This window comes from Daucus carota, chromosome 9 (assembly GCF_001625215.2).
Source record: "Daucus carota subsp. sativus chromosome 9, DH1 v3.0, whole genome shotgun sequence".
NCBI classification, from domain to species: Eukaryota; Viridiplantae; Streptophyta; class Magnoliopsida; order Apiales; family Apiaceae; genus Daucus; species Daucus carota.
Window position 1 is genome coordinate 16366414 of NC_030389.2, and position 72089 is coordinate 16438502.

At 35.4% G+C, this 72089-nt stretch overlaps 4 protein-coding genes across 4 annotated transcripts; 3 read left to right on the forward strand and 1 right to left on the reverse strand.

Moving 5' to 3' along the window:
• The first annotated feature begins 37953 nt into the window (after window positions 1-37953).
• LOC108201300 (uncharacterized) lies at window positions 37954-39747 on the forward strand. The gene is made up of 4 exons (XM_017369593.1): window positions 37954-38031; window positions 38426-38638; window positions 38907-39043; window positions 39114-39747. The coding sequence occupies exons 1-4, from the start codon at window positions 37954-37956 to the stop codon at window positions 39745-39747; spliced, it is 1062 nt and encodes a 353-aa protein (XP_017225082.1).
• Window positions 39748-47706: 7959 nt separating this feature from the next.
• Window positions 47707-49195, reverse strand: LOC108201299 (protein FAR1-RELATED SEQUENCE 5-like). Its single transcript, XM_064085166.1, has 3 exons — window positions 49180-49195; window positions 47813-48696; window positions 47707-47712 (listed from the first exon to the last, which is right to left on the reverse strand). Exons 1-3 carry the CDS (start codon window positions 49193-49195, stop codon window positions 47707-47709), a joined length of 906 nt encoding a protein of 301 aa, XP_063941236.1.
• Window positions 49196-53872: 4677 nt separating this feature from the next.
• On the forward strand, window positions 53873-54916 carry LOC108201298 (uncharacterized). The gene has a single exon (XM_017369591.1). It carries the CDS (start codon window positions 53873-53875, stop codon window positions 54914-54916), a length of 1044 nt encoding a protein of 347 aa, XP_017225080.1.
• A 7037-nt stretch (window positions 54917-61953) lies between these two features.
• On the forward strand, window positions 61954-64702 carry LOC108202592 (nucleoside diphosphate kinase 3). The gene is made up of 7 exons (XM_017371064.2): window positions 61954-62181; window positions 63053-63163; window positions 63321-63358; window positions 63442-63492; window positions 63735-63902; window positions 63979-64091; window positions 64284-64702. Exons 1-7 carry the CDS (start codon window positions 62091-62093, stop codon window positions 64405-64407), a joined length of 696 nt encoding a protein of 231 aa, XP_017226553.1. The 5' UTR covers window positions 61954-62090; the 3' UTR covers window positions 64408-64702.
• The last annotated feature ends 7387 nt before the right edge of the window (window positions 64703-72089 follow it).

Sequence of the window (72089 nt, forward strand, 5' to 3'; positions counted from 1 at the left end):
AAAGTGAAATGTAAAGCCTTTAAGGATGCCTCCACTATAGTCAAAGAACTTAATGATAAACAAGAGATCAAGAGAACTGTTGGAATAGGTTTTGACTATAACAAATCTGTAGGTAAGGCTAGTAACATTACTCCCTTTAAGAAGAGTGCTGAGGAGAGAGGAATTCCTTTTGTTTTGAAAGATTCCCCTAAACCTTTGTTTAAAACCTCAGAAGCTGAACCTCTTTTAGAGACTCCTGTTGTCATTAGATATGAACTCAAACAGGAAGACCTTAAATTGAAAGAGAGTAATGAGAAGAGAGATGAGATCCTGACATCACTGAAACCAATCAAAGTGAAAGGCAATGTTAGGTTGCCTAAAGCTGGTTTAGGTGAACTCTGAGAGAACTAAGTTCAACAAGCCTAATAACTTTGTGAACAGTAAGAACAGAGACAATAGATGCCATTCTACTGAGAACTTTAAATATGTCAACAAGGTTAGAGTAGAATCTATTGATGTTCCTACTACTATGACTAATATGCCTGTTGCTCCTGTTTTTGATGCATGTCATAAATGTTGTGGTGTTGATAACTGTATGCTTTGTGCTTTCAATACTATGTCTGCTTATTTTAGAAATTTGCATGCTAAAAATGAAAACACATCACCTAGACAACACACAAACAATAAGCATGCTAGATCAAAGACTGCTAGACCTTCTCATGTGAGAAAGGAGACTTATGTTCCAAAGCCTAAAACCAAGGTTTATAAGGCTGTTGTTAAGGAAGTAAGTTCAGTCAAGAGTGAGCCAAATATCAGTCCAAGAGGCTCTGTTGTATTACCTGATAGAAATCAATTCTTTAAATCTGCTGGACCCAATCAAGTGTGGGTCCCAAAGAATGTCTAATCAAGTTGTCTTGTGCAGGGTGCCAGTGGAGTTGTTCGAGTTACTTGGGTGCTTGACAGTGGAGCGTCAATGCACATGACTGGCAATAGATCCCTGCTGGAAGACATAAGAGAAGGAGCTGGCCCAACAGTCAGTTTTGCTGATAATAGCAAAGGTCGTACTGTGGGATATGGCAAGTACAAAACTGGAAGAATCATCATAGAGGATGTTGCTTTAGTTGAAGGACTTCAACATAATCTCCTGAGTGTCAGTCAATTTTGTGACAAAGGATATTATGTTCACTTTGAAAAGGAGATATGTATCATCAAACATATCAAGGATAAGCGTTCTTCACTATGTGGCGTAAGGAAAGGCAACATATACGTAGCTGATTTATCTTCAGGACCAGGAAACGAAGTTCACTGTTTCTACGCTAAAGCGTCTGCTGAAGATAGTTGGTTATGGCATAAGAAGTTCTCACACCTCAACTTCAAAACCATGAACTCTCTAGTCAAGAGAGATCTAGTGAGAGGTTTGCCTTCCCTGGAATTCTCAACTGATGATCTCTGTGAAGCTTGTCAGAAAGGAAAAGCGAAGAGAGCATCTCACAAAGGCAAGACCATCAATACCATTACAGATCCACTCCATTTACTGCATATGGATTTGTTTGGCCCCGTAAATGTTGCATCAATTGATGGAGGAAGATATGCCTTGGTTATTGTGGATGACTTCTCGAAATTTACTTGGGTTTACTTCCTTACTTCCAAGGATGAAACTCCATTGACAGTGATTGATCATATAAAGTTAGTTGAATTGGATAAGGGTGTGCCAGTGAAAGCTGTAAGGTCATATAATGGCACAGAATTCAAAAATCAAACTCTAATCAACTTTTACTCTGAAAAGGGAATTAGAAGGCAGTATTCAGCACCAAGGACTCCTCAGCAGAATGGAGTCGTCAAAAGAAAGAATCGTACATTGATTGAAGCTGCAAGGACTATGATTGCTGAATCAAAGCTTCCACTGTACTTTTGGGGGGAAGCTGTATCTACTGCCTGCTATACCCAGAATAGAACTTTGATCAACAAGGATCATATGAAAACTCCATTTCATCTGTATAACAACAAGAAACCTTATGTCAAACATCTTCATGTCTTTGGAGCCAAGTGTTATGTTCTCAAGGATGGTGAAGAGAACTTGAACAAGTTTGAACCAAAGGCATCTGAAGCAATATTTGTTGGTTATACTAATAATTCTTATAGAGTTTTTGTAATTGATACTCTGTCAGTGAAAGTTAGTGTCAATGTTACATTTGATGACACTAAACTTCCAAGTATACAATCTGCTGATCCATCTGAATCTCTGAAGTTTGACAACTATCCAGATTCTGATTCAGATGATGATGTGCCACCTGAGGTTGCAACAGGTGATGTCATCAATAATGATAATGATCCAGGCAATGGTGGAGGAAATGGCAATAATGCTGGAGATTCCACTGATGCTAGTGGTGGATCATCAAGTCAACCTGGCAACAACTCAGGGGGAGCTGGTGGATCAACTAGTCATACACATCAGCTTACTGACAATACAGTTGAATCATCTAGGACACAACTTCCAAGGGAAAGGATTTGGAGCAGAGATCATCCCTTTGATCTTATAATTGGTAATCCTGATGTTGGTGTAAGGACTAGAAGTGCTACGACAAATGAATGTCTATTCTCTGGTTTTCTATCACAATTAGAACCAAAGAAAATAGATGAAGCACTTGCTGATCCTGATTGGGTTCTTGCTATGCAAGAAGAACTCAATCAATTTGAGAGACAAGAAGTCTGGGCCCTGGTTCCAAGGCCAAAAGGAAAGTCTACAATTGGAGCTAGATGGGTCTTCCGTAACAAGTTAGATGGTGATGGCATTGTTGTAAGAAACAAAGCCAGACTGGTCGCAAAGGGTTATTCTCAAGAAGAAGGAATTGATTACGATGAAACCTATGCTCCAGTTGCTCGTCTTGAAGCCATCAGAATATTCCTTGCATTTGCTGCACATTCCAACTTCAAAGTTTATCAGATGGATGTGAAAAGTGCATTTCTGAATGGAAAGCTAGAAGAAGAAGTATATCTGGAACAGCCCCCTGGCTTTGAAAATCCAGAATTTGCTGATTTTGTTTACTTCTTATTCAAAGCTGTCTATGGGCTCAAGCAGTCACCAAGAACATGGTATGACACTCTCTCTGAATTTTTAATTGAAAACAATTTCACTAGAGGTGTCATAGACAAAACTCTCTTTTACAAATTGCATGATAATAATATGATATTTGTTCAAATATATGTTGATGATATTATATTTGGTTCTACTAACGATAACTTGTGCAAGAGGTTTGCTAAGTTAATGCAGAGCAATTATGAAATGAGTATGATGGGTGAGCTGTCCTACTTTCTTGGTCTTCAAGTAAGCCAAAAGGAAGATGGCATCTTCATTTGCCAGTCAAAGTATGTCAGAGATCTTCTGCGAAAGTACAATCTAGAAGACTCTTCCCCGGCAAAGACACCCATGGCCACTGCCACAAAGCTTGACCAGGATAAATCTGGTAAGAAAGTTGATATCTCAAGCTATCGAGGTATGATTGGCTCTTTACTCTATCTCACTGCTAGTAGACCAGATATTATGTTTGCAACATGTTTGTGTGCTAGGTTCCAAGCTGATCCTAAAGAATCACATCTTATAGCCGTCAAAAGAATCTTTAGATATCTTAAGGGTACACCTGGTTTAGGTATTTGGTACCCTAAGAATACTGGTTTTGACTTAACCGGCTATACAGATTCTGATTATGCAGGATGCAGGATTGATAGGAAAAGTACGTCTGGAAGCTGTCAATTTCTAGGACGTCAGTTGGTTTCCTGGTACAGCAAGAAGCAGCACTCAGTGTCTACTTCTACTGCTGAAGCTGAGTACATAGCTGCTGGAAGCTGCTGTGCTCAGATACTGTGGATCAGAAACCAATTGAATGATTATGGGATTTCTGTCGACAAAATTCCAATATTTTGTGACAACACAAGTGCCATAGCCATTTCCAACAATCCGGTTCAACATTCCAGAACCAAGCACATAGATATCAAGTATCATTTTATTCGAGAACATGTCATGAATGGTACAGTGGTGTTACATTTTGTGCCCACGGCTGATCAAATCGCTGACATCTTCACTAAACCACTTGATGAATCCACTTTCTCTAAGTTGGTTTGTGAGCTAGGGATGTTAAATATGACATGATTCTCTTTGTATATATTTTTAATATACTTTATATGTTTTTATATAGTTTTGTGAATTTTCTGTGTAATTATAGGTATTTTATTAGATTTTATATGATTGTATGTATATTATTTGATAATTATCTGTGTAATTATGCATGTTTATATGTTTGCCTGTAATTTTCTAAGTGCTTGATTACTCCCCTGTATCATTCTCTAAGCATTTAGATAATTATTTGTATTTATTTTGTATTTTTTAAAATTAATTAAGCATAAATATTTGAATTTAAGTTAATTCATTTTTATGAATTAAAGTTAAGTTCATAAGTATTTATATTTAATTAAAGTTGAATTTTACAAAATATTTGTGTATTATATAATATTGTTTTTATATTAGATTTTTGATTTAATGTGCAAAACATTTTATCTTTTAAAATAAATCAAAAATCATATTTTTACTATTTTTTCTTTAATTTTCTGGATGAAAAACGCGGCAAGACAATTCGATTAATTGTCTTACCGTGTTTTTAAAACCAATTTCCTTTATTTTCTTTATTTTCCACGCGGTAAGACAATTTCTATCATTGTCTTACCGATTTTTCTTTTAATTAATGTATATTACTCGGCAAGACAATTTTGAAAATTGTCTTACCGAGTATAGCTTCTCTTGTACGCTTTAAAGACACGGCAAGACAATCCACTCGATTGTCTTACCGCATCATACACCAACCCACCTCTGTTTCTCGGCAAGACAATCCCGCTGATTGTCTTACCGCGTTTTGAAACGGCAAGACAAGCCAGATTGTCTTACCGAGATTTAAAACCCTATAAGACAATCCAGCCGTTTGTCTTGTCTCCCTTTCACTTCATCTTCTCCAACAGCCGATACATACAAACCAATACACGCACTGTTCACTTCGGTTTTTCAAGTTTTGCATCACAAACTTGCTGTTTCTTGCTTGGTTTTTCAAGTTTTATGCTTAATAAACTTGCTGGTTTGGTTTTTAGTCCTAAAACAAACGAAACTCTGCCGATTTTTCGACTTAAAACTCGTGATTATCGACTCGTTTTGCTGCGTTTAAGGGTTAATCGAACTAATTTGGGAGTGCCTGGGTGTATTTGAGGTGCATTGGACTGATTTCTGCTGTGGTATTCAAGTTTTTGGTGAACTGATTTCGAAACCCTCTTTTATGTTCATTGGGTATTTCGAATTTTGGTGATTTTTGGGAGGATTTTTGTGGACTTTTGGACTGTTTTAAGCCCTTGCATTGGATTAATCTTGGATTTTACAACCTTTACAATTAATTAAATTTTAATTCGGAATTATTTAATATTTCGAATTATTACTTAATTAATTAATTAATCGTTAAATTAATTATTACGTGAAATTTGCGAGATATTTGAGAATTATCATTTTATTTGAAAACTTCTCGCTTAATTCACCTTTTAATTAACAAAATGGTTGGTAAATTCAAAATTATGGAGACTAACTACAACGGATTTCAAGACCCTGAAGCCGTTGCTGCTCGGTTCAGACCTTAGGTAAAATTTCTGAACGAACAATGTCTGGCGAGTACTGCAATCACTGCATCAGCTGATTTACAGATACAACCTTTGTATGACTTCTACTCCACGGCTCTAAATACTACCCTTCTGGACAATCATAGGGTTACGGGAGATATAAGGGTAGGTGACGTGAATGGAAGAAGGACGATCACAATCTCTGCTGATGATGTGAATCGTGTGTTGGGTTTCCCCCGTGCTAACTTTGTTAATGCTCCTGAAGAACCTGAGTTGATGCAGTTCTTTGAGACTATTCAATATCAAGGGGAAATTCACTTGTCAAAGATGACGAAGGGAAAACTGAAGCCAGAATGGGAGATCTTCTTCGACACGCTTGCTAAGGTGTTCTCTCCCACTGACAGGAGGAATTTTCACAACATATCCAACATACTGCAGGTTTTTGGAGTATGTATTGCTTTTAATCGTCAGATTGATTTTGGTACAACTATTCTGAAGGAAATTCTGAGGAAGATGGGACCACTTGGAAGTCGGAACGTGGAAACTAATGTTAAAGTTGAATGCTTTTATCCACGATTCCTGATGTTGCTGTTAAATGATAAGATGACTGAAGCGGACAAGAACTTCTACTTCAATGCTGAGAGACTCAATGTCAAACAGACCAGTCTCAAATTGATCAACAAGCTGGCTAAAGGAAGTAAGTACAACGCAGTACCACTCATTGTTACTCCATTTATGTTGGAAAGGTTCAATGCTCAAGTTGTTCCTTATCAAGTTCAAGTGGCTCAACAACAACAACATCAACAACAACAGCAACAAGATCAACAATCACCAGATCAATCCCCTGACCAATCACCAGTTCAATCACCTATCCCCCAACGACAGTTTTCATCATATGAAGATGAGCCTCTACCTTTTGACTTCTTCGAAGCTCAACCATCTTCATCTGCACCCACACAACCTACTGCTCAACCACAATACTCTCCACAAACACAATCAACCTCACAACCACTGCCATCAGATTCCGCTATCAATCCTGATCTTCAGGAATTCAGAGATAACTTACAGGTAGCTCAGGTACTTACTGACTTCTCATCTAACTTTAATGTTGATATATCTGATTATGGTTGTAACTTTGACTTGTTTTGCCAGCCTGCCAGCAATGAACCTGACAACACACAGGTTCATAACCCTGCTGATGATTCATTTCAACCAACTATCTCTTCTCCAAACACTTCAACCAACACTACTTCTAAACCTGTTAAGAAGGTTGCCAGAAAGAGGAGTTTGAGTAGTTTAATGGATCAACCCGCAACTCTGTCTTCTCAAAAGAAACAAAGAGTCGAAGCCTCGGAGACAACTGCAGCCACATCCTCGCCTTCCCAAAAGGGCTTGGACACTGAAATGGCAATACAGTCTCTGGATTCATTCTCTCAACAGAATGAAGCCATTGAAGTTGACCGTCCAGCCACGGTATCCTGTACAGAGTCTAGCACTGCTCTAGCACTCACGCTAGTGCAAAATCAAGCCAATACACAGGTTACTACACTTTCTGAGAGCACAGTTTTTCAAAATAAAGTTACTATGTATGAAAACTTTGCTGATCACCCTTTCTTTCATGATCAGGAACTGCTTGGCAATGTGCAAGTAGATTTGCCGTCACTGGCTTCCGGAGGACAATTTGTTCCTCCACTACCTTTGAACCCATTTCAGGGAACATTGGTAGTATACACAGGTACATCTGGAGCTATGAGTGAATCGAGTGATGAAAGGCAAACACCGAGCGATACACATGCACGAGAGGCTAGTGAAACAGCTTTGAGTGTACGTGAGGTGAGTGCACACACTAACACAGCTCTTTTTGAGGAACAGATTGCAAGGTTACAAGCTGAACTTGCAAGAATAATTGCTGAGAATGAAAGGTTGAAAGGTGCACAACTGGTCACCTTAGAGAAGAAAGTAGAGGAGGAGCCATCCAGTTCGTACAGGGATGAGCTCAAAGCTGATATCCATTGTTTGACTGTCGAAATGAGATCCAACCATGAGCTCTACATGTCTAAATTTGATGAGATCGACAGCAAACTGGATCAACTTCTCAGGAACTCCAAGTCTGATGCTCTAACCTCCGGAGAGGATCCCTCAACTAAGGGGGAGAATAGAGACAAGGGAGGAGAAGACAAAGGAAACAGCTCCAATCAAAGTAACAAAGGGAATACAAACACCAACACTTCTGATTCTGCACCTGGCAGAGAAACTGAAAAGTCAAAAGGCAAACAACCCATGCATCAACAGGAAGACAATTATGATGCCTTTCCGAAGGAAATGGATGATGATGATGTGTTTGATGCCACTTACTACCAAAATCATGAAGATGGTGCATTTGATGAAGCTTATGTGTTCCAAACTGAAGAGGAAGCTGTGGATCAAGAACATGAGGTGCTTGTGAGAAAGATTAAGTAGGAGAATGAAGCTAGAAAGAGAAAGCTCAGGGAATTTCAAAAGCTTCTGGAGGACAAGCTCATTACTGAGGAGGAAATCAAGAAGGAAAAGCAAAAGATCTATGATGCTTCCTGTGTGCAGAAGAATCTTGATGTTAAACATAAAGTTGGTAAGAGTTGGGACATTGCTCGCAGAATTTTGAATGGACCTCAGAGGGAACCCTTCGATGACAGGAAGTTCATGTCTCTTATCTATGATCTAAGGGAGGTAAACCCTGATGAGGAGTTGTTTATGCATGTCCTTTCTCTTGAATTGTGGTACATTACTGTTGCAGTCAGGAATCTGCTAGATGAATGGGAGCTTATCATTTATACCAGGAGGAACGGAACATTCAGACTCTCAGTTGAATTTCTAAAGTCATTCACTGTGACTGAGCTCTGGGTGCTTCGTAACAAAGTCAAGCGAAGCTCTAATTTGAATGAACTCCTTCGAGACAAGCTGATGGAACATGCTGATTTCAATAGCCCTCAGATTGTCCAGAATCCTTACTGTCTGAAGTTCATCAATGACGACGTCATAAACACCTTGTATCTGAATGATGAGTCCTTCCCCAAGTACCCTGTGAACCAACTAATCCTTGCATCTACTCTCCTTAGAACCAAGGGATTCGCTTCGAAAGAAAAGGCTGATGCTGATAGTGTAATAGCTGACTACTGTCTTCGGAATGGTATTTCTAAATACATAAGTAAGATGAAGCAAGTCAAGAAGACTCAGCCTGCTGACTTTCAGGAGGACCCTGTGGATTTGGAAGTTATACACCAACTGGCTCTGGCTAACGAAAGGAAGAAACGTGGTGAAGCCACTACTGCAGAACAGCCAACCAGAAATGAACCTTCAACTCCTATTCTTCACAATTCTGATGCTGAAGAAGGAGAAGTTGATCTGTAGATTAATATAGGGTATTGTAATATATGTTCTAAATGAACACCCCTTTTGTAATCTACTTATTATGTTTGAATCTGGTAAATGTTTAATGAATGCCAGAAACTTTTGCTATTTATCTTTCAATGTTTAATCCTTTGTCCTATCAATTAGTTGAGTTATCCTCTCGATAATTTGCATGTTATGTTAACAAACAAATAGGGGGAGATTGAAAGGCATATGTTAAGCCTATTTGTAATTAAGAGGAATCAACTCAACTCTGATAAGAAAGCAAGTAAATAGCAAGTACTGTTATCCGGAATCCGTATGAAGAACGTCAAATGATTTATTGAAGATTTTATGTCAGAAGAATTTCAGGATGCTGCTGCAAACCACTGTAAGAAGTTCATTAATATGATCAAGCCTCAGTGCACAAATAATCTTTTGTAGCACGTCCAGAAGATCAGAAGGTATAAAGTTTAAATACTTTATTTATTCAGAAGATTCCATATTGTGTCAACAAATGAAGAAGAACTAAGAAGACGAAGAATCGACGAACAAGCCACAGCTTAATTGTTTAAATGACAAGGAATATTTAATTGAGCTAGTTACAGATGAACCAGACAGTACATTTGTGTATCAGCTCATCAGATTAAATATTCTACGTCAAAAGAAAGTGGCCGTTCATTCAAGTCGAAGATCTTAATTGTTTACAGAAGACTGAAGACTCTGAAGAAGAAGAAAAGGGATAATTGATTATCTAATTATTTATTTCACTTCTCAAAATAATTATATTGGATGTGTAATTTATTTATTAAATTAATTCTATCTCGAATTAATTTAATTTATGAATTTATGCATTTAAAATAATTAAGTGAATATTAATTGGTTAATTAATTAAAGGGAAAATGGATTGTCTACTTGTAAATCATAAGGAAAGACAATCTATTTGATTGTCTACTTGGAAAACTACAAGGAAAGACAATCTAAACCATTGTCTCAATGTTTAATCCAAAAGGAAAGACAATCCAAGGCTTTGTCTTGTTATAATCAACAAGGTAAGACAATAACTATGATTGTCTTACCTCTTCCTTCCCCTTCCAACACAAGGAAAGACAATCCTTGAGATTGTCTTACCTTCTCATTAGATTGTCTTACCTTCCCATTCATTGTCTTGCCTTAGCTTAGATTGTCTTGCCTTGCTTGTTTTGGCAAGACAAAGTGCTAAATTGTCTTAGCCACCACTAGATTGTCTTTGCACCTTTGTCTTGCCTAGTTCATGGGATTTGCCTATAAATATGGCCTCCCCCCATTCATTTGTTCTTGTTCAAAGTGCTTGTAAGCTTTCAAGTTGTGCTAAACTTGCTATTCGTTAAAACCACAGTTTACTGTGCTTTGATCATTCGGTTGTTTTGTTCCACCGAGTTAGAATACTTTCTGTCAAATTTATTCTACGAACTAGTGGACATTAAAACGAACCATATTAATTATATAACGACTTAAAACATTGTTATATTAATTAATCTTAATCTGATTAACAAGTTACATTCCAATCAGATTTATTCCGCCGCGATTATTTTGTGACGATTGTATTCAACCCCCCCTTCTACAATCGTATCTGGACCTAACACTTTTTTTTTCAAAAAAGCATAAAAAATCATATTTTATAAAGTACTCCTCGGCGTCGCCGAGCGGCGACGCCTCGCACTTTAATCGAATATTTATTATAATATTTTATAATCAAATCAAAATTATTATATAGCTAAGCGACTACTGGTGTTTTGGTCAAATAATTTTATATTTTAAAATTTTACAATCAATAATAATTTACATACAATTCGTAGTTATCTATTAAATCCAGTATTATCTATATTTTTGTATAAGATTATTATAATGAAGTTAAATTAATTTTTTTCAAAAAAAGTATAATATAATAAAAGTCCATCATTCACATTTTAAATTTACATAATATTTTCTAGTATATAAGAAATCATATATTATCAAGTACTCCTCGGCGTCGCCACTCGGTGACGCCTCGCATTTTATCAAGTATATAAGAAATTCATATTATTTATTTATTTTATTTCTAATTTATAAAACTAAATAACATTAATTTTAATATTAAAATAACTTTTTGTCATCGATACCCGTGAATATTTATTTCGTAAATATTAATGATTTGACTTTTGATTTTCTATTATTATAATGAATTCATATTATATTAAATTTGAAAGTTTGGACAGTCTTTTTAATTGAAAACATATTTTATTAAGTTGTTATCAATTTTTATCAAAACATCGTCACTAATACATTTTTTATGACTAATTTTTAAACAGCCTGTTGATATTTGATGGACAGAACATAATTATTAAAAACCTCAAAAAGTATTCAAGCAGAGGAGGTATTGTTATCAAGGAAAAATCTGAAGCCGGAAATGGTGTGAGGACGCCTCAGGGGAAGGGGAAAGCCTTCAGTTCGCTAGGTTGTTTGAAGTAATTGTCTTAGTAGTTGCTGGTTTCAGTATTTCAGTTTAGTTCTGCAAGTGTAGGTTTGCTTTCGCTGTATGCTGGTTTTCTATTTAATAAATTGGCTTATCCAAAAAAATAAAACTTGTTTAATATTAATAAACTTATTTAGCATATCCGACAAAAATATATTAACCCAAACACATTTCTTTAATATTAATATATATTTTAATTAAAACAAACAAATATTATTTCAAACATAACTTTATCTTTACAATATAATTTAAATTTGAAATATATATTATAAAATATTGCACGTTTATAAGCTAGTATAATTAAAGATGAAATATTAAAAGATCTGGTCTCTATTTCACTGTGTGTTTTGTACTTTTGTTGTCAGTACTCAGTAGCAGGCGATGCAATTTTCTGTACAAATCTAATATAAGGACACACGGTAACGGAGAGTATAAAAATAGAAGTCTCGTTAAATTTATTAGTTGAAACTGATTACATGTATTATGTCTGACATGTCTTCAGCTTCAGTTTGTTTTCCTTTCCTCCGGTAAATGATTTGCAGATAACCTTGATATGAAAACCATGATCAAGAGTACAATAAACCTTTTATCTGCATAATAATAACTATACCAAGAACCCTTCTTTTGCACAACTTCCATCATTTCAGCAGTCCAATATGCATCCCTGCAAATCAGCGTCAGTTATAATTAGAACAAAAAAGTAAATGTGAGTCATTGCAAAACAAACATGAGCATCAACAAAGCACAACAGAACCAATTGGCTCGCTCCAAATATAATTTCAAACTCAGCTTGTTTGTATGGCCACGATACTTGTAACGTTAGACCAGGTAATTCAGTTTAAATAGTGCATAATATGCCTAAAGCTGAATGAAATTTTAACTTGACAATTCTCTGGAAAAAAATTTGACCAAAAGAATTCATATCTTTTTACCTTGCTCTTTTGAACTCTTACACGAACTTTAACCCCAACATCTTCATCCCCTTTGACCTAAAAACATTAGAATATTGAGTCATATATTCCACAAACATTTTTCTTTTGGTAATCAACATTAATCATATTTAATGAAACATATATCTTAGATAATTAAATCACTTGATTGTCTGAATACTTCGTATTATCTGTTTTGAAATCAAAGAACTGAAGCAGATACTTCTCTCCCATATACTCAGTCTGGGTCTCACTTCGATTCTCATCCTTTGGATATCAACAGGATATATCAGTCACCATGATATATCCACATTTAAAAACTCTCGATTAATAAAAATTACTTTCCTATAGAAGTAATATGCATTCGTATACTATGATTACAATCATAATGCATGAGTAATATTATCACCTGTCACTGGAAGTCCTTTAAGCCTTTCCATCTCAACAATCATTGCAGGAGTAATAATGCATCTCCAAACTCTAGACATTAAAAGAGAGAGTTAAAACAAAACACATATTAGTTTCCATATATCGACGTCAGGCTCGTCTATCTCTATGTAATAAAACACCAAAAACTAATAAAGTAAGTAGAACAATAGAAAAAAGGAGTTCAGCAAGTTCACACAACAATAGAGGAGCATGTTTACAGTAACTAAAATGATGCAGCTGCTATTATGTCAACGATTCAACCTTGGCATGAATTTTGCAGGAATCAACCGTTCATTGTCACATTGCATGCTGACATCCAGAGAGACCGCATTGATTCATACTTTTTCAAGTTAAAAAGTAAAGCTGCATTTTCAAATGGGCAATTTCTTATCTCTAGCTTCCTTAGCTTTCGGCAACCTTCCATCAAAGGTTCCATTCCCAAGTCACTTTGCCCCGCAAAAGCCACAAAAAGGGTTTCCAGGTTTTTAGCATACTACCCAATATAATCAAAACATCGGTCAGTCAGTAAGCCTGAAACAGCAAGTCTCTGCAGATTTTTGCAAGTCTTGAACACTGCACCGAATGCCTCATCCATTGGCTCATATGTCATAAAATCTAGCTGGTATGGATTCATTATGCAAAGGCGGACATGAGTGATATCAGGAAAATTCTTGACTATAGTTGCAACTGCGGCATTAGTCATCTGCCTGCAGAAATATAAGACAGAGTGAAGCTTGGGGCATCCTTTAGATACTGCCACAAAACCTGACTCTGTCACTCCTTGAACCATAACTTGATTAAAAGGATCTTCAGGAAACACTTACAATTCCTCGAGCAAGGGACAGCTAGATCCAACAGCTTCTAGCCCCTTATCTTCCACTGTGTCAAGAACCTATACAAAACTATACTTATCAAAATTGAAAAAGTATTACTTGAAAAAGTTGAAAGACTCTGGTTGGCAGAATATTAGTCACTTAGTGTACCTGACTTGTAGGCTATCAATGCTTTTCCAGTAACAGGGCATGACTGAAGGCTTGAACCTCTCCTTATCATCTGCTGGACAATTACTGAAAGAATGAAACAAATCAAAATGACACCAAAAGCTAACAACCGTTTTTGCAACCTCTCGATTAAATAGAACTAAAGCAGCCTCAATAGATTTCCATTTGAATTTTTAATCCAACGCATCCCAAATTTATTTTCACTCAGCATCACATGTGAACTTAATGCATTATAGTTTCAGTTAACTATTCACCTCCTAAAGTACGAACTCAGTTTCGTTAAACCTGAACACCTCAATTATCTATAAAATATGCCTGCATTGAAACCCATCTTTCCAGACCACCTGCATTTTATCATTCCATATTAGTTCATTCATTAACCTGACAAATCATATATCCAAAATTATTAGATAAAAAAAAAATTAAATATAAACTTTTAATTAATACATTAAATAACCAATGCAAGATACCTCAAAGATATTATCTTTTAGATAATATTCACATTACAAACACCTATAATTCGAATTAAAATCCTTTTAATTGGATACAGAGAAAAGAACAGAGTACATATATTTACAAAAAAATCATCGATTTTTTTATAATAAATAAAAACACATTTAGGAAAGCCTAAAGAAGTATATAATTGCCCTTTAGTTCTCAGACTCAACTCATTTTTATAAAGTAACACAGTTGATCAATGCTCAGTAACAACCACCTACGTGCACACAAACTGAAAACTATAACGGAAGATAAAATTATTCGTTTACACAAAGCATCAACACATCTCACTTTTTCAATATCATTCATGCCATAAGAACACTCATCTCCTATAATCATAATAATCTTATCCGCGATTAGAATATAGTCAAATATAAAAATCAAACATAATAAAGAGCAAAATTCAATCAAAAGTTGTAGGAATTTAATCAAACACCTGGTATGTGTCATCATCAAGTATACCTAGTATGTGTCAACATCAAGTATATGCATAATCAATAAACCCGGCAATCTGCAAATCAAGAAATATAGATTAACAAAATATGAAAACTTATAAACAATGTAAGAACTTTAGACAAAAGCTGTTGCTTCATTGTCTCCGTGATAGAGTCCATGTCCTACACATGTCAGCATTTTTACAGTTATGCTTTAATTTCTCAGTAATATAGAAAAGCTTAAATTCTCACAAATAGAAAGCTGTTTAGCTAGTCAAAATAACAACAAAAGGCATTCAGGAAGGCACGAACCTTCCGCTGCATAAAAATGGTAGCAAGCAGAACAAATGTAAGAGATTGGCGAAATTCAAAGGCCCTTCCCATTCTATTTCCAAACTCAAATTAACAGCTTACATATTCACTTTATACAAATATAGTATCCCAAACAAAAGTCATTTTTTTGCAAAAAAAGAAGGCTAATTTCTAGCAGAGACAACAAATTGCAAAAGGGGGTCACTTCTAGTCTTACCACATATTCAAATACTTGCAATACAAATCTTACAAATCAGTGCAATGGAAATATTTTCCTTCCTAAATAGTATCCTATTCAAGTCAGCAAGAGTATTGTTCGCAAAAATCTACACGCAAGCGTACGTGGTCACAAGTAATATATTAAGTTCGATCCCACAGAGACTGGTGAATTAAGAATACGCACCTATGCAACAATGTATGATCAATTTTCACTGCCAAGACAATTAACAAGGATGGGTTCTTTTATACTAATAACTAAAATTACTAATCAAATTCAGAATAGGAAAACACATGGGATTCTAACTTCATTATCGAATTCATCTAGAATTGAAATTACTGATTAACATGCGACTGTTGATCCTAATCAGACAACACGAAAGTAATACATGCCAACTCTCGTTGCACACATATCATACCAATCAAAATCCGCAATTAAGACAGAAATCTCATGGACACCAACAAAGCTCAGACCCTATATCTCTATAGCGGTAGTGTAAGCAGAGAGGTTTAATAACAGGCCGTCTATCGTGATTACACAGGGTGATAAAAATAGTTCAAGTCTACCACAAATTATGTTTCATTCACATAATCCTATGTTTACATGGCAAAGTTCTAAATTCAATCATCCACTCTCGCTTCAGAAAGAATTAACAAACAACTTAGAAGTTAGCTACGCTCCTAAGAAGAATAAGCCCGGCTCATGCAAAGATATCAACGTACGTCGCAAGATCAAGTAATTAATATTCGTTACTAGACTACATCGATAAATCCATTAGAATCCCATGAAGGCGGTTAGTTCATAATCGAACTAATCGACATCATGGGTTCTAACGAAAACATGATAAATAAAAGACAAGAATTAAACGGAATAAAAATGCTTGAATAAATTATAAAGATCACACGTTACAGATTTGATGTTCACGATCTCGCTCGAAACTGTCACTTCCTCGCGAAGAACGATCCAATACAAACTGATAATGTGCTTGATTACTAGAGAAAAACTGAATAATCTATATCCGATATTCTACTATCTAAAACTACTTCTATGAGGCTAGGGTTTTACACACGAGAAATAAAATACATTGACTAAGTCAACCGGGCCTCGACCGCTGCGAAATCCGCCAGAAAGCTGTAAAAATCGGCCCGGGGCACTTCTGCTGGGCGCGGCCGCGCTAAACTAGCGCAGGCGCGCTAGTTGTCCCAGTGGATAGCGCGGGCGCGCTAGTGTCTGCACTGGCAGCCCTGTTTCTTCGTTTCTCGCTCGTTCTCGCGTGCATGTCCTTCCTCGCTTCTAGTACCACTTCCGTAGGTGATCACGGTTGCATTTAGCATATGCAACAAGCCCTTTAAACCCCTAGATAGCTCTAGTGGACGAGTGTGCTCTCGTGAGGGTTTGTAGAAGATATACCCACAAAATCCCAAGTCGCGATGAATCCACAATTCTCTATTTTTGCAAATAATGCACCAAAACCAACCTAAAATGATAGAAAATCACTTCATCACCTCAACTCGTGACCTGCACAGAAAAACACTAAAAACACATCAAAAGACACTAAACACTTAAGTACAACCAACCAATTTAAGTGGAAATGAAGGCCTATAAGTGCGTATAAATACCACTTATCAAGTATTCACCCAACAGTATGTATGTTTTGATTTTGTACCTCGTATGTTCTTACATTGTTACTTGTGTGTTCCATCTACCCATATAATTGTTATGGCCATCTAACATAAAACGAAGGGAGCACAACTCTCGTGCACGTCTTTATCGCTCTGTGCACATGCGTGTGTATGTGCACACGTCTTTCATATTCTATTCTTAGATATGTAAAATATATGTAACCGACATGTGCTGAATCTCTCAATAAAAGAGTATTTAGATTATATTTTAAAAATATAAAGCTTAAATTTCAACTAAGGAAGGTTAGAGTAGAAATTCAAAGCCTGAATCACAAGCAAAGAAGCTCAGATGCCAGATGCACAATGCTCTGGACTCCGTTCACTTACAATTTATCAGGCCATTGATTCAAAAACATTAAAGTTCGCTTCTTCAAATTTTATTTATATTTTGGTCCCACTCAAGGTCGATAGTCCTACTATATGCTTATACTGCTACTATAGTTTCATCATTCCTTTAAAATAACAGTAAAGACAATAAAATAAACATAAAGAAAAACGGCGACACAGTCAAGCATAAGACACAAACCTGGGCAGGAGGTAAAGATGACACCCAGTGTTATTTACACCAACTAAGAGAAAGATTGTAGAAGGGGGGGTTGAATACAATCTTTTACAAATTTAAGAGATTCAAGAATAATATACTAAGAACACAGTAAACAGAAAAACACCAAGTATTAAAAATACGGGTGGATTGAATGATCCACCCGTGAGATTTTATATCGAAGAATCTGTGGATTGTTTACAATTCGCACAGCTGCTGGTTCATCACTCAAACAAGTTATAACTCTCAGATTTTTCTCTCAAGTAATTTGAACAAGTTCAACTGATGCTACTAACTTGGTTATATACTCCAAGTTTTACAAAGCTTTTAGCTAGATTACAAAATGCACTCTAATCTAAAAACAATGCTGCACAACTTTGTCTTATGCATGCTTTCTGAGATGTCTTCATCTTTGACCATCATCTTGATTTGATCCAGATTGCACTGCATGAGATAAGTATGTTTCTGCTTCTTCTTTATTTTCCTAATTAGGCTTCCATGTCTATTTTAGTGTAATTCGATCCATGTGATTTGTCAGACTTAAGCTCTAGTCACTTTCAACTGCTCTTTGCTTCATCAGTTGAAAGTTCTGGTTGCTTTCAACTGCTCTTCACTTTATCAGTTGAATCCTATCTCAAGAACATATGTGAATTACAATTTCCAACACAAGCAATTTCCAAGTACTAACCTAGCATTGCAATTGAAACTACTAATCAAGAACTACGCACATAACTCATCATAGGCAATTAACTTGGCTTAACTTCATAATTCATGCAAATGCTCGTGATACTAACTACGACAATTACCACTAAATATGTAAAAATAAAGAAAATATGAGAAAATTAGAAAGAAAACGTGAGAAAATAAAAAAAAAACGTGAGAAATAATCAAAGCAAATAAAATAAACGTGAACTACATGAACTAACTAACACATGCAATAATAAACTACATAATAATATGCTCTTCCTTAGATTACCACCCCCAAACTTAAAATTTTCAATGTCCCCATTGAAAGTGATAAAAAGGCTAGAGCACCCACATACCTACTCGGAGTCCGAGTCCTCCCCCTCCTCTGCAGGAGGTGAATCAGGTGGAGGATACTGCATCCCCGCTCCGAATACTGGCCACTGAACTGTGACCCCCTGTGCCTGAAAAGCACTACCTAGAGCCTGTGTCAAATCAAACGCAAACCTCTGGTGGATGTCATGCATGGTGTCCATCCGTCTCGCTAATCGGCGATAATGAACATCTCCCATCGGTTCGGAGCTCCTCTCCGTCTGTGAAGTACCAGCTCCAGAAGCTCTAGGACGCTCCCTCCTAATAAATTCTGGACGTCCCCCTGGCATCTCATCATATAAGTACCCGAGGCCTCGAGGGTGGGGAACTCCTCCATCCCACTCTGTCATCCGACTGATCGCCAAATGATCAATAGGTGTCGCCGGCAACTGTAATTGCTCGTTGGCTGGCCAACGAACACCGCTCGATCGACAGAGCTTCGTCACAATTGTGCCATATGGAATGGCACCAGTGGTTCCTCCCTGTAAGAACCTCAGAATCCCCTGATGAATAACATGTCCCAGATCAATGTACTTGCCCGAGACAATCCCAAAGAGCAGAATAGCTCTATCCACTGTCACCTCATGCCCATGTGAAGATGGCATGATGTTAGCACAGATGAAGGCGTTCCACGCCTTCGCATACCGGTTCAACGCGGCTGCTGGAAACGAAACATGTGCCGGCAAAGGAGGTGCTGTCATCTTCCAAGCTGTATCCGGCACACACATATCATACACCAATCGCTCAAGATCAACCGGATCATCATCAAACCGGCGTTTGGCACGCCCAATCCTCTCAACCACCCAATCTTCTTCATTACGGCGCCTAGCACGCCCCCCAATGACTCTACGGATCGCATCCGCACTATAATCCACACGGATTCCCCGCACCACCGTGAATCCATCGCGATTCTCCTTGGCATTAGCATAAAACTCTTGAATAATAGCCAAGGGAACCGCCTCCGGAGCCTCGCAAAAAGACTCCCAACCCCGTTCTTGAATCATGTTCAAGAGCTCACCATCTTCCGCCGTGGGCAAGAATCCCCTCTCCTTAACTAACGACTTATTCATAAGCCGTTGAAACTCGGTTCGTGCACCATCGGAGGTGAACTCAACCTCACCCATCGAGGAAGAATCGCTAGATGCAGGGGCTTGGGTGCTCGGTCCTTGTGATCTTCGGGCTCTTTTGGGTGCCATTGGTAGAGATTTAGAGTTGCAAGAGGTTTATGTGTAGTGGGGTTGAGAGATTGGATGAAGGTTGTGTGTATGGATGTGTATATATAATTAGGGTTTAGAGAATTATAATGGGATTTGGAGATGGGTTTTGTGTTTATATAAGGATTGGAGAGCTGAGTTAGGGTTTTATGGGATGTGTTTCGGGCTAGGCATGCAAAATTAGGATTGTGGGCTTTTAAAAACGAAAAGAAAATATTTTTGGGAGAAAAATCGCCAACCCCGGCAGTCAGTAGCGCGGCCGCGCTAAGTGTAGCGCGGGCGCGCTGTGCAACTTAGCGCGGGCGCGCTGGACACTAGCGCGGGCGCGCTAGTGTCTGACACCGGGGGCTGATTTTTCTCGATTTTTGTGTTTTTGAGGTTTACAATGGTACAATGTGGTTCCAATGCGTGGGTTGCCTCCCACGAAGCGCTTGTTTAACGTCGTTAGCTCGACGTGAAGTCCAGAATTAATCCGATTCTGACGATGTATCCTGTGGAGGATACCTCGTTCCATAACCAAACGAATCCCAAGTAACATTAACATCTAGTGCTAAGAATGCTTCAGCAAGAGAGTCCGTTAGTATATCAGCAAAGCGACCAATTCGTTCTTCCACCGCGTCAATACGCCTGATTATCCTTCGGTACTGTGCTTCATTCAATGTTGAATCAGCAGGTGATTGAATTACAGATTGGTTACTCGCACTGTTAGAGAATAGAGGACAAGTGTCTCCACATGCATTAGAATTTGAGTCCGAGTGAGCTCTAATTCTGTGCCAATTAGTCATCTGGATTTCCTGAGTGACTTCGACCGCTTCATCCTCCTCTGATTCTTCCTCTTTTGGAATTTTCCACTTTAGGTCTCTGTGCTCAGCAGCGGCCAGGTTCTCTATCAGCTCGTAAGCATCATCAAAGCTCTTGCTCCAAAGAGTTCCTCCAGCTGCAACGTCTAACACTGCTCTACATTGACCATTAAGACCTCTGTAGAAATAATGAATTGCCATTCCAGGAGGCATGTCATCTTCGTTGAGATTTTCGAGAATCTTCTTGAATCGGTCCCAAGCTAGACAAAGATATTCTCCCGAGAATTGAGAGAATTTACCTTCAGTGTTTTTGATAGCTGATACTTTGATTAGAGGATAAAATCTTGTACAGAATATTTTCTCCAACTTGTTCCAGCTATTAGTAGTGCTTGCCGAGAGAGAGATAAACCACGATCGTGCTACATCACGTAGCGTGAATGGAAAGAGTCTCAGCTTCACCAGATCCTTAGGTCCGATATTGAAATCCAATGCAGTAATGAATTTCTCGAAATTTCTTAGATGCAGGTTTGGGTCCTCGAGAACAGACCCCCCAAATTGAATAGTATCTTGCAGCTTGAGAACGATTGATGGCTTGATTCGAATACCACTGGCTGATATCGCTGGCTCAATTGTGGCAGCCCGATTATCATTGATTTTCAATTGAGAAAATCCACGTGTCGCCTCACCAACTGCTGTCCTCGCATAGTCTCTTGTTCCAGAATCAGAAGAAGAAGATGAATCCATTGCTTCCTTATGAGCTTTAGAATGTGTTAGCATAAACGCGATCCAAGTACCTGAAATAAGGGAAAGAAGAAAAGTGAGAAGAGAATAGAATCCTAGTCAGTGAATTTTAATGCACACTGATGACAAGTACATAAACTAATTAATTAACACCGAGTCCCCGGCAGCGGCGCCAAAAACTTGTTCGCAAAAATCTACACGCAAGCGTACGTGGTCACAAGTAATATATTAAGTTCGATCCCACAGAGACTGGTGAATTAAGAATACGCACCTATGCAACAATGTATGATCAATTTTCACTGCCAAGACAATTAACAAGGATGGGTTCTTTTATACTAATAACTAAAATTACTAATCAAATTCAGAATAGGAAAACACATGGGATTCTAACTTCATTATCGAATTCATCTAGAATTGAAATTACTGATTAACATGCGACTGTTGATCCTAATCAGACAACACGAAAGTAATACATGCCAACTCTCGTTGCACACATATCATACCAATCAAAATCCGCAATTAAGACAGAAATCTCATGGACACCAACAAAGCTCAGACCCTATATCTCTATAGCGGTAGTGTAAGCAGAGAGGTTTAATAACAGGCCGTCTATCGTGATTACACAGGGTGATAAAAATAGTTCAAGTCTACCACAAATTATGTTTCATTCACATAATCCTATGTTTACATGGCAAAGTTCTAAATTCAATCATCCACTCTCGCTTCAGAAAGAATTAACAAACAACTTAGAAGTTAGCTACGCTCCTAAGAAGAATAAGCCCGGCTCATGCAAAGATATCAACGTACGTCGCAAGATCAAGTAATTAATATTCGTTACTAGACTACATCGATAAATCCATTAGAATCCCATGAAGGCGGTTAGTTCATAATCGAACTAATCGACATCATGGGTTCTAACGAAAACATGATAAATAAAAGACAAGAATTAAACGGAATAAAAATGCTTGAATAAATTATAAAGATCACACGTTACAGATTTGATGTTCACGATCTCGCTCGAAACTGTCACTTCCTCGCGAAGAACGATCCAATACAAACTGATAATGTGCTTGATTACTAGAGAAAAACTGAATAATCTATATCCGATATTCTACTATCTAAAACTACTTCTATGAGGCTAGGGTTTTACACACGAGAAATAAAATACATTGACTAAGTCAACCGGGCCTCGACCGCTGCGAAATCCGCCAGAAAGCTGTAAAAATCGGCCCGGGGCACTTCTGCTGGGCGCGGCCGCGCTAAACTAGCGCAGGCGCGCTAGTTGTCCCAGTGGATAGCGCGGGCGCGCTAGTGTCTGCACTGGCAGCCCTGTTTCTTCGTTTCTCGCTCGTTCTCGCGTGCATGTCCTTCCTCGCTTCTAGTACCACTTCCGTAGGTGATCACGGTTGCATTTAGCATATGCAACAAGCCCTTTAAACCCCTAGATAGCTCTAGTGGACGAGTGTGCTCTCGTGAGGGTTTGTAGAAGATATACCCACAAAATCCCAAGTCGCGATGAATCCACAATTCTCTATTTTTGCAAATAATGCACCAAAACCAACCTAAAATGATAGAAAATCACTTCATCACCTCAACTCGTGACCTGCACAGAAAAACACTAAAAACACATCAAAAGACACTAAACACTTAAGTACAACCAACCAATTTAAGTGGAAATGAAGGCCTATAAGTGCGTATAAATACCACTTATCAAGTATTCACCCAACAGTATGTATGTTTTGATTTTGTACCTCGTATGTTCTTACATTGTTACTTGTGTGTTCCATCTACCCATATAATTGTTATGGCCATCTAACATAAAACGAAGGGAGCACAACTCTCGTGCACGTCTTTATCGCTCTGTGCACATGCGTGTGTATGTGCACACGTCTTTCATATTCTATTCTTAGATATGTAAAATATATGTAACCGACATGTGCTGAATCTCTCAATAAAAGAGTATTTAGATTATATTTTAAAAATATAAAGCTTAAATTTCAACTAAGGAAGGTTAGAGTAGAAATTCAAAGCCTGAATCACAAGCAAAGAAGCTCAGATGCCAGATGCACAATGCTCTGGACTCCGTTCACTTACAATTTATCAGGCCATTGATTCAAAAACATTAAAGTTCGCTTCTTCAAATTTTATTTATATTTTGGTCCCACTCAAGGTCGATAGTCCTACTATATGCTTATACTGCTACTATAGTTTCATCATTCCTTTAAAATAACAGTAAAGACAATAAAATAAACATAAAGAAAAACGGCGACACAGTCAAGCATAAGACACAAACCTGGGCAGGAGGTAAAGATGACACCCAGTGTTATTTACACCAACTAAGAGAAAGATTGTAGAAGGGGGGGTTGAATACAATCTTTTACAAATTTAAAAGATTCAAGAATAATATACTAAGAACACAGTAAACAGAAAAACACCAAGTATTAAAAATACGGGTGGATTGAATGATCCACCCGTGAGATTTTATATCGAAGAATCTGTGGATTGTTTACAATTCGCACAGCTGCTGGTTCATCACTCAAACAAGTTCTAACTCTCAGATTTTTCTCTCAAGTAATTTGAACAAGTTCAACTGATGCTACTAACTTGGTTATATACTCCAAGTTTTACAAAGCTTTTAGCTAGATTACAAAATGCACTCTAATCTAAAAACAATGCTGCACAACTTTGTCTTATGCATGCTTTCTGAGATGTCTTCATCTTTGACCATCATCTTGATTTGATCCAGATTGCACTGCATGAGATAAGTATGTTTCTGCTTCTTCTTTATTTTCCTAATTAGGCTTCCATGTCTATTTTAGTGTAATTCGATCCATGTGATTTGTCAGACTTAAGCTCTAGTCACTTTCAACTGCTCTTTGCTTCATCAGTTGAAAGTTCTGGTTGCTTTCAACTGCTCTTGACTTTATCAGTTGAATGCCCGGCTCATCAGTTGAATGAATTACAAACTCCATCAGTTGAATGTTGTTCCAGTCTCATCAGTTGAATTCCTCAGCATCATCCGTTGAACACTTTGTCTTCAGTTGAATGCTTGATTTTCATCAGTTGAAACATCATCCAGTCTTCATCAGTTGAATAGTTACATCTCATCAGTTGAATATCCTTCACTTAGATAAAATTACATGGCATTGGATATTTACAATTAGCCATCCTATTCTACCCATCCGTTGATAATTCCCAAAGACAAGAAATGTAACAATTACAACTGAAATTTGATAAAGATTCTAAGTAAGACATGTTACAAAATGTTTATGTTATCATCAAAAATTATTGATTCCTAACAATCTCCCCCAATTTATGACTGGAGAAGATGCAGACATAAATTCTACACTTGATGATAACAAAACATTAATAAAATAAAATGCAGAATTTAAATACAAGAGTTAGAAAAGTTTACAGATGATTATGCTCCTCTAGACTGAGCAGTTACTTATTCCTAGAAGATCTTCTTCTTCTGGACTTAAGTTTTTCTTCAAGAATATTAATCTGTTTCTGAAAGATCCTGTAGAACCATTCTTCATCACTATCTTGTCTGTTGAGCTTGGATTGGAGAGTCTTCAGAGTATTCAAGCTAGCAACCTTGAGTTGATCTTTAGGTCTGAAAAATCTCCTAACACCTTGATTGTCCCTAAATTCCATGACTGGAGTAGGTTCATGATGAATTTTCTTTCCAATGTAGGGAATTTTCAGCCTTCTTTGTAGACTAGCATCTGAGTTCCATTCCTTCCTGATCTCAAGGATTCTCTTTAGTACCATTTGCTTTGCAGGTGGTGTAAATCCTCCAGTCCTCTTCATAGATCCATATATTTTTGTTAGAGAACTGAATCCCTCAGAATTCAGAACTCTGTGAAGAGGCCAGATGACATCACCCTTGTTTTTGTAAGAGAATACCAATCTTTCAGGTAATTTTGAAGTTGCTTCTATTCCTCTTACTTCTTGAAGATCATCCAGCTCCAGCTCCAACTCAGAAATTTCTTCAATGTTAGCAATGATGAGATAGTCATCAGGATTTTCAGGTTCTTTTGGAGGTTTAGGAGGGTTAACCATCCTCTTAGCCACAGACTTGACTTTCTTCTTAGGCTTGGAAGTTTCTTGAACAAGAAAGGCTGGAATTGGGATATCTTCCAAGTCAATTGGCTCCTCCTTTGGCATTATTGGCTCATCATGGAAGTTGACATCTGGATGTACCACTGTGGTGTCCTTGATTGGATAGGAAGGCTTTGAGATAGGCTTTTCTGGCACTTCTTCTCTTCTCTTGGCTGCCTCAGGCATCTTAGTTTTAGATTTGACTCTCTTTTTCTTTGGAGAAGATTCAAGAGGCAATCTTTTCTCATTTAGAAACTCAGCTGCCAACTCCTCTTCCAGCTCAATAGCATACCATTCATCAACCTCTATTTGGTTCAAAGAGAGTTGGGATTCAAACTCCTCTTTTTCACATTCTCTGGCCACCTCTTCAGCTTTTGCAAATGAGTAGTGAGGATGGCCAGTTCCAATAAACAGCTTCTGGCCTTCTCTGTAGATGATGGCAAAATGAGCTTTTAAAGCCACATCTGCACAGTCTTTGTAACTTTTGATCTCTTGGCCCAAAAGCTTGTATTCATTTTTGTCAGGCCTGGCTAGTGGAAAGTAGATTGAGCTTGAGTCTTTTCCAGGCTTGGAGTAGCCACAATTGTTTGGAAACAGAATGGGCTTGAACTCATTTAAAAATGATGGCTCACCCTTTTCTTTCTTGGAAGGGATAACAATCTCAGGTGTAATCACCCTGAGAATTGTGGTTGTGGTTGGAAAAGAGATTTGAGCTGTGGTGGCTGTAGAAGATTTCTTGCCCAGTTGAGCCACTCTCTTTGCAATAGAGTCCAATTCTTTCATCCTTTCAATCTTTTGCTTTTCCCTTTCAGTGTGGAAAGGAGGAGGAATTTGGCTGATCAATTCTGCAGGAGTTGGTAATTCTTTCTCCCCCTTTTTGTTAGCAGCAAGTGTAGGGGATGGACTGGGAAGTGAAACACCAGAGGCAAGAAGAAGATGTTGAAGAAGTCCAGTCTGAATTCTTTGATGCTGCAACATCTCATCCATTCTAGAGTTTAAGATATAGACATTTCCTTCCAGAGCTTCCACTTGCTTTTCCAATTGTTGATGTTTTTGCTGAGAATCAGAAAGAGCTGACTTGACCTGAGCTGGAAGCTTTTCATCAAGTTGCTTGGTCAGATCAGTCTTAACAGAGGCAATAAGAGAATTGAGATGTTCTATCTCATGCTGAAAATGGAGAGATTGAAATTTGTGAAGCTTGAGATTGTCTAGTGCTTGACTGGCAATGGTGGCAGAGATGGCTGGAGAGGAGGTTGAGCTTCCAGGTTGTGATTGAAGAATGGTGGAGGCTTGCCTTTCCAGCTCCATGCTAACAACAATTGCATTGGCAGACTGCATGGAGAGCCATGAAGGAAGAGAAGTTGAAGGTTGTTCAACAAGGGATTCCTCAAGAGCATCATTGAGGTCTTCATCACTATCATCATAATGAAAATCATCTCCAGCATTGGCAGGCAGAGCTGTAAATGCCTCCTTTGCTCTAAGCATATAAGATGTAGTGTGAATCAGATTGAGCTGCCTCTCAGCTTCTTGATTGTCCAATCTGGCAAATTCTTGAATGGAGGACATCCCATGAGTAAAAGTCTCAGGGTCTAGTGAAACACTATCCAATATGGATCTGTATTCAGCTTGAAACTCTTGTTCACTAAACCCTTCATTGACACCTGCATTTCTCTCAATTTCTCTCTTTTCTTGCATCAAGGGCTCCCCTTGGCTCACCACACCACTCACCTCTCCCTCACTTACCCTTACTAAAGGGTCACTCTTAACCTCTCCTTTTTCCTGGCTAGAAGAAAATGCCAGACTCTCCACACCCTCTCCTTTTGCCAGCTCACTAGGCTGCCTCTCCACTCCATAGCTCACTCCACTCAATCCTAGAAGTGTTTGTGCTACCATGTGATCAACTGCTGTAGAAAAAGGTAAATTAATTGAAGTAGCAGCAGTTGTCAACTGATGAGGGACATCAGTTGAAACATGAGTAGAGGAAGCATTCAACTGATGAGAGCTGTTAAGCAGATCAGTTGAAGGACAAACACTGTTCAACTGATGAGGGAGATCAGTTGAAGAAAATGAAGAAATAGGTTTAGAAGCTGTGATAGTTGAGTCTGTGGTGATTGATTTTAAAGGAAAATCCACAGAACACATTGTCACAGAAGAAGGAAATGGAAGAGAAAGATCCAACAAATCATCAAAATGATGATGATCAATCTCAGATGGGGGCTTCTCCATGAAATCCAAAGATGGAGAATTTACAAGTGTGGTGTGAATTAATTCCACATCCACAGAAGAGGTTGGGGATTGTGTTTGAGTAGTAGAGATGGTAAGATCATAAATATGGGTGATTGGTTGAGATGAAGAAGGGGGCTGTGACTCCACATTTATTGGAGTCACATCAATCTGACTTTGAGAAGTTAAAGGCATAAAATCCAGAATGGATGCCTGTGTGTGTGCAGAGTGCTTCAGTTTGTCACTTCTTAGCTTCTTTCTCCCATAAGCTTTTATTGGTGAAGAAGTGGTGTCCCTCCCCCTTTTTAACTGTGTCCCTGGTTGAGGACTATTTTCAATAGCAACATCCTTTTGGGAGGATGCTGCTAGGGATGAGTTTAATTCCATATTAACATCTACAGTCTTTTGGGAGACTGCAGAGTGGCCAGGCTGGTCAGCACACACCTTTCCTTCCTTATTCTTAGGGCTTCTTTTATGTTCACCCTTTCCCTCCCCCTCACATCCTCCAATCACACTCCCCTCAGGTTTGTGTTTCTTGGATTTTACAACAGATGCCTTTTGGGAGGCATCTGAGGTTGGTTTAGAAAACTTGGTTTTAGAAGGTTTTGCCACTTGTGTGGACTGTTGATGGGCCTCTTCAACAGCCCTGATGGCAGAAAGCAAAGAAGTTGAGGGTTGAGAGAGAGTAGTAGGAAAGCCATGTACCTCCTTTTGCTTTCCAGCTTCCATTATTGGCAGATACACCACCTCCAAGGAGGGGTATAAATTCATCCTAAAGAGGTCTTTAAAGACTCTCTTTTCCTGCACAAAACTGGGAAGCTTGGCTTCCTTGTTAGTAATAGCCAGCTTTTTGTTGAGATGATTAGCTAGCATCATGAGAAATCTGACATAATAAATATTTCTAGGTCTACCAGTTTTATCACCTAGTTTCTCCCCAATTTCTTGGATCATCAAACCATCAAAGTTGAAATATTCATTAGTCAGATACATGTAAAGCATTTGTAAAATCTGGGAAGTAAGTGCATTGAAATTACTAATTTTACCAGAAAATGCCTTAATAAATGCATCACATAAATAACTCCATTCTCTCCTAAGACCCCTTCTTTCTATTTTACCTAAGGCATCAGTTGGCAAAACATAATTCATGGCATAAAGCAAATTAACTAACTGATTATCACTAGGCAAAGATAAAACAGTATCTTCAGGAATCTTAAAGCATGCTTTCATAACATCAGCATTGACAGAATGAATTTCATTATTGACAGAGAAAGTTAGAGTTTCATGCTCACTATTAAACTCTGCAGAGGTCCACATCTCCTCCACTATTTCATGGTAGATGGTAGGAGCTTCAAGCATAGCATAAGAGAGCTGGCTTGACTTGATGAACTCCATCATCCTGTGATACTCCTTCTCCTCCACAGCCTTGGTATCCACAAATGACGCGAAGTTGTTCTTCTCATAAATAAACCCACTTGGTGCAGTATACTTCTTCATTGGTGCCATTGTAGTTACAGAGAAAGCTTGAGGAAAAATTAGAGTTTGCTTTTGCACAGAGAGAGAAGAGAACTTGAAGAATTCGAAAGAGTGAGATGAAAGGAAGTGAAAATAAATTAAAACACTTAAATACTTTCTCAGAAAATTGCTGTGATTGGCTGAGAAATTACCGTTGAGAAGAAATTACTCTTATTGAATTCTACTAAAATTACACACACGATCGTGTGTATAAAGTAGGAGAGAGACAAAAGAAATTTCAACGGCTCAGATCTGATAATACTTTCAACGGATGAAATAAGCGCCTCTTTAAACTTCATATTCAACTGATGAAGATCAGTTGAAAGCGTCTTCAACTGGTGTCATCAGTTGAATGAAAACAAAACAAGAGGATATTGTTTCAAACATCATTTGAAACAATTTCACTACTTCATCAGTTGAAATATTATAGACTTTATCCAGAATTATAATTAATTCAATTTTGATTAATCAAAATTAATCAAATTCTGGCTGCCAAATTACAGAAAAATTCACTCTAAATTAGGAGAAATTTAACATACCTAATTTACTTACCAACCTTGTGAATGTGGATTCATCAAGAGGCTTTGTGAAAATATCTGCAATCTGTTCTTCACTTGGAACAAAATGCATTTCAACAGTACCAGCCATCACATGTTCTCTTATGAAATGGTATTTGATGTCAATGTGCTTGGTTCTTGAGTGTTGTACTGGATTTTCAGTTATAGCAATAGCACTGGTGTTGTCACAAAATATTGGGATTTTTGAGAGATTTAATCCATAATCAAGTAATTGATTTCTCATCCACAATAATTGTGCACAACAGCTTCCAGCTGCAATGTACTCAGCCTCAGCTGTAGAGGTTGATACAGAATTTTGCTTTTTGCTAAACCAAGAAATCAATCTGTCACCAAGAAATTGACAGGTGCCTGTTGTACTTTTTCTATCAATTTTGCATCCTGCAAAATCAGCATCTGAATATCCAATTTGATCAAATCCAGAGTCTTTAGGGTACCAAATACCAAGATTTGGTGTTCCCTTAAGATATCTGAATATTCTTTTTATAGCAATAAGATGTGATTCTTTAGGATCAGATTGAAATCTAGCACAGAGGCATGTAGAAAACATAATATCTGGTCTACTAGCTGTCAAATATAAAAGAGAACCAACCATGCCTCTATAATTAGAGATGTCCACAAATTTCTCATTAGGACTTAACTCTAATTTGGTGGCTGTTGGCATGGGAGTCTTAGCTTCTTTGAAATCCAATAAATCAAACTTTTTAAGTAGATCATAGATGTAATTAGTTTGATTTATGAATATACCTTCCTTTACTTGTTTAACTTGTAAACCAAGAAAGTAGGTGAGCTCTCCCATCATGCTCATTTCATACTGACTTTTCATTAGATTAGCAAACTTCTTGCAAAGTTTCTCATCTGTAGAACCAAAAATTATATCATCTACATAAATTTGAACCAGAATAAAGGCACCATTTACATTTCTGTAAAATAGTGTTTTATCCACAGTTCCTCTGGAAAAATGATTATCTAACAAGAATTGAGACAGAGTGTCATACCATGCCCTAGGTGCTTGCTTTAGTCCATAGAGTGCTTTTAATAAAAAGTAAACATACTCTGGAAATTCTGGATCTTCAAAACCAGGAGGCTGACTGACATATACCTCCTCTTCCAGTTCACCTTTTAGAAAAGCACTCTTGACATCCATTTGATAAACTTTAAAATTTGCATGAGCAGCATAGGCCAGGAAGATTCTTATTGCTTCCAGTCTTGCAACTGGTGCAAAGGTCTCATCAAAATCAATCCCTTCAGATTGAGAGTATCCTTTAGCAACAAGCCTTGCCTTGTTTCTGGTGACAACTCCATTCTCATCCACCTTGTTTCTGAATACCCACCTTGTTCCTACAATTGTTCTGTTTTTAGGTTTGGGTACCAGCTTCCAAACATTGTTTCTCTCAAATTGATTTAGTTCTTCTTGCATAGCAAGAACCCAATCAGCATCTTTGAGAGCATCTTCTATAACTTTAGGTTCATCCTGTGAAAGGAATGCACTGTACAAACACTCATCTTGAGTTGCTCTTCTTGTTTGTACAGATGCATTTGCATCTCCAATAATTAGCTCAAAAGGGTGATCCCTTGTCCACTTTCTTTGTGGTGGAAGTGATTGTCTTGATGATGTGGCTTCATTATTGAAGTTCAGGTTTCCATGTTGGAAAGCTCCCCCTAAATTTGACATCTCATTATTTCTGGACTGATTGAAACTTTGAGACATTCTTTCAACTGATGATTCTTGAGGTGTTTCAACTGATCCCTCCAATGTAGTTTCAACTGATGCTTCAGTTGAATTTCCAATTGCAGTTGTTTCTTGCACCAGAGAGTCATCAGTTGGAATATTAATTCCAGGATTAAGTCCAACATTTTGAATAACATCATCATCATCATCATTGTCATACAGATCACCTTCACCTTCATTTTCAAATCTGAGATTATCATGAAATCCTTCATCTGAGAATCCTTGAATCTTCTTATCATCAAAAACTACATGGATTGATTCCATAACAATGTTGGTTCTCAGATTATATACTCTAAATGATTTTCCATCAGAGTATCCAACAAAAATAGCTTCATCTGCCTTGGCCTCAAATTTTCCAAGATTTTCACCTTGATTTCTTAGAACATAACACTTGCATCCAAATACATGAAGAAAGCTAATTGTTGGCTTCTTTCCTTTGAAGAGTTGGAAGGGAGTTAGATTATGAGGTTTGGTAATTAGTGAAATGTTTTGAGTGAAGCAAGCAGTGTTCACAGCTTCAGCCCAAAAATAGGTTGGAAGTTGAGCTTCATTAATCATGGTTCTTGCAGCTTCAATAAGAGTTCTATTCTTCCTTTCAACAACACCATTTTGTTGTGGAGTTCTTGGTGCAGAGAACTCATGAATAATTCCCTCTTCTTCACAAAATTCTTTCATCACAGAGTTCTTGAATTCTGTTCCATTGTCACTTCTTATCCTTCCAACTTTGACATCTGGATTGTTGTTTAATGCCTTGATATGATTGATGATGATTTTCCCAGCTTCATCCTTAGAATGCAGGAAGAAAGTCCAAGTAAATTTTGAAAAATCATCAACAATCACTAAGCAATATTTCTTCTTTGAAATGGACATTATGTTGACTGGTCCAAATAAATCCATATGCAAAAGCTGAAGGGGCTTCACAATTGATGAAAAAGACTTGCTTTTGAAGGAGCTTCTCTTTTGCTTTCCTAGCTGACAGGCTCCACATAATCTATCTTTGGAGAATTCCAGCTTGGGTAGACCTCTTACCAAGTCCTTCTTTACTAACTCATTCAAGGTTTTGAAATTTAGATGAGACAATCTCTTATGCCATAGCCAACTGTCATCTGAGCTTGCTTTGCTGAGAAGGCAAGTGATAGATTCAGACTTTACAGAATTAAAGTCAGCTACATATACATTTCCTTTCCTCTGTCCAATCAGAACCACATTGTTGTCATCTCCTTTGGTGACAACACAGGCTGCAGGAGTGAAATTAACTTTGTAACCTTTGTCACAGAGCTGACTGATGCTAAGCAAGTTGTGCTTAAGACCAGACACCAATGCAACTTCATCAATGATGACATTCTCTTTTGCAATCAAGCCATATCCCATAGTATATCCTTTGCTGTCATCTCCAAAGGTAATGCTAGGGCCAGCTTTCTCCACAAACTTTGTGAGCAGGGAGGAATCACCAGTCATGTGCCTGGAGCATCCACTATCCAAGTACCACAAATTCTTCTTGTGGTTTCCCTGCACACATTTTACAAACAGATCAAGTTGATTTTGGTACCCAAATTGCTTTGGGTCCAGATTTGTTAGTCTTAGCAATCTTTTCCACTTTCTCAACCTTTACCTTGGATTGAATTGATTCAATCTTTGGTTTTGGTTGAGAAATTGGAATATCAACTCTGTTTTCAAACACGGGCCTTTGAGGCATGCATACATTGTTCATTCCATGCAAATTTGAATGAAATTGAGGCATGTTAAAGGCATTAAAATAGGGATTGAACATATATGGCATGTTAGGCTGAGAATAAGGATTGTGAGGCAATAAACCAGGCATCATATTCATAGCAGATAAATTCATGTGAGGAACAGATGTCATAGGAATAGGCAAAGATAAATTAGGAGCAATCACAGTTTTACAATTAGCAGATAAATGATTTACACTACCACACTTACTGCAGGTTTTCCTAAGAGCACTAGCATTGGGAGTGTAATTGGTGTGCTTGTTAACTCCTATTTTGCCATTTCTATTTCCTTTCTTCTTTTTAGTCTCCTCAGATTTATGCTCACTGGTATCCAACTTCTTCTTGTTCTTGTTACTGGAATTAAGAGTGTTATGAACACTATCACTGGTCTCAGAAGAACTATTCTCACCCTTAACAAAATTCTTTTTAACAGGACCATATTTCTTGTTAAGCTTCTTGAGAACACTCCTGTCAACTGATGAGTTTTTGTTCAACTGATGACTCTCATCAGTTGAGACTTTGTTTTTCAACTGATGATCATCATCAGTATTCTCATCACCTGAACTGTTCTCAGATATCTCAAGCACTTTCTTATTCCTCTTCCATTCATTCTCTACAAAGGTCTCTCTACCTTGCATGTTAATGATATTGGTGGAAACATCCCTACCAGATTTCCATTTGGCAATAATCTCTTGTTCCTTATCAAGCTGTTTTCTTATGATCTCTTCTCTTTTCAGAACAACCAAGAGATCATCCTTGGCTGTCTGACACTCAATTTTCAGCTTCTCAAACTCAATAAATTGAGCTTCTAAGACACTGTTTCTATCACTAAGAAAGGTGTTAGCTTCCTTAATTCTACTATTTTCCTTAGTAAGAGATTTTAAAGAAACATGCAAATGATACAATTCTGTAGACATTTCATTAATGGTAGCATTGCATTCATCTTTAGTTAACTCAACTAGATTTGTAGTGAATACCTGACTACTGCTTCCAGTGTTTTCTTCTTGATCTGTGGAGTTGGCCATTAGAGCTAGATTGACAAACTCCTCCTCTTCATCAGAATCATCTCCAGCTGCCCAATCATCCTTTGTGATAAATGCTCTTTCCTTTTGTTTGAGAAGTTCATAATATTTCTTTTTGTAGTCAATGTTTTCACTTGACTTCTTCTCAACTTTAGGCTTTCTGCACTCATTTGCAAAGTGACCTGCATTCCCACAGTTGAAGCACTTGAATTTTGATCTGTCTATCATGCTTCTATCAGACTTGGGATTGCCTTTAAAAGATTTTGCAGAATTAAAATTCTTTTTGAATTTCAGTTTGGAGAATCTTCTTGACAGGAAGGCTAGATGCTCATCAATTCCATCACTTTCTTCACCAGAATCAGCTACTTCTTTCTCTTTTCTTCTTCCTTTGCTTGACTCTGAGCTCTCCTCTTTGACCAACTTCTCAGTTTCTTCAACTTGAGACTTTCCCTTGTCCTTGACAGTATCCTCTAGAGATGCAACTAGAGCCACAGATGAATGCCCTTTCTTTTGACTTTTCTCAATCTCTTCATCTTGTTCCATCTCAAGCTCATAAGTTTTTAAGGTTCCATACAGTCTCTCTAGAGTGTAGTCTTTAAATTCTTGTGTATTTCTGAGAGAGACTGTCATGGGTTTCCATTCTTTGAGAAGAGCTCTTAAGAATTTCAAGTTTGAATCTTTAACTTGATATACTCTTCCAAAGAGCTTTAGACCATTTAACAGTTTTTGAAATCTGTTAAATGTATCACTCAAACTTTCACCAGCCTTGAAATGGAATGACTCATATTGTTGAATCAGAAGCTGCATTTTGTTCTCTCTCACTTGCTCATTCCCTTCACAGATGGTTCTGATGGTGTCCCAAACTTCTTTGGCACTTGTGCAGCTGATAACACTATCAATCATTTCTTGATCCAAACCATTGAACAGAAGATTCATGGTTTTCTTGTCCTTGTGCACTTCTTCAGTATCTTCTTGAGAATATTCATGGATAGGTTTTGGAATCATCTTACCTACCATGTCTTCACCATCAGCTCCCATACTTGTGCAGACCTTCATGGGGACATGAGGCCCTTTTTCAATGCAGTTCACATAGCTTTCATCAATGGACAACAGATGCAGATGCATTCTCACTTTCCAGTGAAAATAGTTGTCTTTGTCAAGAACAGGAATCTTCACTCCAGCATCCTTCTTTCCCATCTTTCTCTAGCAGTGTTGATCTTTTTCCCTGTCTGTTGGGAACCTCGCTCTGATACCAATTGTTATTTTACACCAACTAAGAGAAAGATTGTAGAAGGGGGGGTTGAATACAATCTTTTACAAATTTAAAAGATTTAAGAATAATATACTAAGAACACAGTAAACAGAAAAACACCAAGTATTAAAAATACGGGTGGATTGAATGATCCACCCGTGAGATTTTATATCGAAGAATCTGTGGATTGTTTACAATTCGCACAGCTGCTGGTTCATCACTCAAACAAGTTCTAACTCTCAGATTTTTCTCTCAAGTAATTTGAACAAGTTCAACTGATGCTACTAACTTGGTTATATACTCCAAGTTTTACAAAGCTTTTAGCTAGATTACAAAATGCACTCTAATCTAAAAACATTGCTGCACAACTTTGTCTTATGCATGCTTTCTGAGATGTCTTCATCTTTGACCATCATCTTGATTTGATCCAGATTGCACTGCATGAGATAAGTATGTTTCTGCTTCTTCTTTATTTTCCTAATTAGGCTTCCATGTCTATTTTAGTGTAATTCGATCCATGTGATTTGTCAGACTTAAGCTCTAGTCACTTTCAACTGCTCTTTGCTTCATCAGTTGAAAGTTCTGGTTGCTTTCAACTGCTCTTGACTTTATCAGTTGAATGCCCGGCTCATCAGTTGAATGAATTACAAACTCCATCAGTTGAATGCTGTTCTAGTCTCATCAGTTGAATTCCTCAGCATCATCCGTTGAACACTTTGTCTTCAGTTGAATGCTTGATTTTCATCAGTTGAAACATCATCCAGTCTTCATCAGTTGAATAGTTACATCTCATCAGTTGAATATCCTTCACTTAGATAAAATTACATGGCATTGGATATTTACAATTAGCCATTTATTCTACCCATCCGTTGATAATTCCCAAAGACAAGAAATGTAACAATTACAACTGAAATTTGATAAAGATTCTAAGTAAGACATGTTACAAAATGTTTATGTTATCATCAAAAATTATTGATTCCTAACACCCAGTCTGATGCATGGGTTGGAAAAAGACCCAGAGTATTGAGCTGCCACAAGTAGTGTAAAATGAACAAACCACTCAGATTATATCCAAATAATTGATGTACCACATATATGAGATGGATATTTTCTTACTTTCCAGAAGCCAAGTGCTAAAGAGCGCAATGTAGAGTAGTTTGGGACCAAGGAGATCAACTCTCCCATCCTTGTAAGGCTCAAAAACTGTAACAGAAGGTTTAAAAAAGACCTACTTGAGATGCAAAATTAACATAATGCGCACACGATAACATAGGGTGATAACATAAGGGTATAGCATAAAAATGCTAAAACTTGAGTATAACTATTTATCCAAGCTATTTGATAATATCAATTAGAAGTTTCTAACAGACAAAATCCGAATATTATTCTATCACAGATATACTTCTATGACATGGTATAAGACCCAAACTTTAGGGACAACATATAAACCATACCGTAACAGTTTTCTTTGCCCCTGAGGCATTCTGCTCAAAATGCTCTTCATTCAAGCTCATCTCACCAAAACATGCATCATAATAGAAACCCTGCAAAAGCATTTAATTAATAATAAGCATACATTAAATCATATACAACATAATAATCAATGCTCCTCTCAAGTTATTAAGTTAGCAAAAAGGGAGGGGTAATCGATGAAAATATTATCAGTCTGAAAGATGTAATTTATAAGATCATATACTGCTAATCAATTCAACCATTTCGTTACACAAATGCACTCACCTCTCTTGTGGTACATGGCCCAATACACAATTTGCATCCATAAGTCATCTCAAGAGACTGCAACAGTTTGATATCTCTTTTGCAATATCAAAGGAAGTCGACATCCATTTCTTCCCTTCCTTCACTGTCCCATCCGGCAAAGTCAGCCTAACACAAAAAAAATCAAAATATTACACGTGTACACATTACACACATATACATACTTATGCATCCATTCTTATATCATATTCGACCATTTCTCTGGTTCAAGTATCTCTAATAAGCAAAAAGTTAATAACCAAAATGTAACCATACATAAAGAAAGATAAAAAATTAACAAATTACCCATTCTTTTCTTTCAGGCAAATCAACGAACACTTTATGAACGGGATTTTAACCTGCAACTAAATTACAAAGAAATCATTAGAAGAGTTGTAGTTCAAATAGAGATTATACAAAAGAAATATTACGAATAAAAAAGAGAAACTTAATAGAGAGATTAGGGGAAGAAGAAAGAAGTGATATTTAATTCATTCAAAGTAGCTTGTATACAGAGAGAAACTGTACTTGCCAAAAGCTCTAGAGAACGGGTAATTCAAATCGAAGCTTGTCGGAGAAGCTGTAAGAGCAGGATTGAGGAAAAAGTGGTGTTTATTCACAACACTGAACTGATTGAAAGCATGGTGAAAAGGAGAAACTGTGTGAGATGTGTGAGAATCTTAAAAGGGCAAGCTGCCATATTTGGAAAATGGACCTGTTTCAGATCTGTGAGTCTTTTGAATTCAAGCTTGTCGAAGAAGCTGTAGAAGCTGGGGAAAAGAAGGACGTGTTGTTCAGACAAAGATTGAGCACATGCAATAGATGGAGGAAGCGGTGGCATTTTTGCAAATAAAACGAAAGCAGGGGTCATTTATTTAGGCATGTATCACTGTACATATCACGCATCAGGAACTATTATATAGATAGATAGATAGATAGATAGATTTTGTTGAACTGTTATATTGTACCTTTAATTTTTAATATTTTGTTGAATCTGTAAATTAATTGTGTTGAATATGTTAGATTGTTTCTTTTAGTTGAAATATTTTGTTGAATCTAATATTAAAATTTGTTGCATTGTTGTTTCCAATGTTGAATATGTTGAATCTCCTCTTGAATTGTGTTGAACATTTTTAAAAATTTATATTGTCATTATAACATATTTTTTATGTTATATGTAGTTGTTCTATGTGGATAGAGTGTGGATTAAAATTGAAACTGAAGTTTTCCGCACCATACCAAGATTCACAGCTTGGTCAGATAAAGATTTGAGAGCAAGAAAAAGGAAGGAAACTTCTGAAAATCTATTTGGAAAAGGAAGAATCAGGTCTGTAGATGAAAGCACTGAACAGACACAAGAAGTTGCTAGAAATGTTGATGAAGAAAGAAAGAGAGTAAGTAAATATATGACTTTGTTTTTTGACTTACAATATTTTATTGAATATTTTGTTGAATATATTAATTTGTTTCTTTTAGTTGAAATATGATGTTGAATCTGTATATCAATTCTGTTGAATATGTTAGATTGTTTCTTTTAGTTGAAATATTTTGTTGAATCTAATATTAAAATTTGTTGAATTTGTTGGGTTATTTCTTTAAGTTACAATATTTTGTTGAATATATATATCAATGTTGTTGAATATATGATATTGTTTTTTATAGGAACAAATGATTGTTGAATTAGAGAACTTGGCTTTTATCTTGGTTGAAAGTCGAAAGCAATTTGATGCAGCAAACATACAATTCAACAAATGTTTGAAAAGTTGTATTGATTACAACACTGTAAATAATAATGAAGAGTTTTAGCAAGGGTTGAAGCTGCTCAAGTTTTTGTCTGTAGTGAGGCTGAGCAATTTGAAAATCCATCAGGGCAGCCAGAAAAGATACTGAGGAAACTTCTCAACATAATTTTGAACCATTGGGCAATCCAGTTGAAGAGACAATTGGAACAACAAATAAACAATTTGACACTAGCATTCAACAAGGTGCAGAAGTAGAAACCTCAAAGATTAATGATCCGGTTTCTGAAGAAAGAGAAGTTGAAGCAGAAAAACAAGTTGAGGAAGAAAGACAAGTAGAAAAGGAAAGAACAATTGAGGAAGCTGAGGAAGAAAGAGAAGTTGAAGCAGAAAAAGAAGCTGATGGAGCGCAAAAAGAAATTGAGGAAGAAAGACCTGTTGAAAAGACTGTTTCTCCAGTTCAGTCATCAAAAGAAATTGAGCAAGAAAAACCAGTTGAGAACATTGTTTCTCCGGTGCAGTCATCAATGGGAAGTGAGGTCCTCAGAATGGTTGACGATGCTGAAAAAGATTACCAAAAAAAAATCATGGCCCAAGAAATGGCAAGCAACGTAAATGTTGTTGGAATAGCAACTGAGGCTGTATCTGGGCTTCAGGATGAACGCACCAGTGATACTGAGATACCTGTTGCTGAACACAAAGCAAGTGAACAAGAACAAGCAGCACAAGAAGCTCTTGACGTCAGTTCACGTAAAGCAGCATAGCTTGTTAAAAAGGTAAAGTATTAAGAATTTTTAATATAATATAATCATGTGTTCTATATCACTTTATTCAACTAGTTCAACTGCCCAATAACCAATGTTCAACATTTGTCTGTGTTGAACATGGGTTCAAAGCAGGTTGAACATGGTTTATTTCTATAAACCAACTCAACCCCAAATCGTATCTCGTAAATATGTGGCTTAGGGTTGAAGATTGAAATAATAAATGACATCTTTCTATACCCCCAACCAAACCCTTAAGATTTTTTATTATGTAGAGATTGGATCCATTTTATTTCTATATGCCAAATAAAAACCCAAACATTATCTCGTAAGTGTGTGATTAGGATTAGAAATTGAAATAAAAAATGACATCTTTCTATATGCCCAACCAAACCCTTAAGATTTTTTTATTATGTAGAGATTGGATCCATTTTATTCTCTATTTTAATTAATTTTACTGTTTTAGTATAATCATTTGTTTTAGTTCAACAGCCCATTAATAAATGACATCTTTCTATACCCCCAACCAAACCCTTAAGATTTTTTATTATGTAGAGATTGAATCCATTTTATTTCTATATGCCAAATAAAAACCCAAACATTATCTCTTAAGTGTGTGATTAGGATTAGAAATTGAAATAAAAAATGACATCTTTCTATATGCCCAACCAAACCCTTAAGATTTTTTATTATGTAGAGATTGGATCCATTTTATTCTCTATTTTAATTAATTTTACTGTTTTAGTATAATCATTTGTTTTAGTTCAACAACCCATTAACCCATGTTCAACATTTGTCTGTGTTGAACATGGGTACAAAGGAGGTTGAACATGGGTTAATTCTATAGTGATTACTAGAAAAAACTGAATGTTATAATGATTAATAGGATGGAAAGAAAGTAAAGATTATATTCAACACAACAAGAAGGATGAATGTAGTATCTTCAACTGTTCCTCCTCCACAGAAGCTGACAATAAAAACAACAAGTACCCAACCAAATTTGCAAAGCTTTGGAGAAGTCCTTTCTACTTTTTCTTTAGGATTGACTCAAGTTGAAAAGGAAGCAGAGGTTGAAAGACAGAGAAAATCAGAAGAAGAAGCTGCAAAGGTGGACAAGGGGAAAAGAATAATACATACAGCTGAAGTGTTGAAATCTCCCTGGAAGATAAGATTAACAAAAATCAGCACAAAGATTAACAAAGAAGAGCAAAAGTTGAGAGATTGGCTTCAGACAATTGATCCAGAAGGATAATAAGTTTCTTCGAACCTCCAGTCAAATGAAGATTTTTGTTGAATATTATATCATTTTATGATGAGTACATGGATAATATTTAATCATATTTGTGTTGCAATAGTTTCCTTTACTTTGACACTGCAAACGCAATTTTGGACAATTCAAATTGCATTTCTTTCCAGCCAAAACAGTTGGTGACAACACAAGTTGTTGATGCTTTCTGCCACATTCTGAATATGAATGAAATGTATAAAGCTGAACAATCACCTCTGAGACTATTTGTTCCTCATCATGTGACTGTAAGTGAATTGTCAATAGAATTTAAAAAGTAAAATATATCATTATACCATGTGAATAACATTTTATGATTACTTGTAGGTCTATGTTTTGAGTCATTCAAATTTAGAGGAGAGAGAGCAACATTTCAAAAAGTTTGTAAGAGATTTTGATGATGTTCTGGGTGCTTATGATCACATCAAATTCAACGATGTTGACTTGGTAAAATATTTACTTCATTATAAGTTTTGGTCATTATATATATGATAACTATAATTTTAACTGATTTTAATGTTTGTGCATGAATGACAAATAATATGTATATAATCGTGTATTTAATATCACTGTATTCAACTATTTCAACAGCCCAATAAACCATGTTCAACATTTGTCTATGTTGAACATGGGTGCAAAGGAGGTTGAACATTGGTTATTTCTATACCCCAACCCAACCCCAAACCGTATCTCATAAATATGTGAGTTAGGGTTGAAAATTGAAATAACAAATAAGGTCTTTCTATACCCCCAACCAAACCCTTTTGAGTTATTGTTTTTATCTTCTACTGATCAAAAATTTAATAGTGTTGAACATGGCTACAAAAGGGGTTGAACATGAGTTATTTCTATACTCCAAATCAAACCCGAAACGCTATCTCGTAATAAGAGTTAGAAATTGAAATAAAAATGACATCTTTCTATACCCCCAACCAAACCCTTATGATTTTTCATTATGTAGAGATTGGATCCTTTATATTCTCTATTTTAATTAATTTTACTGTTTTAATATAATCGTTTGTTAAATATCACTGTATTCAACTAGTTCAACAGACCATTAACCCAAGTTCAACATTTATCATTGTTGAACATGGGTACAAACCCCAAACGCTATCTAGTAATTTTCTGACTAAGCGTTGAAAATTGAAATAAAAAGTGAGATCTTTCTATAGCCCTAACCAAACCCTTTTGAGTTTTTGCTTTTTAGACATGGGATTCATTTTATACTCTATTTTAATTAATTTTACTGTTTTAATATTTTCCAATAGATTTTCTTCAGCATGACAATTGCTGAGCATCACTACCTCTTATGGTTCAACATTAAAAAACCAAGTTTTGAGGTTATTGATAGTAGTGCTCTGCAGCCAGATTTCGATGCAAAGTACCAGCAAATACCTCAAAATATTGTAAGTAATTACTACTTTATTAAAATGATCATATAATTTTTTGACTTGAATTTAACATGGAATTCTCTCAATTAATGTATGGTTTTTAACAGAGAGACTTCCTTGTAAGATACATGGTTTTAAAAAATCATTCAAAGGCGAAGGACATAGCTTCTCTTGTTCCTGTAAGATTGGAAATGAAGTGGAGAACTGAGCACAATCATATTGATTGTGGTCTTTTTGTCATGAGACAAATGGAGCACTACCAGGGTGTTTCAAAAAATTGGGATTGTGGACTTGCTGTTGAGGGAAAAGTCCAAGACCAACAGTTAGATGTTCTGAGGACAAGATATGCACGGCAGATTCTATTACATGAATGCAACAAACAGAAGCATCATGTGGAGTTTCAGATTTTTTGAAGAACATGTGAAAAAAGTTGAATTGGAGAAGCAGAAAAAAAAAGAAAAAAAAAAGCAAAAGGATACTAAAGCTCCAGCAAAAAGACAAAGACGTGCCTAAGCACAATTTGATCAGACATTTCTGAGTAATTAAATGTTTTGCTTGTAAATATTTTGCTATTATGTGCATTTTGCTTAATACATAATTCCTCGGTCACCAAGAAACAGAACTATAATTGCATGAATGCTAATTGATCTGTATATAATTGTTTCTTTAGTATCAATGTATTTTATATGTACTATTCTTCCCTAGTTCAACAGCCCAATAATCCATGTTCAACATTTCTCTGTGTTGAACATGGGTACAAAGAGGGTTGAATTCATGACTTATTCTATATCCCAAATAAAACCCCAAACAATATCTCGTAAGTATGTAATTAGGGTTAGAAATTGAAATGAAAAATGACATCTTTCCGTAACCCCAACCAAACCCTTATGATTTTTTATTAAGTAGAGATTGGATCCATTTTATTCCCTATTTCTATAATGAAAAATTCATAGTGTAATTTAGGAGATATTTAAATTTGGATTATAAACTATTTTTGTTTAATTATATAGACAGTACAACATTCAACATTCAACATTATTTGTACAACAATTCAAAAATGAAACTATATTTGAACAACAATTCAACAATGAAACTATATGTATTCAACATTAGTTATATAACAATTCAACAATGAAACTATATGTATTCAACATTATTTATATAGAAATTCAGGAATGAAAGTATATGTGTTCAACATTATTTATATAACAATTCAACAAAGAATTTTAACAAAACTACAAAATAACAAATGTTCAACTATACAAAAACTAGAGTTCAACATTGTCACCCATGCCACTTTCACTGTTGTCTGTACTTTGTTTTTGTTTCTTCTTTCCAGCAGAATTCTCATCCAAATTTTGCATTTTTCTTATAGGACAGTTCCTGAAGTCATGATAAACTTCTGTCTTGCAATACCTGCAAATCCTCTTTAGTTTACCAGAAAGTATAGTTGATTTTTCAGCGGCACTATTAATTCTCTTTGTTCCACACCCTTTGTTCCGACATTGATTTGGAGGCTGGACTTGAATGTTAACTGGAATCTCTGATCCAATAAACTTTTCAACAACATCTTTCTTGTTTCCCACAACTAGCTTCCCTTCAAATATCCAACCGCGTAACTTCTGTTTTACATCTTTTAGACAACTTTGAATCAAATCAAGTGCTTCTTTATTGTCACCACCCAACCCCATACACGAATTGAAATCAAACCAAATATCATTCACAATAACACTAAATTTCTCTTTATCATCATTTGATGTGCTTGAAACAAATCTTGTTGCATTTTTTTCAGCATTTTTCATGCATCCATTCAGAACAAGATGCCTTGGCAGGTTGTGCACAGGAACTTGTTTTAATGCAAGAATCAAATGACTGCGTGGCAAACCAATTCTTTCAAACATCCTACAAGAACACTCAAGTTTATGATTATCCAAAATGTACAAAACCTGTACCAAATATAAGTGATTTAATATCAAATATAAAATACATACAAACATGAAAAATAAATTACATATATTCAACACTACTAAAACATATATTCAACACAAATTGAATTGAAGTTCAACACAAACTTAAATATATTCAACACTACTAAAACATATATTCAACAAAAATAAATATATTCAACACCCCTAAGACATGTATTCAACACCCCTAAAACATGTATTCAACACCCCTAAGGCATTGTATATCAAATATAAAATACATGCAAACATAAAAAATAAATTACACTGAAAAAAGGCATTAAATAATAATCAAATGCAGTCTACTAGTAATAGGGGTGTGCATTCGGTAAAAACCGAACCGAATTAAAATTCGGTTAACCGAAACCGAAAAAGCTGAAAAATTCCTGCCGAAAACCGAACCGAATTTAATTCGGTTTTGAAACCGAACCGAAATTTATATTTCGGTTAATACCGAAAACCGAAGTTTAAAACCGAAATTTCATAAAAACTTGAAAAACTTGAATAACAGAACACACAAAGACATTATAATTTTACAAGTTATGAACGATTACTGAATAAAAAAGCTTAAACACATCCGGCCATGAAAAACCAACACTTCACAATTCATATGTCATTAAAATTAACCAACAGACACCATTAGTCTATCACAATCTATCACAAATTTAGTTCAGTCGCACAAATTCCTGCCTTCTGCTAAGCGTTAAGGGCCCTCCCTACTGAAATGCTACGTTGCTGGCTACTGAATTATTCGACTAGTTGGAGACATACAAGCTGGTGGTGCTCATTCCCTGGCTGCTGCTGCTGCAAAATGACACCAAATAACAAACCACAGAGCATGAGTTACATATTTCAATTCATTATTAGAATACCAAGTCAAGAAATACACATGCACAGATTGTCTAACACACAATCACATAGTTCTGTACTTCACCTATTGCTGTCAGTCTATCAGACTATCACTACATGTTAATCAATTTAATATTATGTCATTATTGGATTATATATCCTACATTCAATCAACTTCTATCACTCTATTAATTCTTTATCAAAACAGATTATAAATCACATTATCATATAGATTGCAGTCATGTAAAATAACCAAGCAACTAAGCAAGCTCATCATATCACAGTTTTGTTCCAAAATCAAAGCTTGCATATAATTACAGGACAGTTGGCATACACATTGATCATAAGGTCAGAGAGCAGACATCAATATTATATTTATGTAAAACTAAAATTTCAATTTCATCTCTAACTTTGATGTAGTGATCCCATACATTGCTTCGAGATTCCATTGGCTTCCTCTTTCTAGGATTTGAAGCCACGGTTTCAGTTGGTGCTTCAAGTTCTTCTTGATAATCACCCTCATTTTCCATCTGAAAATTACAAATGAAACAATTTAGCAACTCATAAATGATAAAACAACTATCACTATTCACTGGCATCACTGCCCGCTGGTGGCCAGTAGCCAGTAGCCACTGTCCAGTGTGCAATGCCCATTATAATGCACACATCAAAGGATTTATAAGTTACGAGTTAGAACCCATCAAAGTATTCAATTTAGTTCATCTAGTTAAGTTAGACATAACATCGAGCATATGCTGAGCAGTGACCACTGAGCACAACATTAAAAGAATTCGACACTGCTAATCATTAATCAATTAACGAAGTCGAGCAAATCAATTAACTAACTCGAGCAAATCAAAACACAGAAGAGGAAAATTAATCAAAACAACTAGCTAGGGTTTCGAATCAAAGAAATCCACGAAGAAAGTTACCATATTTGGGCTGCGCGAAGGAAGATTAGATTCGAATTTGAATCTAGCAGCCTCGAATCAGTTGGTCGAATTTGAATCTAGGGCTCCGCCGGTGAGTATCGGAGATTCGAAGTTGGGAAGCGTAGCCGCGTAGGATGTTATGTTATAAATGAAGTATCAGACTATCACTCTATCAGTACCATATATGTATTTTTGTGTAAAATATAAAATTTTAATATATTTATATTAAAAACCGGTTAACCAAACGGTTAACGGTTAACCGCGGTTAAATAACCGAAATACCGAAAACCGAATTTTCGATTTTTTCCCTACCGAAAACCGAACCGAAATTTGTATTTTGGTTAACCGAACCGGATTTTTTTCGGTTTTTCGGTTCGGTTTTCGGTTAATCAAACCGAATGCTCACCCCTAACTACTAATTCAGAAATACCTGAAATTCTTTAGCAGCTTTAAGATCATGTAAAATAAACTTCTTTACTTCAACACCACTCATATCCTTTATTACCAAATAGAAACAAGAATCTCGTACTTGTTTCTGGAATTTATAAAATATTTCACGTGTGTATAACTCTGCAGCATCCTTCTCCAAAAACAGTTCTGTATCAGTACTTGGGAACGCAACATTAGATTTATGATTCAAGTCTGAATTGATATTACATTGCTTATCCATTGCAGTCTCAAAACGTAGATAAAACTGAGATAGAGTATCACCAGGTTGATGATAATAACTAAAAAATGAATTTGCACTTTCTGACCAAGATGTTGTCTGTAATATTCTTAATAAAGGATCTTCTTTGAAATATCTGGAATCCATAAATGTCGGCATTCATACATATCACACAACCACTCATTGTCAGTCATCTTAAACTCATCCATCAAAGATTTCCAACCAGCTTCAAACTCAGATATATCCAAATTTTCACCCCATACAAAAGGTTTAAGCTTTGATAAAAATCCACCATCCATTGCCAATACCACACCAACCTAAAAATACATTTAAAAAAAACTAACAAATATCAGGCATACAAATTTCTCAACATAAAAAATAGATATATTCAACACTACTAAAACACATATTCAACACAAATGAATATATTCAACACAAATTGAATTAAAGTTCAACAGAAACTAAAATATATCCAACACAACTAAAACATATATTCAACAAAAATAAATATATTCAACACCCCTAAGACATGTATTCAACACCAATAAAACATATATTCAACACAAATACATATATTCAACACAAATGTTATGAAGGTTCAACAGAAGGTACCTTGGATGGAAATTTTTTCATGATGTGCCACATACAAAGACGATGCCTTGTCTTTTCTTTATCGAACACATCAGCAATTGCTTGTTTCATTGCAGCACATTGATCAGTCAAAATGCATAATGGATGTCGCCCCATACAATTTAGTAAAGCTTGAAAAATCCATTTGTAATGAGCTATATCTTCTTTTGAAAGTAGACCAGCACCAAAAGTTACACACTTTCTATAATTGTCAACACCACAAATTGGAACAAAAACCATGTTATACCTGAAAACAAATATATGTTTATTAAGAATTCAAGAAAAAAGGGAATAAGATATACACAAAATATGTTAGAAAATAACAGAAATTTCTTACTTGTTAGTACTAATGTGGCATCTACTGAAATAACATCACCAAACACATCATAGTTTCTACGACCAACACAATCTGCCCAAAATAACTTTGTCAATTTTCCAGACTCATCCACATCATGTTCATAGTAGAATCTGCCATTAGAAGACTCCTTCAAAGCTTGAAATTTATTCAATATTACTTGTGCATCTGCATTCCCAATTATGTTCTTCAAGTCTCTATTCCAATTTTTAAATTCAACAACTGTTGCACCAATCTGGTCATACCCTCCAACAAACTCTTTCATTAAACCAAACGCACGAGCATGACCTATTCGGACTTTTGAACAATCAAATGCAAAATTTTGATGTGCAACAGTCATTGACCGGTTTGCCTTCAAAAACTTCTTACCATCAGCACTAGCAAACCTATGATTATGTTGTTCAATAAACGAAGTAATCTCATATATTGAACCCTTCATATGTTTCACCACAATCATAGCAGGACATCCACATCTAGTAAACATACTTTTCCTCTTTTGTTTTGAACAAAATGAGCCATCATCATTCTTCTCACCATTTTTAGAATAAAAGCCTTCTCGTGAACAGTGAAAACATTTCGATTGAATACGTCCATCTCGATATCGCTTTTCACTACCATGCCTAATATCAAATCCACAAGAACGACCATAATCAACATAAAAATGCGCAGCCTCATCTATACACCTAAATGATTTTCCAACATTAGGTTTACTATCAACCATACAAGGCAACCAATACGTTGTAGAACCTGGAGATACATATTTACGCGAAGACAAATCATCAACTTCTCCCAAAGAAAAATCATCATCTTCTATAGCCACAACATCCGTAGGCAATGTATTAGCATCAAAGTTTTGAGCAATTTTATCACCAAAACCTGAAAAAGGTATACAACTAAACTAAAATTCACAAAACATTATATTCAACAGTTACACATACACAACGTTCAACATAAAGAAAACAAAGATTCAACAAATATATTGTTCACATCAAAAAAAGTACTCAAGTAAGAGTAATCATACAAAATTGATACTTATATTAAACAAACACTTATAATTACAGAAAACAAAAATACACTTATAATTTATACTTATAATTACACTTATAAGTACATTATATTCAACAGATGCACATAGACAAAGTTCAACATAAATACAACAAGAATTCAACATATTTAAGTCATATACAGCTCGTTCAACAGAATTCATACTAATATTCAACAAACACTTTATAATTACATATAATAATTGATTCATATACAGCTTGTTCAACAAAAGTTAATCATACATTCAACGAAACAACAAACATTCAGATTAAAAAAAGAATCAACAAACTAAACTCAAAGAAAATCATGTCGGACCTGAATTCAAGTCCATAGCACAATCGCATAAAAGAAGAACAATCGAATAGAGTAATAACCAAATCTCCACCTAAAAAAACAAATTTTTTATTATAATATTCAATCAAACACCACAAAACACCTGGAAACAACCTAATCCCGACGATCACAGTACATTCGTCAAAGAGAAAACAATAAAACAACTAAAACACATCAAATCGTATATCTCGAGCTGAAGAAAACAAGTAAACAGCAAATTTATGTAAAAAAACAATAATTTACCTTCAAGTATGCTTAAATCTGTAGTCGAAAGTCGAGTTGTTCTCTCTCCAGCTCAGAAACTCGCCGTCGTCTCTCTCCGATGCGTCTTCTCTCTCTAGCCGGCAAAAATTTCCAACAAACAATAATACGCTCCTGTTAGTTTTTTAGTTTATATATGTTATAACTGTTTAAACGTAAATTGACTAAGTTACCCCTCTATTATAAAATTTTAAGTCAGCCCCAGCTCTAGGATCAAATCTAATCTGATGGCCCAAAAAAATTTGTAAGTTTGTAACTTAAAAAAGTTTTTATTTGATCCCATTCATATATATATATATATATATATATATATATATATATATATATATATATATATATAGAGAGAGAGAGAGAGAGAGAGAGAGAGAGTCCTACTCCAATAGAAATCAAATTAGCCTAAAAACTAAAAACCAGTTTCTGGACAATTTTTTATTACTATTTTTAACTACAGTAATCACTATTTTGTACATAACATATCACTAATTTATATATAGCATATCTCGCGAATATAAATATATATATATACACATATATGCAACGTATATGACCATCATCTTCACCCAAATCGTAATAATGGACCTCTAACCACCATTACCAAACGTTTCTATGACTTTCCACCATTGTATATCATCACCAATAGTCACATACACTTTCCATCATAACTTACAAAACTAACGACTACTTACCATCATCATACAACTTCACTTGCGGCTTCCTACCACCAAGAACCTTCCTACGGATGAAATTAATCATTTATAATCGATTATCAATAATTTGGATAAGTAGATTCTCTCAATTTTGATAATAAAAATCGTTGTTTACATACTGTATAAAAACAGTGATTAGTGCAGTATAAATTAGTAATACCCGTAGTTGTAAATAGTGGTAGGGATACTGATTTCTAGTTTTTATTTTAAGAGTGGTTTCTATTTGATCATGAGCCTATATATATATATATATATATATATATATATATATATATATATATAACTGAAATCATGTCAGAAGAGTAAAGAAAATAAAATTTGACGAAATCTCTAGAACTTGGACCGAATCCCTTCAATCCTTGCTCAAGTTCTCTCACAAACATTTCTCTCCCTTTATCTCTCAATGCACACAATATTCGATCTCTCTCTAATAATACAAACCGTAATAGTAATAGTGTTTTTAATGGTTTCCCTGGAAAACAAATCCGGTTTCCTAAAACAAGTTGAATTCTGAAAAGAAATTCGTAGGCTAACATTCAGGCCTGATTCTGGGCTGCTCCAGCCTCCAGTTGGGTTTTATTGCTGGACCACTTTAAATTTGTAGAAAATTCTGATATCTTCGCGTGGGCTGTTGAATCGCCCAATTCTGACGTCTAGAACTCAAGTTATGGCCCAAATAAGATTTGTTGGGCATGTTGTCCATAAAATTATCCGAATTTCCATCTGATTAAGCCCAAATAAGCTTGATTTAATCAAACTTTAGGAATATTTAGTTTCCTGCTAATAAACACTTAAAATTAATTAGTAATAACCCGATAATTTACAAAATACTAAAATTATGGGAATAAAATCATATAAAAGCATATATAAATATATGATCTATCAGTTGGCTATATTGGTTGGTTATAATTTAATATTAGTGTGCTATTAATATTTTAGATTGTTAAAACAGAATATATCAATTCAATATGATAATAAATGATGTGTAATCTTTTTACAGACTTCTTAGAGGCTTGTAGAAGTTCGACAAACATACGGTGGGTATGGTTGGCATATAATATTTTGGGGAATTATCTTATATACTGTTTTTTCAATCTTATTTTCAAAAATACTACCTTCTCCAATTTTATTTTCAAAAATACTACCTTCTCTAAAATATTTTCAAAAATACTATCTTTTTGAAAATATTTTCCAAAAATACGGTGGTTGCATATGCAACCATATATGCAACTACAATTCCTGATTTCAAGTTTCAGTTTTCAAATGTCATTTTCGACCTCATCTTTGGAGTCAATACACACACACACACACACACACACACACACAGACACACAGATATATATATATATATGTGTGTGTGTGTGTGTGTGTGTGTGTGTGTGTGTATTGACTCCAAAGATGAGGTCGAAAATGACATTTGAAAACTGGTACTTGAAATCAGGAATTCAGTTGCATATATGGTTGCATATGGTTGTATTCAGTTGCATATGGTTGCATTCAGTTGATTCTATTGTAATCTAATGGCCCGGCCAGGGGCACACCATACATCCGTTGTAACTTACAGTTTTCAGTTGCATTTAGTTGCATATGAGGTTGCATTTAGTTGCATATGAGGTTGCATTCAGTTGATTTTATTGCAATCTAATGGCCCCGCCAGGGGCACCCATACATCAGTTGTAACTTACAGTCTTCCGTTGCATATGAGGTTGCATGCAACCTCATATGCAACTAAATGCAACTGAAAACTGTAAGTTACAACTGATGTATGGGTGCCCCTGGCGGGGCCATTAGATTCCAATAGAATCAACTTAATACAACCTCATATGCAACCATATATGCAACTGAATTCCTGATTTCAAGTTCCAGTTTTCAAATGTCATTTTCGACATCGAAAATGACATTTAAAAACTGGAACTTGAAATCAGGATTTGTAGAATTGCATATATGGTTGCATATGCAACCACAGTATTTTTTAAAATATTTTAGAGAAGGTAGTATTTTTGAAAATAAGATTGGAGAAGGTAGTATTTTTGAAAATAAGATTGAAAACTTGGTTATGAATAAAAAAAGCCCTAATATTATCAAGACATTGACTATTTTCTTTCATTTTTGATAAGCCAACTCACTTTTTAGCAAAAAGATTTTCGTGGTTGGAGTTGTTCTTACTACTAATAATTTTAAAACCAATTAAAAATGTTATTATTCTATTACTACTAATAATTCTAAAACCTATTAAAAGAGAAAAAATGTAAAAAGTGTTATGAATGGATGTCCTAGATGCTTCTAGAAATTCTTTGCTTATGAGGCCCTTGTCTCTTAATCTTTCACATTCTTGTAAATTGTAACCTTAGACTTTTGGTCTTTCAAATACCTTGTAATCTACCTATAAATAGGTGGCTAAGTTGAGTTCATGGATACTTGATCTAATACACTTTCTCTTCTTTCACTATGCTCATGTCTCTCTAGTATATCATAAAATATTATATCTAACACGTTATCAGCACGAGTTGCTCAAAACTTTAAAAGGAGTTTGGTTTGCATAAAGTTTAGAAGGAGCAATCTCTTATATCTCATTTAAGCTAAAGGTATGATTTACATGAATTATAATTTTTTTTCTTTTTTGGATTATACTATACTCCCTATGTCCCTCTCATATCTTTACAGTTACTATTTTAGGATGTCCCTCTCATTTCTTTACGTTACTATAAATAGTAAGTTTTTCTCATCATTACACCTACTATCTTCCCTTACTATCTCATATTTAACAATAAAAACTACTATTACACCCACTACTTTCCTCCACTATCTCAAATCTATTATTAAATATTGATAGGTCCCACCACTTTACCCACTTTTCATCTAACTTTACTCATTTTTTATACATTATCTTGGTTTCCGTGTCCCCCTCCAATGTAAACAATTGAGGGGGACGGAGGGAGTATAATTTTAATCTTCTGGATTGTGTTCTTGGTTGAGTAATTTTCCTACCCTAAATTCATGCAAACTAGACCCTCTTTGCTTTTTGTTGTTGGCGACTGACATGAGTAAAAAAATTAGATTAACAACCTTACTTTTTATGCTTTTTCTTTCCCACCATGACGTGCCTGTCTAGGAATGAAATTTCCAAAATGAAGAGTACCTACATGTTCTGTACGTGTCATGTAAGAATATTAATAAATAAAAATGAGTAATCACTAGGCACTAGTATTGGATATCTTTATTCATGTGTAATAAATAGTAGTGTCTCATGTTTGGTCGCAAACATTTTGATCAAGTACCTTTCTGTTATAGTTCAGAGTTTGTGTCAATCATTTTGTATATATGTTCTTTGTTTTTGATCTGAAACAAGATATTTATATCATTATTGATGCTAGTCTTGTGCGCATGTAGTTGTTTATTGATTCATTACGTGTTATGCAGTGCACGAAAATCTTTAAGAATAAAAATAGTATTTTATAGGTTATCCTCTGTTAATTTTATTTTAGTCATTATGTTATGTACATTATAGTATAAGAACTAAATTTTTTAGAGTAACCTTTGTTGATAATCATTTATAATTATTGCATGATAAGACTAGATTTTATTTATAGCTTGGTTATTTTATTGTTTTTAAAATATTTATATTTGTAATATATTAGCCTTGTTGTTAGTGAGTTTATAGTATAAATTTAATATATTCTACTAACACTTGTTGTATAGTTTACAATATGTCAAACTTTACGAAACTTGAATTCGAGGCTCTTGATATCACGGGGAAGAATTACTTGTCATGGATACTGGATATCGAAATTCACTTGGCTGCACAAGGTCTCGGAAATACAATTAAAGAGGAAAATCAAGAGACTGAGTCAAACCGCGCAAAAGCTATGATCTTTCTTCGCCGCCATCTCCATGAGGCACTTAAAAGTGAATATCTTACGGTTAAAAATCCACTTGAATTGTGGAAAAATTTAAAAGATAGATATGATCATCAAAAGACTGTGATTCTTCCAAAAGCTCGATATGATTGGATGCATTTGAGGCTTCAAGATTTTAAAACCGTCAGTGACTATAACTCCGCACTTTTTAAAATAAGTTCTCAACTAAAATTATGCGGAGAAAATATCACTGACGCGAACATGTTAGAAAAAACTTACTCAACTTTTCATGCCTCGAATGTACTCCTCCAGCAACAGTATCGCGAAAAAGGTTTTACAAAATATTCTGAATTGATTTCATGCCTCCTTGTTGCTGAACAAAATAATAAGCTTTTGATGAAGAATCATGAGTCTCGCCCCACAGGATCTCGCCCATTCCCTGAAGAGAATGCGACAATATACAATTATGGGCGTGGACAAGGTGGCGAGCGTGGACGAGGTTGTGATCGTGGACGTGGACGTGGTTTTGCTCATGGACAAGGAACTCATGGTCGTGGATCTCAAATCCAAAATCACCCTATTTTCAAATATGATAAATCTAATTCCAACGCGAAGTTGGAGAAAAATATTAAAAAAGGAAAAAGGGTTGTGGAAAGTGAATGTTATAGATGTGGAATGAAAGGTCATTGGTCACGTACCTGCCATACACCAAAACACCTAACTGATCTTTATCAAGCGTCCCTGAAGGACAAAGGAAAGAATGTTGAAACAAATTTAGTTTTCGAAGATAAAGACCATGTAGATAATCTCCTAACAATGACTTATTTGGATACCGCTGATTTTTATGAGACTCTTGACGACACCACTACCCTAGATGATAAACTGAAAGCTTGATGTACTTACTTGCTTTATTTTAAATTCGCATGCATATGATTGTATCTCTTCATGATTATCCTTACTAATTATATATTTATCTGTTATTGAAGCAATATGGAAATTTTACATTCTCGCATTGGGCATACAACAAAAGAGGAAGATATTTGTCTTGTAGATAGTACAACAACCCACACTATACTTAAAAATGAAAAATATTTCACCTCTTTAAATAAATATGAAGGCAATGTATGCACAATTTCCGGGAGTATAAAATTGATAGAAGGCTCCGGAAGAGCTACTATATTACTACCCGAAGGAACAAAATTTATTATAAATGATGCATTGTTCTCCCCAAAATCACAAAGAAATTTATTAAGTTTTAAAGATATTCGTAGAAATGGATATCACGTTGAAACGATGAATAAAGGGGATAAAGAATTTCTTTATATTACAAGTATCACTTCGGGTAGCAAATGTGTTATAGAAGAATTGCCAACCTTTTTCTTCCGGATTATACTATACCAATATTCGAAATATTGAGGTAAATGCCACAGTAAACCAGAAGTTTATTGACAAAAATAATTTTATTATATGGCATGATCGGCTAGGGCATCCTGGGTCAATTATGATGCGAAAAATTATTGAGAATTCACACGGGCATCCATTGAAAAATCAGAAGATTTTTCAATCTAATGAATTCTCTTGTGCTGCTTGTTCTCAAGGAAAATTAATTATCAGGCCCTCTTTAGAAAAAATTGCAACAAAATCTCCTAAATTTTTAAAAAGAATACAGGGTGACATATGTGGGCCCATTCATCTATCATGTGGACCATTTAAATATTTCATGGTATTAATCGATGCATCAACAAGGTGGTCACATGTGTGCTTATTATCATCTCGTAACCTGGCGTTTGCGAGACTACTTGCACAAATAATCCGATTAAGGGCACAATTTCCAGATTACAATATTGGAACAATTCGATTTGATAATGCCAGAGAATTCACATCAAAAGCTTTTAATGAGTTTTGTGCATCAATTGGAATACATGTTGAACATCCTGTAGCTCATGTTCATACACAAAATGGTCTTGCAGAATCCTTTATTAAAAGACTCCAATTGATTGATAAACCATTAATTATGAAAACAAATCTCCCCGTTACAGTTTGGGGACATGCCAATTTACATGCAGCAGCACTTGTACACATCAGACCAACAAGCTATCAAATGTTCTCTCCCTCGCAATTGGCCTCCAGAAGAGAGCCTAATATTTCCCATCTTAGAACATTTGGGTGTGCGGTATACGTCCCATTGCCCCACCATAACGCACAAAGATGGAACCTTAAAGAAAGTTGGGAATATATGTTGGTTATGAATCTCCCTCAATAATCAAATATCTTGAACCAATGACAGGTGATTTATTTACTGCAAGATTTGCAGACTGTCATTGTGATGAAAATGTTTTTCCAAAATTAGGGGGAGGGATTAAAATTATCCCAAAATCAGGGGGAAAAAATAAGCATCTAGAGATATAAATTACATGGAATGCACCAACATTAAACATTTTTGATCCTCGTACAAACCAATGTGAACTAGAAGTTCAAAGACTAATCCATTTACAAGGCATAGAAAATCAATTGCCTGATGCATTCAATGATATCAATAGAGTGACTAAGTCACACACACCAGCTGCAAATGCTCCTCCAAAAATCGATGTCCCTGAAGGAAAATTATCAAGGAAAATGAGTCAAGACCTCGCATGAAGCGAGGTAGACCAATCGGTTCCAAAGATAAAAATCCTCGAAAAAGAAAAGGAGCAACATATGATGATGCCCAAATAGATGAAGTAAAATCTCAAGGAGAGACTCCAGAAGAGACCCGTGACATGAATAATCAAACCCCAAAGGAGGACCAGGTACCTAAAAATGTTGAAATAGAAGAGATCTCTATAAATTATGTTGTCACGGGAAAGAAATGGAACCGAAATAACATCATCGTCGATGAAAATTTTGCATATAATGTAGCGCTTGATATAATGATGGAAGATGAGGATCTTGAACCAAAATCTGTCGAAGAATGTCGACGTAGGGAAGATTGACCAAAATAGAAAGAAGCAGTTGAGCTCACTTAACAAGCATGAAATTTTTGGACCTGTAGTTCGAACCCCTGAAGGGACTAAACCCGTTGGATATAAATGGGTATTTGTGCGAAAAAGGTATGATAAAAATGAAATTGTTAGATATAAAGCACGTTTAGTTGCTTAAGGATTTTCACAAAGACCAAGCATAGATTATGAGGAAACATATTCCCTGCAATGGATGCCACAAATTTTCATTATCTTATTAGCTTGGCAATTATTGAAAAATTAGAAATGCGATTAATGGATGTTTTGACAGCAAACTTGTATGGTTCCCTTGAGAAAGATATTTATATGAGGATTCCCGAAGAATTTCGAATGCCTAAAGCATCTAAATTATACTCTCGTGATCTTTATTCTATTAAGTTACAAAGATCCATATATGGATTAAAGCAATCTGGTGGAATGTGGTATAAGAGGTTAAGCGAATATTTACTAAGGGAAAATTACAAGAATGACCCTATTTGTCCACGTATTTTTATAAAGTAAACAACATCTTCATTTTCTATAGTGGCTGTGTATGTTGGTGATTTGAATATTATTAGAACTCCTGAAGAGCTCCAGAAAACAGTTGATTACTTAAAAGCAGAGTTTGAAATGAAATATCTTGGGAGAACAAATCTTTGCCTTGGATTACAAACTGAACATCTTCCAAATGGAATTTTTGTGCAATAATCGTCATACACTGAAAAGATCTTAAAACGGTTCTACATGGACATATCACATCCATTTAGTTCTCCAATGATTGTTCGATCACTTGATAAGAAAAAAGACGTGTTCCGACCAAAGGAGGAAACTGTAGAGATACTCGGTCCTGAAGTACCCTATCTCAATGCTATAGGCGCACTTATATATCTTGATAATAATACACGACCTGATATAGCATTTTTTGTGAATCTATTAGCAAGACATATTAACGCCCCAACTCGGAGGCATTGGTATGGAGTTAAACATATTTTTCGGTACATTCGAGGCACAACTGATATGGGTTTATTTTATCCTAATAAATCCAAAGCAGTGCTAACGGGTTATGCAGATGCAGGATATTTATCTGATCTAGATAAAACTCGATCATAGACAGGTTATTTGTTTACTTATGGGGATACAACCATCTCATGGCGATCTGTAAAACAATCTCTGGCTGCTACCTCTTCTAATCATGCAGAAATTCTTGCAATCCATGAAGCCAGTCGAGAATGTGTCTGGTTGAGATTAATTTGTCAGCATATTCGAGAGTCATGTGGCATGCATCATGACATGACACCGACAATAATGTTCGAAGACAATGCAATATGCATCGAGCAAATAAAGAAAGGTTATATAAAAGGCGATAATACTACACATATCTCACCCAAGTTTTTCTTCACACATGACCTTCAAGAGAATGGAGAAATTGAAGTCCAACAGATTCGCTCAAGTGACAACCTTGTAGATCTATTCACGAAGTCGCTACCCCCATCAGTTTTTGAAAAATTGGTACATAAGATTGGCATGCGTCGACTTAAGGACTTGAAATAAATTTTTTAAAATCGATGTACTCTTTTTCCTTTACTAGAATTTTTCTTCCAATGGGTTTTTTTTCCTAGAAAGGTTTTAATGAGGCACGATTATTGAAAAGGCTATCCAAGGGGGAATGTTGCGAATGGATGTCCTAGATGCTTCTAGAAATTCTTGGCTTTTGAGGTCCTTGTCTCTTAATCTTTCACATTCTTGTAACCTTAGACTTTTGGTCTTTCAAATACCTTGTAATCTACCTATAAATAGGTGGCTAAGTTGAGTTCATGGATACCTGATCTAATACACTTTCTCTTCTTTCTCTATTTTCATGTCTCTCTAATATATCATAAAATATTATATCTAGCAAAAAAAAGTATATATAGGAGTGTGAAATAAGATGTCATCAATTTATTCTTGAAAATAAAGAAAATGCTAAATTACTTAGATCTATTATGAAAATGAATTCCAAATATCATGTCTCATGAGTCAATTGATTATAACTCTATAATAAATCTGTGTATCTAAAATAATCTCTCCGATTAAAACATTCCAAACTCATGTATCATCAACGTAACATTTTTGGGTGTCGGGTGGACAATTGAGTCTTGGATTTAGAGCAACTGCAACGCAAATAGTTTTGTGGGCCAACTTCCGCCTCGAACAAAGTGAAATGGACATGGGCAAAATAAAAGTAGGCAACACCACTGGAGTGCAACAAAAAACATGTCCAGTGTCCACTTTGGTATCCAAGCCCACCTGCTCGGGCACAACTTTCGAAATCATTTTTTATTTCTTTAAAACTTCTGATTCACCTGCATGTTACCATTGTGCATATTTTTATATACCCCTCCGCTCTCTTTTGGTAACGGATATATTTATAACCGTTATAATTTTTGTTATAAATGGTTTAGTTTTAGATTCACATAATGCAATCTCTCTCTTTGTATTTCTTCTTATATTTTTCTTTCTCCAATTTATTTGTCTAAGAAACATGAATCCCAATAATTCTTAACCTCCAAATTCGAAAAACCTAAACCCCAATTCTCAAGCCCAAATTTAAATTTTCCATTTCAATATCCAAATTCATATTTTCCATTTGAAAATGCTAGTATGGAATATACTCAATTTTCAAATATGGAAAATCGGAAGTTTAATTCCTATGTTCCTAATCTTTCATTTCTATTTTTAAATAATTCATTCTCATTTACTCAAAATTCACAAATGTATCCTTTTCCATCTAGCCAAAATTTTACAACATCACTTCCACAATAATTCTAACAATGACATTAATGTTTTAGACTGCTCCGCATTATTTGATGAAGGCTTGCTTTGAAAATGATATTGGGCTGAGACTTGAGACTGGGTAATGGGTACTGACACTTTGAAATGAATAATTGAATTGCAAGTCTCATGAACTGCTTAGTACTATATCAGTATAATATTTAATATAGTAAATAATAATTGAAATTTGATTTATTTTGAAAATTGAAAATATATGTATAAATTATAATATATACATCATGGCCCAAAAAATTATTTTATAGTATATATAATATATATTTTTCGGATTTTATTTCGGATCGAAAATGTCGGGGTGTCAATTCCAGATCGGTCTTTTATACCTTCCCTACTGATGAGCGCTGACTGGAGTGTCTGGTGTACTTGGATTTTATTTCGGATCGAAAATGTCGGGGTGTCAATTCAGATCGGTCTTTTATACCTTCTCTACTGATGAGCGCTGACCGGGGTGTCTGGTGTACTTGTAGATCGGTCTTTTATACCTTCCCTACTGATGAGCGCTGATCGGAGTGTACTTGTCTTTTCTTTAGTGTTATTTTATTTGTTTGCTTTTCTTTTTCTTTATTTTTGTAAGGATTTGTTTGCTTTATTTGACTTGTTTTTTGACAAGATTTTCATTTAATTGAATTTTGAGTTTCTTATTAAATTAATTTAGAATATTTATTCATGTATGTAATATTATATTATTCTTGTAATATTTTATTCTTAATTATGTAGTTTATTTGTAATTATAAATTAAATATTATATGTTTTATGATATTAGTTCTTTTTAAACTAGAATTATTAATATGAATTATATACATTTTGTTTATTTATTGAAATTATATATAATTATATTATTGTAAAATATTTATAATTATGCATAATATACATAAATAAGTATTATAAAAAAAGGGGTTAATTATCAAACTGATAATTGAAGTCGACAAATCGTATCGACTTCGTCACTGATCTTCACGGGGCTCAAGTGGCTCATTAAACTCGCATAATGGTATCAAACTCATCACTGCCGTTAAAAAAGTAACGGACGTATAGGCGGAATGCCAGATTGGCTGTACGGTTTGACATATGGCAGGCCACATAATTTGAAGTTTATATGTAAATAAAGTATGCAATCTTTTTATTAGATTAATTTTAGGATATAATTATCTGAATAAATGCATGGAACTAAATTTTAAGATATAATTAACAAGACTACTAGTTAAAAGTGATCGGGGATTAGCAATAATATTCACATAAATAAAATTTATTAAAAGAGAAAACATTTCAATATTTATTCAAAACTAATTATAATCTAATAAAAAACATAAAAGTTAATCTTGGATGTCTAGTTGATTATATCTTAAAATTTAGTTCCATGCATTTATTTAGATAATTATATCCTAAAATTAATTTAATAAAAAGATTGCATACTTTTTATTTGTCATAAGACGATTGCATACTTTATTTTCATATAAACTTCAAATTATGTGGTCTGCCACATGTAAAACCCTACGGCCCATCTGGCATTCCGTCTACACATCTGTTACTTTTTTAACGGCAGTGATGAGTTTGATATCATTATGCGAGTTTAATGAGCCACTTGACACCCCGTGGAGATCAGTGATGAAGTTGATAACATTTGTCGACTTCAGTGATGAGTTTGATAATTAACCCTTAAAAAAAATTAGTGAGACCCATTTATATATAAAATTTACTCCCTCCGTCCCCTGAGTACTATATATTGGGGGACGGGGACGCGGTACGGATTTTAATGCTCCTGTAAAGTGTAGTTGTATAATTTATTTTTAATTTTTTTTTTCTGAATTAAAGTTTGAATGTTATATTTTTATTCAGAAAAAGAAAATCTCAAAAATAAGTTACGTAACTATATTTTATAAGAGTATTGAAATATGTATCGAGCAGTTGAAAAGAAACATATACAATTATATGGGATAGGGAGCATGCAGTAGAATGGAATAGCCACTTTTTTACCCGATCCACTTTATTTCTAGGTGGCAATAAAAGAGAAGGGGGCCTTGGGCTCCCATTGGGATGCTCTCTTATAGCCGCTGGGCCCAAGTGATTGGTAACGTGGGTTCTGCCGACAGGTGACAGCCTAAGCCTAATTAACGGATCAGATTCTTTTCCATCACTCACTCCAATGTCGCCTATTAGTACAGTAGTATTGCCCCATTCACTCATAAAACTATCGCCTACGAAGCCACAGTGATAACAGCATTTGTTATACTTGGTGGTTGTGAGATATTACTATTGCGATTATGAGGTCTGAGATGTACAAGACAGCCGCTAGAGCCGCCAGGTCTCTCCTCTCTTCTTCAAAGTCCACCGCTTCTCATCTTCTCCCTGCAGGTCTCTCTCTCTCCCTCTCTCTCTCTCTCTCTCCCTCCCTCCCTCCCTCTCTCTCTCTCTCTCTCTCCCCCTCTCTCTCGATACAGATGTCTATGTCTAATCTCCTTGATTTTATTCATATTGACTGCTTATGTGTATAATTTTTTACCAATGTCTCCGCTCCATCTTCATTCTCCCATTCTGATTTTCCTTTTGGTCCAAATCTTACGCCGGCCTAGCCCCTTTCTGCCGGCTATTCAATTCTATATTCGTTAAGAACACTATATTATATGTATTTTGTACTGGTATAAAATAATATTAATTGCATTTATCTTATACTTATTAAATATTTTATAAATATCTAATATCGAATAAAAATTTTGAACTCCAAATCCAGAGATAAATGTTGACGATATAATAAAAGATTGAACCTCATGAGGATTGATTTTTATCGGTCAAATCGGTCCATCCGTATATATGATTAAAAGACGGATAAAAATGTATTAAAATGATAGGAGTCGCGTTAGAAAATTGGTTCTTTAAAATCATAAGTGAGGACATTGTATAACTATTTTTGTGTTGAAACGCACTTTTTGAAAATTAATGATAGTTGACTTTAACCTTGATTTTTGTAATTCAGTGGCTTATGATTGATTAGTAGAGTAGTAGTTTGTTAAATCTGTTGTGTGTGGGGCCTAGAACCTCCTATCTTCAAATTATCACCTAATTTTCAAACACATAGGTTGCAAATGAAAGAATGAAACATGTTTAAACTGTTGATTATTCAAGATGTTTCGAGTGGAGTATTTATCAAGTCTAGTCTCTTGTGCTTTTTTTGTATCGAAAGTTAGTATTTGATTAATTTACAAGGGAGAGCTTCGGTTTGTTGCAGTTTCACTTAAAGGAACACAAGCACTTCCTTTCTTAGCTTCCTATGGGAGGGCTAATTCTCATAATGCATCTGCTCGGTGGCTGTCTGGAGCCCTAGCTCTTCCTGCTGCAGGTTTTCCCTTGCTCTCCTCGTTTTGTATATTGTTGTTTATGGCATTCCACAGTTCATAAAGCATTTTCATTTTTCCGTGGTTTGTTAACCACTCATGTCCAGTACACTATCTGATGTTTTCTTTTTTCTTTTCGGCTTCTCTTTGTCTGCATTTAAGCTTATATGCTTCAAGAGAATGAGGCAAATGCCGCACAGGTAACTTCAGTTACCCTGTAATTTATTTGACATACTTGCGACGTTGTTGTCACTCATGATTACTTTAATATGTTCCTGGACAGATGGAAAGGACTTTCATTGCTATCAAACCTGATGGAGTGCAAAGAGGACTAGTAAGATTATCATTTTTCTCTTCTTACATTTGTAACTTGCACTTCTATGTTTTTGGATATGGGATAATCTATTTATTTACATTATGTTAAAGTATATCTCTACTTGCATATTCTGAACCGAGTATCATCATTTTGACAAATCGTTACTGTGTCAAGATGCAAAATATCATTTATACAACAAAGAGGTTTGGTGTATATGTGGTCTGAATGTGTCTTTGATCTGGATGAATGTGCTTTTACAGATTTCAGAAATCATATCGCGTTTTGAACGAAAAGGTTTCAAGCTTGTAGCAATCAAAATAACAGTTCCTTCGAAGGACTTTGCCAAGAAGCATTATCATGACCTTAAGGAAAGACCTTTCTTTGATGGTCTGTGTGACTTTTTAAGCTCTGGTCCAGTGATTGCAATGGTAGTCACTTCCACTATGCATATTCCTATTTATACTATTTAAAAAAATTGATATTAATGTTTAATTATCAACACAGGTTTGGGAAGGAGAGGGTGTGATCAAGTATGGTCGAAAACTTATTGGAGCAACCGATCCTCAGAAATCAGAGCCTGGAACCATTAGAGGTGATCTGGCTGTTGTTGTTGGAAGGTATGCATCCTCATATCGTACAACATGTGTTCTAGCACTTAAGTTTTAGTATATAACAATCGAATCAAGCTCCTAGTTGCTCTTCTTAACTGCAGTATTGTTATTTTTATATAACCTGCAGAAATATAATTCATGGAATCATTATCGTAGTTGCTCTTATTAACTACAGTATTCTTCATACTTAACTTGCAGAAATATAATTCATGGAAGTGATGGTCCTGAGACTGCTCAAGATGAAATCAAACTCTGGTTCAAACCTGAAGAACTGACAAGCTATGCTATTAATTCCGAAAAGTGGGTTTATGGAGTCAATTAAGAAGACTTGTTTCTTCAGTAGCTTGAAACAATTTTTCCTTTCCAAAAGATAAGATACTGGGTAGAATGATCAGAATAAATGGTTTCTATTGATGTGTTTTTTATGAATCACTACTCACAACTGAAAGACGGGAATAAATTTAGCACTCTTTTATTTGTTGATTCACTTGATGTAACCATTAGAAATTTCAACTTTATTGTTATTTATCCGGTTCTCAAGATGTAATCATCTAAATTTATGAGGATATGAGGCATTCAGAACTTAATTGTTCTATATTGTAGCATTCCTTCGAATATGTGTTATCCTTGTTTTGTCCGGGCAAGCCTTTCTTATATTGATCATTGGTACTAAGATCGAGATGCAAATGCTGTAATGTGTTTACAGCTATCATTGTTTTGTTCGGGCAAGCCTTTCTTATATTGATCATTGGTACTAAGATTGAGATTTACAGCGTACAGGCCACGAATATTTGATTGTTGAGACTGAAAAGGTGACTTTTGATGGTCCATAAAAGTGCTCCTAAAACCTCTGTAATTAAACTTTGAGCATTCTGATTTTCTGATTAAACTGTAGATGCAGATGAACCAATTTCCCAAGATATTGGAAGATAACAAGTGAGCGTATTGTCTAGACTCTAGACCCTAAGGTTGCGTTCACATGAATGTAACAATGGAATAGAATGAGATTAACCCATGGATGGAACAATGGAATTGAATGATAAGAAAATGTAATGAAAAATTATACAAAAATTTTATAAAAGAAGAAGAAAGTACAAGACAATAGTGACTAAACATGAGTGAGTCCAAATTTTTATGATAAATACTTTTTGAAAAAATAAAGTAGAAATGGAATGAGTATTCCATGAAACATGTGGGTTAGGTTTTTGGTTCAAATAGTTGGAATCCAATAATCAGAAGAAATGAAAATTATAAACATATTCACTAATCAATCAATCAGAATACAGCAAAATTCATTCCATTCTCTCTCCATTTCATTACATCCAAGTGAACCTAAGAGTGACTTGTTTGATATTGTTTTTATATTTCATTTAAAAATACTATCAAAGTGGGTTAACAAAATATTTATCATAATAACTTTTAATATTAATTAAGGTTAAATAATAAATATATGCATTCGATTGAAAAAATATTCAAATTATTTAGTAAATAATGTACGGGCCCTTTGGCTTAACTTAAAATAAGTGTTTTATTACTTAAAGTAAAGAATAAAATTATAATCGTACAAAATTTTGGTTTGGTACTCTCATGTGAAACTCAAAGTCTACACCATGTAGATGTCTACTACTCTTGCATTATTAAATAGTTTCATATACCAAAAACACTCCTCATGTATATTAATATCTTTTTAAATATAATTGATAATTAGTATTAATTGAATAATAAATTGTCACATATTAATATCAAAAAATATTTATAGATAGATGATAAATTGTAAGAGCTAAATTTCCATTGGAAAATATATTCAGTTGGTTAATATAATTTAATTAAAATCCAATTCATTAATACTAAAATATTAATAAGATGGTGTTAAGATTTAAATTATAATTAATAAATTACGAATTATATACCCGCTCGTGCTTTGCACGGGTTAAAGGCTTAGTATATTTGTATAACCAAATATTGTGTTTATATACTACAAGGTTACGTTTATCAATTACATGATATTCTCTATCAATAAGTATTAGTTTCCATGTATATCACGTAAGATAGAATATCTTTCTACAGACTAGCTGTCCAGTATCAATCTCCTACTGTTTCCTTAAGTGCTCTGTCTTCAAATACTGATAATACTCGGTACTGACCAAGTATCTGCATACTGACGTCTATGTGCCAGTTCCTGATGCAAATATCATGCAAATATCAGTACTGACCAAGTATCTACATACTGACGTCTATGTGCCAGTTCCTGATGCAAATATCAGTTTTTGATCACTCCATGAATCTTCGTAACAATCTCTCCCAGTTTATGCATTATGTCATAAGACATAAATTCTTGATTAAGTGATGCCAAAACTCTTCAAAATTTTGAAGTACATTTACACCACCATCAAGATTGCTGTTAAGATCGAATTCATCATACCTGGCAAGATTTTAGATTGATATATGTGGAACTCAACTGTTTAGTAGCTTCTTGTGATTTCTTTAACTCTTTCCTTCATTCTTCAAATGCTAATATTATTCAGAATCATCTGTGAATTTTCAGAACCATTTACCACTTGAAAATATCACCCATTCAAATACAATTGCTTTCTCTGTTGATCTCTTTGCCTTTACCACTTGCTTGTCCTTTAAAAAATTATGATATATTTTTCGTTCTCCCCCTTTTTGGCATTCAATGAACAAAAGTAAGTATCCACAGAATAAACATCATCCATGAATATAAGAACAAAAGTGCAGATAGTATGATCTGCAACAAACAAAGAACAAAATCCCAATTCTCTGTGTTATTTTAAAGTGATAAACATTTACACTGATCAATCCAAATTAAAATGTGATGTGCTAGAAATATTACTTTTAAATCGCAAGCGCACGATCACCGCTTTAATATTTATGATTTGATCCATAGAGATTAGAATTATTTTCGCTAACCTATTATCTCTAATCTAGGCGAATTAGAACAATTAATTAGTGGAGAGGGTGTTAAAATAAAACTAATGTTAAATTGAAAGTTTAATCTAATTAACCCAAAATTAGATTATAAACTTAAACTTGATTAGATGATCAAAGTAGCCGATTAAAACAAGGTTTTAAAAACAGAAAATTAATTCACAGAAAACAAAAGCTTGGAACTACCGAAAGTTAAAAACAAAACAGCAGCCAAATTAGTGTAATCCAAGTCTAAATATCATAAAACAATCAGGCAACGATTTCTAAAACAAAAACTCGGAAACAATTCGCATAATTATTACAACATTTAACATTAAAGCAACAAGTGACTCAGACCACTCGACTAAAACAAATCGAAGACTCAGACTAAAAAGAAACTCAGTAGCTACTCAACGAATAAGCTTGACTCGCTATACTGACTCAGCTACACTACCCAACAATAGAATCCACCAAAACTCAGCCAGAACCAGAACAAACGCAGCTACAATTCACTAGACGAAAAACAGAAAGCTACTCGGACTGAACTCACAACAGACTAGCAGAAACGGTGATGACTCGATAAACAACTCGGCAGGAGTCAAAACGCAAAATAGACTCGCAAATAACACTACAGAACCCAGCAAAAGAATTCAGCACTCTGTTTACAAAACTTAACATCCAAATACAGAAACTCGACGACTCAAACTACAGCTCGGAAACAGCCTACTCGACCCAGTGAAAACAGACTCTAACAATCGACTAAAACACTGCAAGAAGAACCAAAAACGCAGCAGCAAACTCGCAGACAAAACTAACAAACTCAGCTAAGTTTGACTCGGAAACTCACGCCTTAGACTCGGACAAACAACAGTGACCTCAGCGACATACAAAACAGAGGAGATGACTCAGCTGAAATAATAAACCCAGACTATACGGCGAGTCAACTCAAATCAACACAAACAAAGCAAATCGGTGAACTCGGAATACCCATGAGAACATAACTCAGAAATCATACAACTCAGCAATTAACGAAACAACAAGACAAGGGTTTTGAGGTTTTAAACTGAAATTAAAGAAAATAAAAGAAACTGGGTTTGTTGTGTTTTAAACGAACACAGGGGATGTAATTTTAAACTAAACAGAAACAGAGTAAATCGAGTGCTGCGTAATCGAGGGTTTTAAAGTTAATTTTTAATATTATTTTTATAATTACTATTTTGCAATTTAAGCAATAAAATCAAGAACAAGAAAATTTGGGGTTTCAAATCTAAACCCTAACACAAATTGATTTTGTGCTAGGACTTAGTTTACTATTACAAAAGATCACAAGTCTATACTAATCACAAGCTAAATGATTCTTCATTTCCCAAAAGCTTAAAAAGCATGTGGTGGTACTTAAAAGAATCATACAACTTGGAGAAAATAAATTAAAAATACAATACAAGATTAAGCTAAAAGAGATTTGCATAGAAATTAAAAAGTGTATACAAGCTTGGAAAGGAAATTGGGGCTAGCAAAATGTAAATCTATCTAAGATACTAACTTTAAAAATGACTAGGTAGAAAAGGTGGGTATGTAGCTAGGTAGGACATTACAAGTAAAGAGAAGGGGGTATTTATAACTAAGGAATTAGGGTTTAGGGGTAGGGTGGCTAAATCTTGACCATCCATGTGCCTTGTGTGTTGGGTAGATCATCCCTCCATGTGCCCCTTTACTTGCCAACTCTCTTTTTTCTTCTTTCCTTTTCATTTTCTTCTCTTTTCTTGCATTTTTTTCTTTTTTCTTTATTTATCTACAATTTCCTGAAATAAAATATATAAGCGATTAATACTACGAAAATAAACAATAGATAGGCACTTAAATATGCAAAAATATGGACTAATTAAACTTCCACATACCTATCTTTTGCTCGTCCTCGAGTAAAAATCAAAAGAAAAGAAAATAAACTAAGGCCCTGTTTGTTTACCAGAAGCAGAAGCTGCTTCTGGCTTCTGCTTTTCTTGACCTGTTTGTGTAAAGAAGTAGAAGCACTTTTAAGAAGAAGAGAATCCTAGCTTCTCTCTCACATCTTCTGCTTCTTTTCCAAACACTTTATTCACTTATTTACTTTTCACTTCTGCTCCATTTCTCTAGTTTAAGCAAGAAGTCACTTTTTTAAGCTTGTCCAAACGGCCCCTAAGAAAACTAGATGCGATTCCTAGGCTCCTTTTCGTAGGCGTGACGGGTGATTTTAGGTTCACCAACCCGTTAAACTCGTAGACGATCTCTACAAGAGGAGTGTTGTCTCCTAAGGGTTTACAGAAGATATACCCATAAAATCTTCGAGACCTTCTAGCAAGTGTCTACTCGACTCTACTCTAATTTCGTTGGTGTTAACAAAAAATGTTTTTAAGGAAAATACGACTCAAAGACTCTTTTACTAATAATGAAGATACAGTTCCCTCTAATCTACTTGAAATCGACTCAAAAATTTACTCGAAATCCAAGGAGTGTAATGAATTTTAAGGCCTTTGATGGATCCTAATCGTCTAAGAATAATTTCTCTTTTTCAACCAATTTTGAACTGACCCAATCTCTATCGAAACAAATATCTAGCAAAACTTCACAAACTCTTATTCTTCTTTCTTTCTTTTTTTTTCTTTTTTTTTCTTTTTTTTTCTTTTTTTTTGCATTGACTTTATTTTGTCCGTTTTCTTAGGCAAACAGTGTTACCCATGTAGCGAGTTTTAGGTCAGTGACTCCCAAACCAAACGGTCTTAGGGCACTAGGTGTTGAAATCCCCCGACGGACTTAATAACTCGAGTAACAAAGGCCACAAAACGAGACTAGCCAATCTACTTTTGCCCATTTATCTGAAGATTTTATCTATAAAGAACAATGGGTATTGAAGTAGTTATTCCTTCTCTTTTTCTAATCTCTTTCTTCTTTTTTTTTTCTCTTTTTTTTTATTCGCAAAGGTTCGATTCGACATTGTTTCAACATGTGGGTTCTCTCTCAGGTATCGAATAATATCACTAGACAATCGCTCCATCAAAGGTCTTGTGCAAATGTGTGTTCCATCTTGGAATTTAGAGTACAAATCGGTCGATACAAGCTTCAAAAAGACAACCTTACTTAACTATGTTCAAATTATCTAAAAGACATTACATATATATATTTTAAGAAAACATGCTAAATACCAACTACTACTAAATTTCGAGTGAGGGAAAGACAACTTAGCTAAAAGTATCTCTATTTTTGGATTTTCTAATTTTTCATTTTTAGGGTTTTTCATTTTTTTTAAGAATTACACTAAAGCCCTCCCCATACCTAAATCATGCATTGTCCTCAATGTGTAAAAAAAGAGAAAATTGAAATGTAAGAGTAAAGAGGAAAAATACCTGAATAGGAGATGAAGGGATTTTAATTAACTACTGAAGCAACTTACATGATCAAGGGTCGATGAGGTGGATGACCTCTTCCTCCGAATCAACAGGCAATTCTAAAAATGGTTTAATCATGGAAGGCCTTGGTTCTCTCTTTGTAAATTTTAGCATTTTCATAGGCATCATTCCTAAGTTCGTCTAACTCGGTCAATTGCAACTTCCGATGACTACCGGCGGTGGGTAAGTCGAAGTTCAACTCTCTAATGGCCCACATGGCCCTATGCTCTAGCTCAACCGGCAAATGGCAAGCTTTACCATATACGAGTCTATAAGGAGACATTCCTAAGACGGTCTTAAAAGCGGTCCGATAGGCCCATAAGGCATCTATCAATTTGGTGGACCAATCCTTCCTATTCGAGTTGACCGTCTTTTCTAAGATTTGCTTAATTTGCCGGTTCGACACCTCTACTTGGCCACTAGTTTGAGGATGATAAGGGGTAGCCAACCTATGAGTGATGGAGTACTTCTTAACAAGGGACTCGAATTGACGGTTCTTGAAATGCGTCCCTTGGTCACTAATGATAGCCCTAGGAGTGCCAAATCGAGAAAAGATATTCTCTTTAAGGAATCTAAGGACAACTTTGTTGTCATTGGACCGAGTCGGGATGGATTCTACCCACTTAGAAACATAATCTACCGCTAGAAGGATGTAAAGGTGGCCAAACGAACTAGGAAAGGGACCCATGAAATCTATACCCCACACATCAAAGAGCTCTATGACAAGGATTGGGCTCATAGGCATCATGTTCCTCCTAGTGATTCCTCCTAGATGTTGACACCTACTACATGCGGAACAATACTCGGCGGCATCCTTAAACAAAGTAGGCCAATAAAAACCGCATTGGAGAATTTTAGCGGCGGTCTTCTTCGCACTAAAATGACCTCCACATGCTTGATCATGACAAAACGAGAGGATAATATGAAACTCACTATTTGGGACACACCTCCTAATGATTTGGTCGGGACAATGCTTAAAGAGATATGGGTCGTCCCAAAAGAAATGTTTCACTTGAGAAAAGAACTTGGCTTTATCATTTTTGGACCATGTCGAGGGAATGTCACTGGTTGCTAAGTAATTGACTATGTCGGCGAACCAAGGGAGAGTGGAAATCGAGAGAAGGTGTTCATCGGGAAATGACTCGCTTAAGGGCAAGTCGTTAGTGGATTCAACCACTAATCGAGAGAGGTGATCGGCGACGACATTCTCACAACCTTTCTTATCCCTAATCTCTAAGTCAAACTCTTGGAGCAACAACACCCATCTAATCAAGCGGGCTTTTGAATCTTTTTTAGAGAAAAGATACCTAAGAGCGGCATGGTCGGTGTAAACAATGATTTTGGACCCGATAAGATAAGAGCGAAATTTTTTTAAGGCAAAGACTACGGCTTGAAGTTCCTTCTCGGTGGTAGAGTAATTGAGTTGGGCATCATTTAAGGTCTTATTAGCGTAGTAAATGACATGAGGCCTTTTATCTATTCGTTGTCCTAAAACCGCTCCTATCGCATAATCGGATGCGTCACACATAAGCTCAAAAGGTTGACTCCAATCGGAAGACTTCATGATCGGGGCCGAAGTCAATTCTCTCTTAAGGTCTTCGAAGACATGAACACACTCACTTGTGAACTCGAATTTGACATCCTTAGCTAGAAG

Coding starts and splice junctions, on each gene's coding strand:
- LOC108201300 (XM_017369593.1), top strand. CDS start 37,954: ATGGACCTGTTTCAGATCTGTGAGTCTTTTGAATTCAAGCTTGTCGAA. Junction 38,639..38,906: donor TTGATGAAGAAAGAAAGAGA/GTAAGTAAATAT, acceptor TGTTTTTTATAG/GAACAAATGATTGTTGAATT. Junction 39,044..39,113: donor ACTGTAAATAATAATGAAGA/GTTTTAGCAAGG, acceptor AAAATCCATCAG/GGCAGCCAGAAAAGATACTG.
- LOC108201298 (XM_017369591.1), top strand. CDS start 53,873: ATGTCAAACTTTACGAAACTTGAATTCGAGGCTCTTGATATCACGGGG.
- LOC108202592 (XM_017371064.2), top strand. CDS start 62,091: ATGAGGTCTGAGATGTACAAGACAGCCGCTAGAGCCGCCAGGTCTCTC. Junction 62,182..63,052: donor TTCTCATCTTCTCCCTGCAG/GTCTCTCTCTCT, acceptor GGTTTGTTGCAG/TTTCACTTAAAGGAACACAA. Junction 64,092..64,283: donor CTGGCTGTTGTTGTTGGAAG/GTATGCATCCTC, acceptor CTTAACTTGCAG/AAATATAATTCATGGAAGTG.